This window comes from Sorex araneus, chromosome 1, assembly GCF_027595985.1.
Source record: "Sorex araneus isolate mSorAra2 chromosome 1, mSorAra2.pri, whole genome shotgun sequence".
Classification (NCBI taxonomy): Eukaryota; Metazoa; Chordata; class Mammalia; order Eulipotyphla; family Soricidae; genus Sorex; species Sorex araneus.
The window spans coordinates 361,014,378-361,073,001 of NC_073302.1; the positions used below are offsets into that span (position 1 = coordinate 361,014,378).

Here is a 58,624-nt window from a genome sequence, read left to right on the forward strand (position 1 = left end):
AGCCTGCTGGCCCCCCTCAGGCCTGCACCCAGCTCCTAGCCCCCAAGTCCAGGTGAGCCCTCCAAGGCCCTCCGGGGCTCAAATGCCAAACACGCCCAGGTGTGCTGGTGGAGCAGCATGCGGGGACGCAGTGCGGGTGAGGCTGTCATTCCCTCCAGGGGCCCCACTAGGCGGGGTGCTTCCCATGGGCAGAGGCCCCAGGACCCTGCTGTCCTGCGGAGAAAAGAACTTCCTAGCTGCAGGAAAGAGCGTCCACTTTACTGGAGTTATCGTCCTGGCAGCAACAGTCACCAGCCTGCAGCCTGGCGTGGAAATGGAGACACACAGAGGCTCGTGGGTGCAGAGGGCAGCTGGGCGGACGCAGGTGTCTGCACAGGAGAAGGGTCCCTCCCGGGCACCCAGCCCCGTTGACCGAGGAGTGCTTGCTCTGTGCCAGCACAACAACCAAGAGTGAGTCAGACAGGGCCCCTGCTGCTATGAGACTCAGGGCCACAGGGGCAGGGCGCTTGCCTGGCACGCGGCCGACCTGGGTTCGATCCTGGGCATCCCATGAGCCTGAGCACACCGGGAGTGCTTTCTGAGTTCAGAGCCTGGAGTAAGCCCTGCGCACTGCTGGGTGTTCCCCCGCCCCCCCCCAAAAAAAAACCCTGAAAGCATGAAGTTACCCAACCCATTTTCTCTTGAGAGGGCCCTAGCAAAGGGGTCTTGTTTGTGTAGAAAGCCCCAAGCTGGGGCAGTCTGGGGAAAGCCCCAGAAAACCCAACCTGTCCCCCCTACTCTGGGTCACCTGCACCTCAACTTTGGATGTGCGGTTGTGGGGACCCTCGGCTCCCTCCTCTCTGCAGAAGTCCGAAGTCTCTCGGGTGCGTTACTCTCGCCCTGCTCGTGCCACTGTTCGCTTCGCTGTTCATCTCTCCTGAATGTCTTTTCTGGCAGGATGGGTGCAAGCCTAGCAATCCCGAGGGAGTGCAGGGTTCCGAGCGCAGAATCTCAGCGTGCCAGAACTGACTCCTTTTCCTGGGAAGAGGCACCCCACACTCCAGCCTGGGGCCCGACTTCCCGACAATGGTGGCAGGGATCAGCCAGGCGCTGTGCTGGCAAGGGGCCCTCACGTGCAGCCTGGCAGCTACCTTGTGGCGCTGGTGGGACATGACAGACCTTATGTCCTCGGTCCCCAGGACACTGAGGCATGTGTGTGCCTGTCTGTCTTTCTGCTTCCTATCTCTCCCTGTCTGTCTCTGTCTTTCCGTGTCTCTCTCTTTCTGGTCCTTGTCTGCTGTCTCTGTTTGTCCGTCTGTCTCTTGGCTATGCCCTCCCTCACTCGCTACTGCTCCCATGACATCAGGGGGGCAGATTTGTGGGTGCTCAGTGGATGGGAGGCCAGAATGGCAGAGCACGAGAGAGGGGTCTGAAGACTGACGCGAGAGCTTGGCCCGCAGCGCAGAGCAGAGAGCCTGGGAGCAGCGCAGAGAGCAGGCCCGGGCACCTGGTGGCACACAGCACACAGGCCTCGGGGACCCCCTCTTGGACCCCTGGGCTGTGCGCAACCACCCCCCCACCTGCCTCAGGTCGCCCTATTGCTGGCTGGTACCAAACAGGGAAGAGCTGCGTTCTCTGCAGCGCACGTGTGCCTGGGCATGCGACAGCGGGTCTGGCCCCTGGAAAGCTGCTGGGGTAGGGGAGGAGGCGGCTTCATATAGAAGCGCAAATGTTCCCAGCCTTCCTCCTCAGCGGGGCTGCTCCGCTGAGCTATGTTAACCAGGTGTGCGGGCAGGCGGAGCGTGTGCTGGCATCAGTGCTGGGCTGTTTCCTCCGTCTTGCTCTTGCTCCGGCACAGCCAGAGTGGTTGGACGCCGCTTCCACCGCAGAGCACCCCTCCCCCAGGCCTCCAGCAAGCAAACCTGCCTCTCCCAGACCCAGGCGCACAGAGCCTCATGCCAGGGTCCTTCCTGCCCGCTACCAGGCTGGGACCTGCTGGGAGCCTGTGCTTTGAGTAAGGCCACAGCAAGAGCCCCGAACCCAGCAGACGGGGTTCTAGAAACACTCAGTGCAGGGGTCAAAGGGATAGTACAACGGGGAGGGCGCGTGCCTTACACTCAGATGACCTGGGTTCGGTCCTTGGCATCCCATAGGGCCTCCTGATCCCTGCCAGGAGTGATCCCTGAGCATGAAGCCAGGAGTCAGGTGTGCCACCAACCCCCTCTCCCCAAGAAGAAACACTGCATAAACTGGTCTTTTCCTATTTGTCCCACCAGAGCAGCTCAGCCCACAAGTGAGAGTCCAGCGCTAGCCAGATGGACCAAAGGCAGCTGGAGCTGAGAGCTTTATAGCTCGATGTGGGGGGGAGGGGGGAGGGTTTCTCCAGCAGCCCCACACGTACCCTACAGAGCCCAGACCCTGTCCTGCTGAGGGCAGTCGGGACCATCTCCCCTTCCCAGTACCCCTGCAGTCTCCCCGGATTCATTAACCCTGAGGGGCCCGGGGCTCGTGTGTCCTGAATTCCAACTGGGCAGAGGGGACGTCTGTTCCTCCCCAGGGCTTTTGGTCCAGTGGCCACACCCTGTCCCTCCAGCTCGTCGAGGGCTGTGCTTGCCCGGCTGTGATGAGAAGCACCCCTCCCCAGAGGGCCTGGGCAGATGTGCACCCGACGTGTCTCTGAGAAGCCTCGGGCCACACTGTCACGTGGATGCGTGGATGACGGAAGGCAGATGCATGGAAACTCCCCAGCCTTGGATGCAGCACTTCGGCGAGTCGGAAGAGAAGGGACCTTTGGGGCTGGCTCCCAAGTCCTAGAGCTGCCTCGAGGACAAATGGGTGAGGCCGGAAGGCCGAGGAGGGGTTGATTCTAGCTCTGGAAGAAGACTGTCCCACTGCCCCTGCGGTGAAGGCAACAAAGCAATGCAATGCGCTTCCTCGTCAGGGGTGCAGGGCCCCGAGTAAGGCCCCTCTGGCTCTCTGGAGCCCAGGCACCACGAATACTCCATCGCTGCGGGTCCCCACAGAGCCGTCACTGCTGAGAAAGCGGAGAAACGCACAGACTTGCCGTTTCCTGCTGCCACTCCCATTCTGGTCTCAGAGCAGACTGCTGGCGAGCCCCCCAGGGCCCCCTCAGCGGCTTTCTTTCCTGCTTTTCCTCCCTGCTTGATTCGAAGGCATATTCCCACGTGCTCGCTGGGAGACGTCTAAGAATGCCGTTGGCTTCTGAGCTAGCGAACCTCTCCGGCCCAGATTGTGTCTCCACCTCCGTCTCCTTCCTCAACCTGAAGTGGATTCTGGGTCAGGCCCTGTCCACCACCACAGCACGCCCTCTCAACATCACTTGAAGGTTTGGTCCATACTCTAAAGCCTGAGGATGAAGTCGGTCTTCTAGGGCTGGAGCAATAGTACAGTGGGCAGAGTGTTGGTCTTGCACTTGGCTGACACGGCTTTGATCCTTGGCACCCCAGATGTTCTCCTGAGCTCAGCCAGGAGTGATCCCTGAGTGCAGTCAGGAGTCATCCCTGAACACTGCCAGGCATGGCCCCCAACTCCCCTCGCCAAAGATGAACTTCTGGCCTAGAGTGATAGCACAGTGGTCTTGCATGTGGCTGACCCAGGTTCGATTCCCAGCATCCAATATGGTTCCCCGAGCACTGACCACCAGGAATAATTCCTGAGTGCAGAGCCTGGAGTAATCCCTGTGCATTGCCAGGTGTGACTCAAAAAGCAAATTAAAAAAAAAAAAGATGAACTTCCAGCTGACACCCAAGGACAGTAGATACAAGGGCCAGGGGGATTGCCCCATAGCTAGAAGTCTGCTTCATGAGCAGAGGGGAGAAAGCAGATGGAATAGAGAAGGGATCACTAAGAAAATGATGGCTGGAGGAATTAGTTAGGATGGGAGATGCGTGCCGAAAGTAGATAATGGACCAAACATGATGATCTCTCAGTGTCTGTGATGCAAGCCATAATGCCCAAAAATAGAGAGAGAGAGTATGGGGGATATTGTCTGCCATGGAGGCAGGGGGAAGGTGGGAAAGGGAGGGGTATACCGGGGATATTGGTGGTGGGGAATGTGCACTGGTGGAGGAATGAGTGTTTGATCATTGTGTGATTGTAACCCAAACATGAAAACGTGTAACTATCTCATGGTGATTCAATAAAATTAAAAAATATATATATGAACTCCCCTGGAAATACGATGGATTTTTTTTGTAGAAGGAAATATGCTGCAGGAATAGATGATGTTAAAAATACAGCATGCAGGGGCCGGAGCAATAGTACAGCGGGTAGGGCATTTGCCTTGCTTGTGGCTGACCCAGGTTTGATTCCCAGCATCCCATATGGTCCCTGAGCACCACCAGGGGTGATTCCTAAGTGCAGAGCCAGCAATAGTACCGCTGTACTATTGCTCCGGCCCCTGCATGCTGTATTTTTAACATCATCTATTCCTGCAGCATATTTCCTTCTACAAAAAAAATCCATCGTATTTCCAGGGGAGTTCATATATATATTTTTTAATTTTATTGAATCACCATGAGATAGTTACACGTTTTCATGTTTGGGTTACAATCACACAATGATCAAACACTCATTCCTCCACCAGTGCACATTCCCCTTGAGCATCACCGGATGTGACCCAAAAAACAAAAAAATATATACAGCATGCAGGGGGCCCAGGTTAGCACAGTGAAGAACACCTGCCGTGCATGTGAGAGGTATCGACTTTGATCTGAGGATCATAGAGCATTGTCCACTGCCTAGCATGAGCCCAATCCCAGATCTTCAAACACCACAACAGGCCGTGTAGCTCTCGGCCACAACAACAACAACAACAACAAAAAGTTGGGGAGATCGTCTTGGCAGAAAAACATGCCTTACAAAGTAAAATTCAGTATATAAAATGTTAAAAAGTATAAACGAATGCATGGCATTGCAATAGAATTTCTCAAAGGAATCACTGACTCAGATTTGAAAGTCCCTTAACAAAAAAACCCTGCTAATTTAACTAATTAAAATTCCCCTAAATTGGCAGCATTCAAATCTATATGAGAAGCACCAAGGCATTTATGGTGCAGGGTCTCGAACCCGGGTCAGCCATGTGCAAAGCAAGTGCCTTACACTGTCCCGCCTCACTGGCCCATGGGGAAAAAGTTTGAAAAGAACAGTCAGGGGAACCTCAGGGCACAGCTCAGTGGCCCCTTGCCTGTGAGAAGCTGCAAGTTCGATGCTTGCCATGGACCCGCACTGGGGAGTGTGACCCCAACACTGGCACGAGGAACCCCGCTCCACACATGTGCAAAGATTATGGCATCACCGTGAGCCCCTTCCATGGAGCTCAGCTGCGCCTCACCTAGACGCTTGTTTCTAAAAGGCCTTGACATCTATTTCTTAGGGGGCGGTGTCACATCCGGTACTGCTCAGGGGATGCTCTCAGTCAGGGGTGGGGGTGTTACTGGTTGGTGCTGGGGGACCCTGGAATGTTGAGATCCAATCCAGGGCCCCAAGGCTTTGCTTGAGCTCTGCTCCTTGAACAATCCTCTCGGACCCCATGGCCTTGGAAGAGCTTCTCTGCCTCACACCCTTCTCAGAACCTTCCAGTTTGAAAAGAATTTCTCCATTTACTACTATGGTTAATATTCTTAAAACTTAGTGATAATCCCCAAACTCAGTTACGACCGCAAGTTTACTGAAGCAGGCAGGTAGATGGGGGCCGGCGATGAGGTCTTGGGACATAATAAAGCCAGGATGAGATTTGAAGGAGTTACTGTCGCTAGCCCCATGCAGCCAAAAGCATTACTGCCAGACCCACATTATGGCCAAGACTTCGGGGGGGGGGGGGCCCTGCACGGCCTCTGGAGAGAAGCCAGCAGGAAAGAAGGGTTGCGATAAGGATGGGAAGGTAGACGACAAAAGTTTCAAGCACTTCTCTTTGACCACTTCATGGCAACTGCCTCTAATCTAGGAAGAAAGGCCCATGTGGGGCAAGACCTAGAAAACCAGCTTTGCAAAGGAATGCGGTTTCTCTGGGGGCGGCCCGATGCCCACCCAAGATGTGTGCTCTTGGGTCTGTCTTTCCTTAGCTGTGGGACTACAGCTCTAGCCCGAGACGGGATTTTGGTAAGAAACCAGGTGGAGCAGGGCTGGCCTGGGCACGCAGTGGGCAGGGAGGAGGTGAGTGATGGATTTGAGAATCCTCTGGTGCAGACAGAGGGACAGAGACGAATAAAGTGAAGGAAATAGGAGAAGTTTATTGAGGTGCACTCCGGGACGAAGCCCCAGGAATATCGGGGAGGCTGGGGTAAACTGAGGGGGAGACTGAGGGGCTTTTAAGTTGTCTTGGGTGGGAAAAGGGGAGAAGGGAATACAGACCAGGAGAACCGGTGCGCCTGCTCTGGCCTGTCGTCTGCAGGGACTGGACGTGAGGGAGGAGGGAACGCCAGGTGGGCCGCAAGTCCTGTCTTTCGTGCCGGGGCACCGTGACCTCTGACTCTGGGAGAGTCACTGTCCACCCGCCATCTGGTCTGAGTGAACCTCACAGTGAGCAGTTGCCCTGTGCTGGGTATTCAGCGAAGGTGGAGCTGAAGGTTGGCGCGAAAGGCTGGGGGCTCAGAAATCAGGCTCACGAGTGTGTTGGTTGGCAGGTTTGCCTCAGGACTCTTTTTCTGAATAAAGGAAGGTCTGCTCTCAATGTTGGAAAGAATGTTAAACGTTTTCATAACATCTGTCAGTGCTTTTTGGCTTCCTTCCCACAGTCTCATTGTGCTTCGTCAGGCTATCAATGAGCTCACACTCACAAACAGAACAGTGGGTTTTGATGAACCAAAAAAGGTTTTAATTAGCCTAAATGTTTTTGGTTAGCATAACTGCTGCCATGCTAATTGCTAGTGATGAAGTTTGAAGGCTTGACAAAGCAGGCCCTGACTGGAGCCATTCTACGGAAGGGAGTGAAAGTTGCTTCTCCACCAAGGCTTGAGTGTGAAGAGGAGGGTAAGGGCTGGAGAGGGAGACAGTCTGTCCTGACAGCGGGTGAGGCGCTTGCCTTCAAACTATCTAAACTGGGTTTGGTCCCCAGCAGCCGAGGTGGCCTCCCTAAGTCCAATATGCATGATCCCTGAGCACAGAGCCGGGAGCAAGCCTGGAACACTGCTGCACGGGGCCCCCAACAAAAACAAGGCAAAAGAGGGGAAGGTAGAATTCAGGCTCTGCTCAGCCTCAGCTCAGAGCCCTGCCTGTTAGGGAGATCTGGGACCACATCTGCCGCTCAGAGAAGAAGGGAAGGTATAGGAGCCCCCAGGCCAGTCTGGGTGAACCTGAATGAAACTGTCGTGCAGACCTCCTCCTCTTCCTTCCTGTCTTAAAAAAAATTAAGGACATTTCTCTTCCTTCCTTCCTTCCTTCCTTCCTTCCTTCCTTCCTTCCTTCCTTCCTTCCTTCCTTCCTTCCTTCCTTCCTTCCTTCCTTCCTTCCTTCCCTCCCTCCCTCCCTCCCTCCCTCCCTCCCTCCCTCCCTCCCTTCCTTCCTTCCTTCCTTCCTTCCTTCCTTCCTTCCTTCCCTCCCTCCCTCCCTCCCTCCCTCCTTCTCCTTCCTCACTCCCTTCCTTCCTTCCTTCCTTCCTTCCTTCCTTCCTTCCTTCCTTCCTTCCTTCCTTCCTTCCTTCCTTCCTTCCTTCCTTCCTTCCTTCTGTCTTCCTTCCTTTTTTTTTTTGCAGGGGGGAGTCACACGCAGTGATGTTCAGGGGTCACTCCTGGCTCTGCACACAGAAATCACTCCTGGAGGGGCTTGGAGGACTATATGGGATGCTGGGGGTTGAACCTGGGTTAGCCTCATGCTAGGCAACCGCTCTCCCCACTGCACTATCGCTCCAACCCCAAAGGATATTTCTTTAATGGCACAGAAACCTTCAGTGTTAGGTTATACAAATTAGAGGCAACAACACTGGCTGTCGGGGCAAAGTCACATGTGACCTCCAAATCGAGCTTTTCAGGGTTATCGTACTTGTCATCAGCAGGAGATGATATGGGGAAATCATATCAGGAAAATTAGAATCCAAGATCAACCCGGAGAGAGAAGTCTGGCCAAGGCCTGTGGCCTCCCCCTCAGACAGCAGAGAGACGAGAGACGTGAGAGAAAGAATGACTCAGCTGATTCACCGACACTCTCCAAACCATTCCGTTCAACCTGCCTTCAGCCAAGGACAAGCCCTCAAGGCGAGCAGCAGAGGGAACAAGTGACTAACTCGCAGTTCTCCCCTTTTGAAGCCAGGCCCTTACCTCATAGATCGTTTATAAGCCTCTGAGCCATCGCCACAGCCTAGCTGCGCTGACTTAGTTCTCTGAGACCTGCTTTCAATTCATTACCTGTGCCAGAAATATTTCTTCCTGGTGCCTAAGTGGTTTGGGAACATCTCAGTGTCAAGGCGAAAAGGAATGTGCTGAAAGAATCTTCTGGTGCCAGGTAAAGATTATGTGCCTTGTGGTGGTCAATACCCCAGATAGGTTAATGCTAAACCATGTTATAGCTTACAACGTTTATAAGCTGTAAGCACAGGGAGAGAAGCACAGTCTAGACCAGCAAGGGAGAGAAGAGACAAAGGAGGAGGAGCAATCAGCTGGACAAGGCTGTAAACTAAGTGGGGGCGGAGGGCAAACATGGGTGCAGTCTTTAGTTTGTTTTAGGCCACACCCAGCAATGCTCAGGGGTTATTCCTGGCTTTGCACTCACGAATCACTCCTGCCTGTGCTCAGGGAACCATACAGAATAGCAGGGATCGAACCTGGGTTGGCCATGTGCAAGGCAGACGCCCTACATGGCTGTACTATGGCTTCTGTCCCAGGGTGCAGCGTCCCATGGGGGTTTACCAGTTGTCTCTTGCGACCTCTTAGGGCAGCCACACCCTCAGACATGCGCCACTTCTCTGGGACTAATTTAGGGCAGATAAAACAAGGATTCCCAGCCAGGCTGACCAGCTGCTTGTACCAACTCCAAAGGGTAGGGGAGAAGGAAGGTGTTGAGATGATATATAAATGGCATTTTCTGATATCAACAAACCTTTAAGCTTTGTGACAGGTGACTGAGTATGGCTCCTGAGGACACTGACAGGAGCAGGAATGGTTTGGGAGGCTCCCCAGGCTGCACCCCAGGCGGCCTGAGCAGCCTGTCCTGTCAGTCACATCAACTCCAAGTCCTAACCCTCTGACTGCCAGAATATGGGATTCCTCAGGCGTGAGGCCAAGGACCCTGGAGGACTATTTTTTTTTTTTTGGCTTTTTCGGTCACACCCGGTGATGCTCAGGGCTGACTCCTGGCTCTGCACTCAGGAATCACTCCTGGTGGCGTTCAGGGGACCATATGGGATGCTGGGAATCGAACCCGGGTCGGCCACGTGCAAGGCAAACGCCCTACCCGCTGTGCTATCACTCCAGTCCCTGGAGGACTATTCTTTTTTAATTAAAACATTTTTAAAAATTTGTTTTAATTGGGTTGGAGCAATAGCGCAGCAGATAGGGCATTCGCCTTGCACGCGGCTGACCTGGGTTTGATTCCTCCGTCCCTCTCAGAGAACCCGGCAAGCTACTGAGAGTACCCTGCCCGCATGGCAGAGCCTGGCAAGCTACCCGTGGCGTATTCAATTTGCCAAAAACAGTAACAAGACTCACAATGGAGACGTTACTGGTATCCACTCGAGCAACGGGATGACAGTGATGACACTGATGATGATGTTTTAATTGAAGAGCCATGACTTACAAAGTTACTGATAGTTGCGTTTTAGGAATATAATTCAGCACCAATTCCTCCATCAGCATCAACTTCTCTCCACCAGTGTTTCCAGATCCCCTCCTATTCCAACCCCCACTCCACCGCTGCCTGTCACCTTGACAGGCACATTCCAAACATTCAGTAGTTGCTGCTTAGATCTCGTGTCTTCAGTTGAATCTGTGTTTTGGGTATAAGGCTGTACCCCTCACTCCTATCACCGGCATGACTGAAGCCCTGATGCCCATTCACCCATTACTTCTCATTCTCTTCTCTCCTCCCTTGATTTTTCCTTCTCTGTCCTCCTCTCCAAACACTGAGGTCAAGGGTGGTCTAAACATCCCCTTCTACTACAATACATTTCCTCATCCAGTGTTCTGTGTCCCACAGATAAGTGAGGCCATCCTGTGTTTCTTTCTTATTCTGGCTTCACTCAACCTACCCATTCTGACCATGTTATTCTTTCTAGACTTTTCCTTTCAGTACTGGCAATGCCCAGGCTCTCACACGTGTGAGGCACACCCTTTACCACTGAGTTACAGCCCTAAGCTTTATGCTCGCCTCTTTCTAAAGGACAGTGTTCCATCACCTCGGCAAAGCTGTCTTTCCCACGTCATCTCATCACCAGTCAGGGAGGGAGTGATGAGGAGTGAGCACGGTGAGGGATCACCACGGACTGCAGTGGTTCTGCCCCCACCCCACTAGTCAAAGGGCTCGGTGTCATTTCCCTTTTATGAGGGAGCAACAATGACATTTCCTTTTTGTGAGGGTTGAAAGAGGAATCTTAGAATATATGCTGGTGCAGGGAACATGCAATGAATATTCTCCCGGGAAAACATACGTGCTGCGAATGACATCACTGAAATTTGGTGAAAGGAAGCAGACTGGGTTAGGGGCCAGAGAGGACTCAATCCACCAACACCATCCAGGGAAGCTCAAATGTTGCTGGGATTTGTGAGGGCACATTACCATGGAAACGATGCCTGCTAAATGGATCTTTTCTGGAAACGTCAGTAGTCAGTGTGGACTTACTTGATGACCATCTTCAGAAGAGTCTGCTCAGCAGTAGTCACTGTGGTGAGGTGTGAGGGACTGTTCAGGCTTGCACTGAGGCACACTTTAGGAGCCATGGGTCTCCTAAAAAGCTTCCAGAAAGTGCTGATTCCTGGGCCCATCTTTATTTTTTATTATTTTTGCTTTTTTGAGTCATACCCGGCTGTGCTCAGGAGTTACTCCTGGCTCTGCACTCAGGAATTATCTCTGGCGGTGCTGAGGGACCTTATGGGACGCTGGGAATCGAACCTGGGTCGGCCACGTGCAAGGCAAACATCCTACCTGCTGTGCTATTGCTCCAGCCCAAAAACTGCTAGGTTTTTTTCTCTTTCCGCTTTTTGGGTTACACCCATATGGGATACCAGAGATTGAACTGGGTTGGCTGCATGCAAGGCAAATGCCCTACCCACTGTACTATCGCTCCGGCCCCTCTGGACCCATCTTTAGAGAAAATGATTAAAATGGTGTGAGGACAGGCCCAGACATCAGTTGGGGGGAGGGCTGTCGGGGGGGTTGGGTCACACTCAGTGGTGCTCAGGGCTTACTCATGGCTCTGTGCTCAGGGATCTCTCATGGTGGGGCTTAAGGGACCCTATGGGGTACCTGGGATCGACACTGCAAGCACTCTACCTGCTATCCTTTCTCTCTCGGTCCCAAGACACGAGTATTTTGAAAGCTCAAGTGACTTGAATGTGTACCCAGGGTTGAGAACCAGCCACCACTCTTAGATCATTGACTGCTTTAAATTCTTTTTAAAAGATACAGAAAAGACTTCCAGCCACCGAGCTGAGAGACGTGCATGTCCCCAGCAGGAGCTTGGGTCACGGGCTGCTTCTCTCAGACACCTCCTGGCAAAGCGCCCAAACTACACCCTGATTTCCTGAAGAGATGTTGGTTCCATCCCTAATGTTTTAACACAATTGCCCCCTAACCTAGAGTCATTGAAGAGGCAACTAGAGGTGAGCTCTGAGGCAGAGCAACATTACTCAGCCATTCACTTAATCAAGTAAATTTCATCTTGCTGTTGACCAAGGGCCAAAGACGTGCCTCAAACAAAAGCAGAGATGCAGGAGCAAGTATCCTTAGTATGAGAACTGCTGGCAAAGCTGTCCCCGTCGGTCCCATCAGAGATGACTGCTTCCCTGCTCCCAGGAGGTGAATTTCACTGCAGGTATATTGGGATTGTTCACACTTCCATGGCATTCTGTTCTTCTGTTCTCTCATGAATAGATTCCACTGGCTAAGGTGGTCACTCTCAATACACACACACACACACACACACACACACACGCACGCACGCACGCACACACGCACGCATGCACACATGCACGCACGCACACACGCACGCACACACGCAAAGAACCAGAGATAGAGACAGGGACAGAGAACAGCAAATTAAGAACTGAGTGAACGCATTTCAAGTGATTTGTTAAATGCTTTTATGTTGTCACAAGAAACCTGGTACCTGACATTTCTAGTATCGTCTTGCAAGCTCGTTTCTGTGTTTATAGGCGTTTGACAGTGAATATTTTTCTGGAAAAATTCTTGCATGCTCAGCATTTTACTATTATAAACTACTGAGCGGTGTGTTTTCTTTGGGCGAGTAAAACAGTCTTATTGAGGAAGCATGACCAAGGAGAGAAGAGGGAACCCCCCACAAGAGATGAACGATGCAGCCCAAGCTGAGGAGCAGGAGAGCTGAGGTGAGTGTGGGCGTCTGAGACGCAGGGAAGCTCCAGACTCCTGCTGCATCAGGCCCTGCCCGTCACTCTCAGCACAGTTTACTGTATTGGATAGAATATCTGAATTTCAAAAAGATGCCTCAAGAATCTCTTTGCTGTTCTTGTTGCTGGTGTTTTGGGCTATACCCTGCTGTGTTCAGGGTTTATTTCTGGCTCTGTGCTCGGGGGTCACTCCTGCTGATACTCAAGGGACTACTGGGGTGCTGGGGGTTGAGTCCAGGCCAGCCACACAGAAGGCAGCGCCCTGCCCCTGCACTCTGCCTCAAAGAACCCTGGCTGCAGTGTCATTTCAGACAGCCTGTGGAGCCCAGGGAGGCCCGGGCCCTTCTCCACCGTGTTTGTAACCCCCTGCTTGGGCTGTGGTGCCAGGAGAGGCACTCCGGGGGGCAGGGTTTGCTCACATCTACTGGTAGGGTGCCAGGGATCCCACTTCTTTGTTGTGGCACGGGGTTCCCCAAGGGTAGTGTCCCCTGGGTTCCAGTGAACACGCAGGGCAGCCCGGGCCCAGCTACCAGCAGGCAGGGGCTTTCCCTCACAGCTGACCCTATCGACGTGCTTGTAGAGGCCGAAGAACAGAGAACCTGAGGTACAGCACTACACATTCAGCGCCTTCCACGTGGTGTGCACATGCATACATGTCTGGGTGTATCTGTGTGGGCACATGAGTGTGTGCATGCATAAGCATGTGCAGGCGTGTGCATGCATGAGCATGTGTGCAGGCATGCAAATGCATGTAGGAGCCTATGTGTGTGCGCACATGCATACATGTATGCAGGCATATGAATGCGTGTATAGGGTGCATACATGTGTGGAGGCATTCATGTGCATGTATGCATGTGGGCACATGTGCATGTGGCATGTGAATATATGTGTGAGTTCATGTATGTGCATAGGTGCATGTTTGTGTGTGCAGGCACGTGCATGTGGGGTGCATGCATGCCTGGCAGTGCACATACAATACTCAAATGTGAAGAGGCTGTTTTAGCAGCTCTTCACTGCTTGTGCTCAGAGTCAAGCAAATATGAGCGCTGTGCCACTGGCCCGTCTCTCCACTCGGGTGGAAATCACTTCAGAGACAGGGTATTGTCTTGGGGAGTCAGGAACGGCAGAGTGGGAGAACTGAGCACGGCGGGGCCGGGTTTTCAGAATTAAAATCTAGCACCTAAGTCATGAGAAATGCATTCCCCAGTGGCAAGTGAGACAGTAGGTCTTTATGATCTGAGAGCGGGTGGAGCCCTGTCGTGTTTAGAGGGCAAGGGCTGCTTGACTGTGGAACTCTACCTGTAGAATGAAAGAAATGAACCGAAGAGTAAAGACAACACTCTCCCCCACCAGGTGAGAATTCTAGAATGCACAGAAATTGAGCTGGATTAGAATTTGGAAATGGAAAAAAAGAAATTCTTAGAAAATGGTAACTGCTTATTAATACTCCAACTCCTTTGGAATTTGGGGGTGGGGTCCATCCAGCGGTACTCAGGGTTTACTCCCTGGCCGTGTGCTCCGATTGACCGCTTCTGGGGTTCAGGGGACTCTAAAGGGTGCTGGGATTGGCCATGTGCAAGGCAAATGCCCTCCCTGCTATCTAATCTCCCCACCCCCCAGTTCCTTGTAATTAATAACACATGCTTTAACAGTAGCAGGCAGAAGAGAAACAGCTGTAGGAAAAGATTTCCTTCCCAAGAGGTTTATTTGAAAATTCAAGATCCATCCAACATGTACTAACACCTTGTCTGTGTGGCACTCCAAGAGCCATCTCTGGAGGTGAGACCCAGTGAAAGGTTCAACTGTGCTTCAGACACAAGACAAAGAAAGCATTCGGGGCTGGCCCGCCTGGGGACAGCGTAGATGAGCAGCAGGTGAAGAACTGACCGGCACAGCAGACCATGTCTCAACTCTGCGAAGAGCTGCTCCAATCCACCTCCTTAGATTTTTCCTTAATAAATGAATGTTTCCTGAGTGTTCGACATCAAAATACAATGGAATCAAAGACTAGGGGGTTAGAATCAAGGTACCGACGCTCGAAAACTGCCAAGTCAGATGAGACAGGTGGGAATCCAAGGGCAAAACCCTGGGATAGGGGCTGCTGTCCTTGTCACACCTGCCTCCCAAGACGGAGAAGAACCCAGCATGCCTCCTGCTCCTCACTCATCAGGCCAGTCCCCGCCTCCCCCAGAAGCCTGCTTCACTCCGCTTAGAGGACGTGATCTCTTCAGCATCTGCACAGAGTCGGAGGAAAATAGGATAAACAAGTCTATAGACAGAAAATAAGTGGCTGCTGGGGGCTGGAGCTGGAACCGGAATGATGAGATTCCTTTGCAGGCAAAGGACATTCTCAAGCTGGATCACGGTGGTGGTTGGAAATACTCTGCAAAAACACAGAGCATCGCTGAACGAGCAGTATGCCCCAATAAGCAAGGGCGCCCCGATCAAGCTGCGGACTATAACTAAGTCATGCACGTGTAGCATTCAGGCCAGGAGTGTGTCTGCTTCGGGGGGAGGGAGACAAGCACGCGCGTCACAAGGCTGTTTCGAATTCCTTCAACTTTAATTGTGGGGTGCGAACGGGCAGCCACTGAGGTGAGGCAGCGCCTGGGAGCGGCCGCCGTGCATCTGGTGTGAGGTGGCGAGTGACGCGTCTCCTTAGCGCAGGAGGTCACGACGCTGTCTTCACTCTTCCAGGGTGTCCTTCTTACCAGTCTCTTGCCCTTCAAAGAGAGGGTACCTGGCCTCCACGTCAGCCCACGTGAGGGTGCCGCTGGCCAGGTCTCGGACCACGCCCGGCAGCTCTGAGACCTGGGGAAGGAACAAGCCCCAGGTGAACCGAGGAAGGGCCGAGAGGCTGCATCCTCCCACACAGCCGGCCAGCGCCGGCCCCTGACAGAGCTGCCCTTGCCCTCACGGGCCCGGCCCAGGCTCTGCTCCCAGCCGAACCCCACTCTGGAGAAAATGATCCGCCCACCGCTCTCCTGGTCACACTCAGGCTTCCTATTGCCATAGTGAGCGTCAGGCCTCAGCACTGAAAGGGACATGGCCTACTGTGGAGATCCCGCCAGTGGTGACTAAATGCTGGCTGCCATGCCATGTGGAAATCGTCTTACGCTGTGGCATGCCCCAGAATCATCTGGAGGTGCTATGAGAACTGTTGGGGCCCCTAATCTCCCTCCCCACCCCAACAGGAACTTCGTGCCACTGAGCCTGAGGGGGCCCACTGAGCCTGAGGGGGCCCACTGAGCCTGAGGGGCCCACTGAGCCTGAGGGGCCCACTGAGCCTGAGGGGGCCCACTGAGCCTGAGGGGGCCCACTGAGCCTGAGGGGCCCACTGAGTCTGAGGGGGACACTGTGTCTGAGAGGGCCCACTGAGTCTGTGGGGGTCCAGGGCAGAAAGCACTGAGCTTACAAGCAACCAGCTGGCACTGCTGAGGGGCCCAGCACACTGGAGCCCGGGCCAGCTCCGGCCCAGCTGTGTATATAGAAGTCAAAGCCTGTGACTTCCGAACCAGAACAGAAGTGATGTACAAGGACAGAAGTGGACGCATCAGGATAGACACTGCTGGGGAGGAGCAACCTGGACTCTGTTTCCCCATTACTCTGCAGGAAACTGAGCACACGGTGGACCTGAATAACAGATGGCTCTGGTGTGACAGTATAGCGAGTACAGTGGGTAGGGCACTTGCTTTGCACATGGCTGTCCTGTGTTTAATCCCTGGTGCCCCAGATGGCCCAAGTCTTCCAGGAGTGATTCCTGCTCGCAGAGCTATGGGTAAGCCCTGAGCACCACGGGGTGTGGCCCCCAAACAAAGAAAGCAAACAACGTAACACTGGCCAAATCTCTTAAACAAGTCATACACCTGCCAATTCAAGAGACTTCTCTTCTTACGTAGGGGACAACCCCAGCAGTGCTCAGGAGACCATGTGTGGTACTGGGGAATCTCACTGGGGTCGGCGTGTGCAAGGTGACCTAAGGCTCCTGTCTCTCCGGCCCCATGAGCCCCCTCTGTCCCCTCACCTTCAATACTTCCCCGTCTCCATGACTCCCTTCCTGGGAAGGAACACTACTGGAGCATTATTCACTGCTCTGAACCCACTAATGCAGAAGAGCTTTGACTTCATGCAGAAACACAAAAATGTCAGAAGTCTTTGACTCCTGCCAATAAAAACTATGGCAACTACCACCTGGGATCAGAGTGTTCTTGCCCAAGTAAACAAACAACTATAAAAGAAAACTGCTGGAGAAGGAGCCAGCCCAGGCTATCAAATATGAGAGCTGCGTTCATAGACATTTTCAAAATTAAACCAAGGGGATTTGGGAATCGATGCTCTGTGTGATACGAGCTGGATTAAACTTTTTAAAAAAGAAAGGAAGAGAGGGTGTGGAAAAACCAAGGAAGGAAGGAGAACCTAAATCCCTCCAAACCAGCACCCAGGGTGCTGGCCAGACACCAAGAGGGGCCGCACCTCAGCTCTGATCTGCCGCATGGAATCCCGGTCGCGCAGGGTGGCGGTGTGAGGGGTCTTGTTCACGGTGTCGAAGTCGATGGTGATGCCGAAGGCCACCCCGATCTCATCTGTCCTGGCGTAGCGCCTCCCGATGGAGCCCGAGGAGTCATCGACCTTGTGGGAGACGCCGTTCCTGGTGAGGGCGTCGGCTGGGCAGGACAAAGGGAGGGAGTGAGGACCAAGATCCCGCAGACACACAGTGTGCCCGGGGCACCCAGGTGGTCCTGCCAGCTTAGGAGACTTAAGGGACAAGGGCAGTAAACTAATGGTGGCAAGAAACAGAAAATCCCCCTCCCCCACCCCTTTTCACAAGGCCCTGGCTGGAGTCCACCCCTCGACCCCCCATCTGACCCCGCTGCAGGCCCAGAGCCCATCCTGGCCTCATCCCTCCCCCACCCCCAACGGCTTGTCCCACTTCTCAAACTTGAAGGTGTCCCCAAGGACCCCCTGAATCCCGTCCTGGCCCTGGGCCCACTGAGTGGCTTAAAGTCCACCAGGCTGGTCCCAGGCAAGGAAAGCAGAGGTCAGTCAAGGGGAGAAGCAGCCGAGCGAGCAGTCTCACCCCAGAAGGGCAGAAGCTAACAGCCCGGCCACTCCCTCCCTCGACAGGGATATTTACTGGGGGAAAAGAATGGCCCATTTCCTAAGACCCAGTCGCTCGCAGCGTTCCCATAGAGACCCCCCAATCGGATTTACTTACACAGTTCCCGGACGAAGGGCATGAACTCCTGGTTCTGACTCAGTGGAAGGACGGAGCATTTGAACGGAGCCACGACGGCCGGGAAACTGAAGAACTAAATGGTTTAAAGGAGAGAGCAGGCTCAGCACGTCAGTTTATGAAGATCTAACACTTAGATCTTCACTTAAAAATACCAGAAAACATGATTTGGAAAGCAGTATGACAAAAGAGAAAAGGCAGGATAACCGGAGCAGAATGAGGACGCTGTATTTCAGCTCAACACAGAACACACACACACACACACACACACACACACACACACACACACTCTCTCTCTCTCTCTCTCTCTCTCTCTCTCTCTCTCTCTCTCTCTCTCTCTCTCCTCTCTCCTCTCTCTCTCTCTCTCTCTCTCTCTCTCTCTCTCACTCTCTCCCTCTGCTTCTCAACTGAAACCATCTGCTCTGCTTACTTCAGAGGTATGTTATGACCAATGAAATGGCACAGAAGCATTCTGAAAGCTACACAGAGAACAAAAATTATTTTAGTATTACATAAAAGCCTCCCTTCTTTCTGAAGACCCTTTAAGGAACCTCTCCCCAAATCGGTGAATAACACATGCTAGTACCAAGCAAAGAATTCCGATGCCTTTGGGAATATCAGCATAGCAAAAGAATCTCTGAGGTGATCAAGTGAGAAAGAAGTCACGTCTACAGACCCCAAAGACAGAGTTCAAAGCAAAACTGTTCTGGATTTGTTTTTGTTTCGGGGGTCACGCTTCGTGATGCTCAGGGCTTACTCCTGGCTCTGCACTCAGAAATTACTTCTGGAGGTGCTTGAGGGACCACATGGGAAGTCGGTGACTGAACCTGGATCAGCCATGTGCAAGGCCTACCCACTGTCCTTTCTCTGGCTCAGATCTTCTGTATTTTTACATGGAAAATTACAGCCCTCTGAAACTGCTCCTGAAATGAGGTGCAGAGTTATTCAGAAATAAAACAGAGACATGCTGTGGAAAGCAAAGCTAGCCTGCCTGGGTGGAGAGACAGCTGCATGTCTGAGCACTTTCTTTGTATGCAGGAAGTCCAGGTTCGCTTCCCAACACCACCGCATGGTCCCTTGCTCTGAGCCTGGGTGTGGCACCCCCAAAAGACAGGAAAAAAAAGGTTTTTGCTACAGATTCCATATTGACCCCTCAAAAGCCAAACAGAGTTTAAACATCGGGTCTCAGTAAACCCTGGGCCCGAGGGAACAGTCTGGGAGGGAACAGTCTGCACCTCCTCTTGCAGCTGGTTCTATTCAGCACTGCAGGAACACAGCATTCACCGTTTCTCCAGCATGTCCTCAGGCCAATTTCTCATGAAAGCAAATTAAGGAACAACACGCTGATGACCCAGAGACAGTTTCTGGTCTCCCCAAACAAGCATCTCCTCTCGATGGGAATCTCTACAAAATCCTTACAAAGAGTCTACTAAAAATTTTACCAGGCCGCACCCACAGCTGGACTCCACCGCACCACGACTAAGATCCACAGAGACGCCAAACTGCCAAGTATTTCAGGTACACTGGGGTTTTTTTGGTTCGAAAACCCCGGGCCTTCTCAGAGTGGGGGTGGGTGACTCCCCCCAGCCTCTGCCCCTGTACTTCTGGAGGCCTCAGCAGCCACGCCCACACTCCACCCCCCCCCCCCCACCCCACCACCAGGTAAGCTCAATGCCCAGTTACACAATCTGGACCCTCTGGAGAGGCGTCTTCAAACTCGGTGACACCGACACCCCAGCCGGAGCCAGATCAGCGCACTGTGGCGCAGAGGCCAACCACGCGCAACTAACGGAAACAGGGCAGAAGGCCCCTAGCAGCACAGCCCAGTGAACCCGCACACAAGGACTTAATGGCCCCTTGGTAAGATACAACCATTTTCACAAATTTTCTTTTACTGAAGTTTTTTGTTTCTTTTTTAAAAATCATTCCACTAGCCATTCAGTGGTAACAAGCAATATAATAAATTATTTTGGACCTGCTACAGGGGCAGGCTTGAGAGGTGGTTGGGAAAATGAGGCCAATGGGGGAGGGAAGGTGACAGTCGTGGTGGGACTGGGGCTGGAATACTGAGGCCTGTAACAGATCACCATGAACAACTGTGCAAACTACGGTGTTTCAGTAAAGTGGAAAAAACAGTAGGAAAGAAACAAAAACCAGAACAAAACCATTTTTATAATAAACAGAAAAGGGTCTAGAGATAATACAACAGGTAGTACCCTGAGCCCTTCTAGGAGTGATTCTTGAGTGCAGAGCCAGGAGAAAGCCCTGAGCACTCTGGGTGTGACCCCAAAACAACCCCCCCCAAAAAAATTTACTAAAAAATGACTCCGAGGAAAAGCTTAAAACCAACTTGACAACTACAAACAGTCCTGGCGTCACGAGCTGCGGGCATGTGCAAAGAGCACGCAGTTCTATGTGCTGAGCTGCCCGAGAAGTACTGGACTCCGAGGAAGGTCTGGAGTCTGGTCAGGTCCCTACTGTCTGCAGAAGGCACAGCTAGTCCTTACACTTCAAGAAATAATGATACGACTTTAGGGCAGAGATGGAAATAATCGGCTTCTGCTACACGTTACCAAATTATGTCAGATTTTTAAAAGCAACAGCACCAAGCAGTCCACGTGTTCTGTGAGCTTGGACGCCGAGAAAGAACTGCAAAGCAGAGGCCAGTGAGATACGTACAGTGGGTAGGGCGTTTGCCTTGCATGCAGCCGACCTGGGTTCGATTCTCCGTCCCTCTTGGAGAGCCTGGCAAGCTACTGAGAATATCTCGCCCATATGGCAGAGCTTGGCAAGCTACCTGTGGCATATTCGATATGCCAAAAACAGTAACAATAATGGGCCTCATTCTCCTGACCCTGAAAGAGCCCCCCAACATGGCAGCGTTGGAAAGGACGAGTATGGAGAAGCTGTGATGCTCTTTGTGTTTCTGGAGCAAGCAGACGCCCTTGGGCTACACTAGCACATGACAGAGACGAAAGGAGACATTACTGGCACCCGCCTGAGCAAATGATGACCAACGGGAGGACAAATGATACAAGTGATACAACCTCCCCGAGGGGATCATGGAGATAATACAGACGGGGGTCTCACACCTAGTGAATCCCTCAGTATATACCTAGGAGTCTGTCTACTTTAGAACCGTCTCAATCATTTAATGCAGTTTGACACGGTCCTCTCTACTGCTTTACTGGTGCACAGACACAATTTCCGGTTTGGCCGCATTCTAGAAGCCACTCTTCCCTCCCAACTTTCTGCAAACCTGAGAGCACCTTTCTTTCCTCCTACTGATGTTCCATCGATAGTCCCCGCACGGGCGGCAAGGATGACAAAGGCACCAAGAATGACCAGCACGTCCTGGCGCTGAAGCAGGAGCCTCAAACAGTGCTTCGCCTTGTCCGCAGGCCAGCAGGCGCGAGCTGACACTGCCGGCACATGGCAACCCTGACCTCGGTCACTCGGGCTCTGGCTACCGCCCGTCAGCAGAGGCTGAGACGCTCTTCTCTGGCACAGGACGGGCTACTCACCGTTCTCTGTTCATCCCCCTCTCGGACATGGAAAGTGTGCTCAAACACCGTGTACATGATCCTGCCCAGGCCGAAGGAGGGCTCGATGACATTCGGGACAACTTCTTCCACTGTGAGAGACAGGAACTCAGTAACGTTTTCAGCACCAACACAAGGTAATTCCTACCAACACTCTATCTGTATTCTATCTCTATTACTTTTTGGGGTTGGTTTTTTGGTTGGTTTTTTTGGGGGGGCACACATGGCAGAGCTCAGGGGACCATATGGGGTGCTGGGGATCGAACCGGGGTCAGCTGCATGCAAAACAACTGCCCTATCCACTGTGCTATTACTCTAACCCCTCACGATTTCTTTCTTCGTTTTCAATGGCTTCTGAGCCATCCTGCACATCAGAACAAGAAATCATAACATTCCAGAAAAACAATTTTCTAGCAGTGGAGAACCTTAAAAAAAAAAAGTAACTAAAGGTCATTGACAAAATTTAATTAACTTATTTCTACAGCACAAAAATGAAAGCAGAGCTGCTCTCAACGGTCTCTACATATTTTCTCTACCTGCTCTGCCTACCCCTACCCAGAAAGCAGAAACCTTGATCTTTTGTTTGCGTGGGACCCCAAACCCCCGAACAAACAAAAGCACCCCCCGAAAACAACCTGCCAGACACCGTCCAGGTCTAAGGCAACTGATGCTAACCCTGGAGAGTTCCTGCTTTGAGGGAAATGAGAAAAACCAGACCCTGGCACTCACTACGTGCAAGAAAGGCGCTGCTCCTTTGTCCGTCCCGAGGGTTTGCTAATAATGCTCCTGACAGCTCAGAAACATGACCAAGGCACGATCTGCCCCTCCTCGCAGGGCATCGGAACAGCCAAGCGCGGCTCTGGACCAGATGCCAGTACAGCGGCCACAAAGCCCCAGCGTGTGGCGGAGGCTCCCCCGCCCGCTCCTGCCTCTGCTCAGCCCCTCCTGCTAGTCCTGAAGCCTGGCAGCGGGCCAGGGCCAGCGGGAACGGCGGCCGGCTCCAGCCACGCTTCACGGATGCTCTGAAACACCCCACAGCGCAAGGAATTTGTTTCACAAATAGCACTCATTCACTTGGCTTTCAAAAAGGCACGCCGGAATCTTGCATTGTGCCACAATACAGACTAGGAGGGGTTTGTGCGCAGAGAATTCAGAAGGAGAAAGATGAGGGTCAGGGGACCACACTCGTCTGCGGTGCATAAAGGGACATCACAAGGGAATGGCTGATGTCCGGAGAAAAACCCTCAGACTCTGACCAAAGAACTGAGGGGCCAGGCTGGGGGTGGGGAAGAAAGAGAACAGAAGGGCCCAGTGGACCATGGTGGAGGGATACTGGCATCTCGGTGGTGGGTCTGGTAGGGTCATACTATCCCCCTAAAACACGTGCACGTTTATACTCATATGCACCGATGTGACCTCCATTTAAAAAAGGGATGCAAGGTCACCAAGTCGCTTTTCAGTGTGTTCCTCTGTCCAATGAATGGTGAAAAGGAGAAAGTTCTATTTACCACTAACAAAGCAAAACAATTACTTCCTAAAAGTGGGGGAGAAAAAACCCAGAATTTTTAAAAGTCAGACACAGAACTCATGTGTACTTCCGACCACAGGCAATAAAAATGTGGCATTATACACCACCCATCAGGATGAGTGCAATTACGTTCCAAAAAGAAGAGGGCCGGGATAACGCCCCCCACAGCCTCAACTTCAGGTCTTCGGCATTAAGATGACTTTCACCTTCGGATTCTCTGTGAAAGCCAAGTCACGGGGGCCCCTGGGAAGGGCTCCATGGCCGAGGCTGGGAGCTGGTCCTCATGCCCCACCAGGCTGGCCACGGCCCTGCCGGCGCACCTGGCAGTCCTTGGAAACTGCCGAGAACAGACGAGAGGCGGCGGCAGGGCCAGGCCTATGCGAGCACTGTGGCTGGAGGGTGACCCCAGCAAGCCTGGGGTGGGCACAGGAAACGACACCATGGGACCCGCCGCTCCCAGCAAGCACGCTGACAAGCCAGCCATGCCCAGGTGTGACCCCCCCCTCCCCCCCAAGCACAGCAGGGCAGCGGAGGGAGGGACGGGAAGGGGTGAAGCAGATACTTCAGGGGTGACGAGCTCTGGGCGCCTTCGTTATTTGCACACATTTACCATGTAATGTTTTCGAGAATCTCTTCACACTGACCATGTCTCGGGTTAACTGAAATGTTTTTCCTTCAGTTTCAATGGTGAATTCACTACAAAGAAAGGAAACGGTACTTGTTAGTTCAAACTTCTGTTCCTTCAGTGCCTTAAGGGACAAGAGCTGTAAGGCTGCAGGACACTTTCACCTCATGCATGAAAGCTGCAGTCTGATTTAAATGACTTTATAAAGAAGGCCAAACTAAGCGCTAGTCTAACAATGACATCAAACAATATTTAGGGCGATACCCCAAGATATAACTACTTTTCTAAAATTGGGGCCAGAGAGACAGTACAAAGGGCAAGGCGCTTGCACTGCATGTGATTTACCTGGGCTCAATCCCTGAGCTGCCACCAGGATGAGCTGCCACCAGGAGTGATCCCTGAGCACCACCAGATGTGGCCCCCCCAAATAAATTTGAAAAATTTTTTTCATGTAGTTTAATGACTAATTATTTTGGTTTTAAGATCAAGATAAGCCTCAAACTTGCATTTAAAAAAGTCCAGCTTTAGAAGAATTACAATACATATATCAGAAATAGGCCTGCTGGCAAAAGACCACTTCTATTGTTGCAAGACATAAAAAAAAAAATCCCATTATTGTCCTAACAAGTAGAAATAATAATCAGTTTGTCATCTTACAGAATGCAATGTGATTTTTCTATTTTTTGTTCTGACAGGGATTGAACCCGGGATCAAGCAGGCAGAATATATTATCACCGAATCACATCTGTGACAAGAATTTTAAAAATTCCCACATAAAAGCAGCTTCTTTACTCTATTTGATACATGAATATAAAGTACTATTTCCCCTGAAGTCACTAGATGCAATATTTTGAGAGATGTCTGCCCCATTTAAGGTTGTAAGAATTTACCTTTTTATTTCAGCTAGTTAATGTTTTTTCGGCCTGTCCAACAGTGCTCAGAGGTCACTCCTGGCAGTGCTTGGGGGACCATACGTCGTGTTGGGGATCAAATTCAGGTTGGCCGTAGGCAAAGCAAATACCGCATCCTTGTCCTGTCTCTCTGAGCCCAGTGAGTCCCCTTCTGGGAGAGTGATGTACTAGCACAGACACTCCAGTTGCCTTAAGCAGCTCAGTGCTGGGGAACAAGAGCCCTCATGTGGCTGTTTTGAAAGTGGAAAAATGGTCTGTGTTTCACTACTTCCTTTTTTTTCTAAAACAAATCTTATTTTGAATGAACTAATTTACTCTGATTTGGAGACCACACCTGGCGGTGCTCAGGGTTTACTCCTGGCTCTGCGCTCAAGGATCATTCCTGACAGTGCTCAGGGAATGCTGGGGATTGAACCTGGGTCGGCAGCAAGCAAGACATGAGCCCTGACCGCTGACCGCTGCACTATGGCTCTGGCCCCGTCCCACTGTTTCAAGAGGAATACTAGACTCTGAGAGTCAGTGGTCTCCATTCACTTCCCAACCGATTACTCTGCTGGAAGCTTATGTGGGCATGCAACTGAGTCCCATGGATAAACTGTATCCTGTATGTCCTCTGTGAGGGAAGAAGAGCTGAAATTAGCATGAAAAAACACCACTACTGGGGAATAATTAATAAGAGAAACCACTTTACTGTTGATAATGATACCTAACTAGAGAGGCATGTCCATTTTAATGGGATTCAGTGGGTTAGCATAAATAGGCCCTAAATTCTGGAGGACCACCTCTGTTTTACAACTTGCCTATCGAAGTTTTCCTACAGCTTTTAGGCAAAGCCGTACATGCCCGGCCACCACTGCAAAGGCTCCACGTGCCCCTTCACTTTCAACACTCTCCCCTGCCCTCTGCTCATCTGCTCTCCGTCTTCACTATCGCTAGGTTTGTCTTTTGGTTTTCCAGACATTAATAGTGAAAAGTCTCTCTTTTTCAGACAATGTCCATGGCAGGTGAGCAAACGTTCTATAAGGGGCCAGATCATGGATATCTCGGGTCTGCAGGCCACATGAGGGCCTTCAGACTCTGCTTTGGGCAACTCCCCTGACAGTGTAAAGCCCGGGTGGATGGTCTGGTGCGAGCAGCAGGGCACAGGCTCAGCATCTGCTCACACACGGGCCCAGAGCACCTCTGGGAGTGGCGCCAGATAAAGAACTAATAATAATTAATAAAATCAGTTACTTAAAGAAAAGTACAAGACACAATCTGAGCTGCAAGGCGAAGCAAGAAACCGTACAAACGATGTTTCGAGTGCACTTTGAAAATGTGGACTCTAGTTACTGGGCATTCCATAAATGACAAGATGATTAGCAGCGCAGAGCGCTTCAAATTCCTACTGACTTCTTGCCCACTCGCTCGCCAATTACCGAGAGGAGTGTACAAGGGAACCGTAATTAGAGATGTGTTCGGTTTCCTTGCAGTTCTCCCTCGCCTGTACCACGAGGTCCTGCTCCCGGCTGCCCACACAGTGTGAGGCCGCGATGATGAACTGACCCCTTTTGTCGTGGGAAATGCAGTCTTTCACCCTGGCAATTTCCTGTGCTCTGAAGTGTACTTTGTCTGCTCTGAAGAGTCGCTCTAATTTTTCCATGGCCGTGAGAAAAACACCTTGACTCTTTCACTTCTGAACCTCTGTGTAGTAAATGCTCTGCGTGCAGGCATCTCCAGGCAGTCTCGGGGCAACCGCTCCCCAGGCAGCACCGAGAACACAGCCCGAGAACACGCACGTGTGGCGCTTTCCTCTTTCTCTTCAGAGAAAAAGCTAAACAGCTAGTTTCAAAAGTTAACTCACACTGTTGCCTATAAAGAGCACTAATTGGAGCTTGACTTTTTACACCCATTATTGAACCAATAATGACGATAGTATAGTTACTGTGAATTTAAATTTATCACCTCGCAAATCGTTTTCTACCGATCTGTTCATGTTATTAGTTTTCCTGTTGTTCTCTAGAGATTTTTGTTCTTCTGGGTTTTTTAGGGCTTTCTGGGCTGCCAGGGTTCAAATGCAGATCCTTATACCCAAAAAACGTATTCTCAGGGGTCACTCCTGGCTCTGTACTCAAGAATTACTCCTGGTGGTGCTCAGGGGACCCCATGGGATGCTGGGGATAAAACATGTCTGGCACCTGCAAGGAAAGTACTTTATCCACTGTAGAGTGATAGCACAGCAGGTAGGGCATTTGCCTTGCACACGGCTGACCCGGGTTCGATTCCTCTGCCCCTCTCGGGCAAGCTATGGAGAGTATCTCGCCCACACAACAGAGCCTGGCAAGGTACCCATGGTGTGTTTGATATGCCAAAAACAGTAACTCTTCTCTATCATTTTAAAAAATGTGGCTTAAAACAACCGCGCAGACCATGCCAGAGCTACCCAAGCAGAACAGAGCCACAGCGACTTCACAGGAGGAGAAATAAGCCTTTATAATCCACTCCAAATCAACTTCCAGGTTGAAATGTCAAAATCTCCGCCGAGCTCTTTAAATGCAGTCAAAAGAAGTACTTATGTGAAAAAAATATTCTTTTCTCCTGCAGAAACTAATGGCACTCTAATTTCTGAACCTGGCAGGAGCCTGCACAAAAGCACAGCGCTTCTCTCTTACCCTTTCTCGTCGAGAAGCTTCTCCATCTCTGTAATGTAACACTCCTCACACGTGGCAAGGTACTCCATCACCAGCTTTGCGTCCTTCTTATACGCTCTGCCAACGGCGCCCTTGTTGGGTTCAAACTGAACAACGTTGACCGTTTTGTATGAGGCAGTTAAGGAACCCAAAGATAACTGCTTCCATACAATGGAAAATTCGCTTGCAACTGATCACCACTGAAAACAGCGACCAATTCCCTACCCCCTGCACAGGGGTTACTCCTCGCTCAGGAATTACCCCTGTTGGTGCTCAGGGGACCATACAGGATGCTGGGAATCGAATCCAGGTCACACGAGTGCAAGGCAAACGCCCTACCTGCTGTGCTATTGTTCCAAGCCCTCCTGGTAACAATTTAATCTTTGCTACAGAATCTGGTTCCTGTAACTGGTCTGGCTTGAACACCAGGACACAACCTACATAAAGGAAGCAAATTTCTACTTTGCTAATATATGAATCAAGCCAGCTGATTATTATTATTTTAAAAAAAAATCTTCCATGAGGGGCTGGAGCAATAGCACAGCAGGTAGGGCATTTAACCTTGCACGTGGTCGACCTGGATTCGATTCCCAGCATTCCATATGGTCCCCTGAGCACTGCCAGGAGTAATTCCTAAGTACAGAGCCAGGAGTAATCCCTGAGCATCGATGGGTATGACCCAAAAAGAAAAATATCTTCCATGAAACAGAACCAATCTTTTTTCATAGAGAAAGTATTGAATAGTGACCTTTTAGTTAAAGGGCCAACATTCTGGCTCAGTGAGAGCCTGTGGGCTGCATGTGTAAGGCCCAGGGTTCGATTCCTAGCATTACCAGCTGTGGAGAAATGCAGTTTAGAAATGGCAGAGAAAAACAGGCCAATATGCTCAAATGCATTCAGGAGTATTTTTCTGTACATCCCGGTTCGTGGGGCAGGTGAGCAATAAGGACAGAAAAGAACCAAGACGGTGGAGTGGGGGGAGATTTAAACAGTCAGTGTTCCAAACATCTCAGCGTACCTACAGAACCCGCTGAGATGCTCACATCAGCCAGCCCTGAGCTCTGGGGCGGCCAGGAAGGATATGGGCTCTTTCAGAGGCTTCTCAGCGACAAGGGGGACTTTGGTGGCTCGTGCGTGACAAGAGAGGTCGTAGCAGGAACGATCGGCACAGCCGACAATCTCGATCCAGCCCTGAGAAGACAAGGTACAGGGAAGCACCAATTACTGACCCCGCATCTTTCACAAGCACGTGCGCACCTTGCCCACGCTCACGCGGAACTCAACTACAGGGTTTTCACTCAAACTACGGATGTTTGACATGCGAACCGTTTTATATGTCAGGCTACTAATGACCCAAGAAAATATAATTCATAGTCTTGTTTTTGGGAGAGACTGATTCTGCCATTGTGCAAGCAAATCTTAAATTAATATAGTCTAGGACTGAATGATGGAAATAAAATGTGCACGTATATGAAATCTAATTGATTTATTTTTTGGAATCTGTAACCAGGACTCAAGTGAATCTGGCGGGAGCGGCTATTCCCAGTCGAGCTGGGAAGTGTGTGAACGTTGCTCTGGGCCAGCCCAGACGCCGGCTAGACCAACATCCAAGCTGGCCCTGCACTGGGTGTTGTATTCAGGCCCTTTCCCACCCGCCTGAAGAGACCAAAAGCGAGGCCCTCACTTTAGACTGGTTCTTCACTCAGATTTCTCTTCATTCCAAAGGTACTTATCAAAAGCAAAATCTAAAGGCGCTCGACTTTGAAGTTTCTGTTTGTATTTCTGCATCTGCTTTGACCAGGAATGCAGTTTGCTGAAAGGGTCACAGAATTTCTACTGTGGAAATAAGGTTTCTGAAAAGTCTTCAAGAAGGCAGAAGCCATTCTCTGAACTGTTTTCAAAGATGGGGTGTGGCTCAGTGGCCGAGGGCAAGCCGTGCACGTCTGTGGTCCTGGGTTTGATCTCTGACACCCAAATAGTAAGATAAAATAAAATTGAGTTACCTGGATGAGGACAAAGCTGCAAAAGGCTTATTTTATTAAATACCTCTTAAGTCCTTCTCAATGATATTTAGTTTGTTACTTCTGACACAAAGAGTTGGGGAAAATTCAAGTACCCCAAACTACTAAACTTTGCAAATGCTTGTTATCACAAGAGGCACTTAAATTAAACAGTCTCAGGTAAGCTCAAAAACCCTGATATATAGCAACAAAGAAATCTGGAGCTAGAGAGAGGATAGGGGCAAGGTGCTTGCTAGCACACGGCCAACCTGGGTTCTATTCCCAGCACCCCACATGGTTCCCAAGGATCGACAGGAGTGATCCCTAAGTGCAGAGCCAGGAGTCAGCCCTGAGCATTGCCGGGTGTGACCCAGAAATCAAAAGCCAAAACAAAACCCATGTAGAGACTGGTGAGCAGCTTAAGGAGAGTAGAGGGGAAAGACAGAGCATTAGCTCTCAGTAGCTATGTGAGGGTGTGTATGGGGGGTGGGGGGATGGGGGAGCAGTGCTGCTGTGGATTGGACCCGGGGCCTCCCAGACAAGGCAAGTGCTGTACTGCTAAACCAAACCTCTTGTCTTCAGTAACTTTTCTTCTTGTTTCTTTTTGGCTTTCAAGACAAATTTTGAAATTAATTCTGCGCTCAGGAATTATTCCTGGAGGAGCCCAAGGGACCATCTGGGATGCTGGGGGTTGACCCCAGGCAAGCCAAGAGCAAGGCAAGAGCACTGCCTCTTGTACTCTCTTTCCTGCCCCCGGAGTAACGTGAGCACGAACACCAGCTCTGCTCTCTGGGCTCCGAGTTTACTGCGGAGTCCCCGAGCGAAGGCCCTTCTGAATGACTCACGTAGGACGTCTTGGACTCGGCGTCCCAGCAGTCGCATGCGTAGTGGGCCATCTCGTTCTCCATGTGCTGTCGGAAGCGGAGCTTTTCTGGAGATACTCCAACCTTCGTGAGGTAGAGGTAGATGCGGCCAATGAAATAGCCTAATACTGAGTTATTAATCACACCCTGAAAATGAATGGATCCACAAGTAAGTACAGAAGCAAGCATGCAAGTCTGCAGACACAGGAAGAAGAATATGGATGCAAGATATATACGTATATACAACACACACACACACACACACACACACACACACACACACACACACACACACACACACACACGTGTGCCCACGTACTCCTGGAGGCCAGTGCAAAATCTCAAAGATTAAGGTAAGTGCATCCCATACAACTTTCAGAACAGTCTCCTTACCAGACTGTGACCTTGGCTTTTTCCTGAAGGGATGATGTCAAGCCAACTAGCTTATCATCATGGAGTTCTTAGTATTATTTTTCCACCACACTCGCTGGGCCAGCAGACTAACCCCAATGGCTCAGTTCTTCTAAGCTGACAGTGCTAAAAAAATGATATTCATGGCTGGGGTGACAGCACAGCGGGTAGGGCATATGCCTTGCTCTCAGCCAACCTTGGTTCAATTCTCAGCATCCCATATGGTCTCCTGAGCACCGCCAGGAGTAACTCTAGAGTGCAGAGTCAAGAGTAACCCCTGTGCATCGCCAGCAGTAGCCCCAAAACAAAACAAAATTCTCTTCAGAATGAACCTCAGGCGTGACAAAGAATCCCCTTCTAATTATCAAAAGAAGACACAGAGAGGACTTGAATGTATTCTCAAGTCACTAAAATGTGGGACCCCATTTCATAAATGCACAGGGTTGGCACTGGCAGTGTCCTCGCAAGCATCTCCCCATTCCCACCCACTGCAAGGGTCTCCTCTGCAAAATGGCTGGCAAGTCATTCCCCCAACCTCTACTAGAATATTTCCCGGGGAGTTCACTACTCTACTGGGCTTTGCATCCCATTACTGTAGCTACACTGCAAAGTTTCATGCACTTGTTCCCCTGGAAAATAACTCAAGAACCTCTCTTATAAGCAAGACCTTATCCCAATGCCTACGGAGAAGTAGGAGAGCTTCAGCTCCAGATGACGTATTTTCTAGATCAAAATCTCTCTCTCTCTCTTTTTGGGATATACATGCCATTCTTTTATTTTAAAATATATATTCCTAATGTTTGCTCTCTCTCTTAAGGGCTGGAGAGAATCTGCCTTGCATGTGGTTGATCCCAATTTTGCATGGTCCCCTCCCTGAGAACCAACAAAAATGACCCTTGAAACCACTGGGTGCTTGTGTATTCACCAGGTGGCTGGGAAGAGCTCGGCTCTCTCTTGCCACCTGCATTTGTTCGGTGGTCTCAGGCCACTTCCCCACCCGGATGGCCGATGCCATGGGCTGACAAAGGAGGAAGCGAGGGCCAGGCTGGTTGTTTACTCCATTCTCCCCACACGCCTGTTCCAGTCTCACTAAGCTCCCCCTTCCAGTGTCCTGCACCTCCTGCTAGTCTCTGCACTCTGACTGGACACCCTGGTCTCTCTCTAGTCTCTCCCCAACTTGCCTGCACTAGGAGTAGCACAATCAGCTTATCAAAGCCCTTCATGATCGCTAATCAGGTTCAGAGTCGGAAATGCCACCTAAGGGTTTTTCTCCTTCCCTTAGTACAATGACTTAATTAACATAGTAATTAACATCTTAATTCTACTTCTGAATATTAGTTATTTTGTATGGACACAGTAAGAGATACATTAAGCTTTGAGGGTGGCTCTCCTGGGGACATCTCGCTATACATCTCAGACTACAGTGCTTAGGCCAGATTAATCTTTCCTAACCCTAGCAGGGTCCTAAACTAATTGTTAGTTTTGGGATCATGATAGAATTTGTACATGACCATACTCTTAGCTTAGAGTTAAGTATTATGATGCTTTGGCCTGGCCCATTTCGATGCCAGGGTAGCTCACAGCTTTGCCTCTCATTGGGATCCTGCTCTTGGGGTGCTAGGAAGTATGGGCAACTGAGACTAAATCGAGAGAACAGATGCTCAGGAGTGAATATTATTCAGAGTCAATTAACTCCCAAGTTACAAAAGCACAGCATTAACTGTCTTCCTGTGTCCATACAAAAAGGACACTGCTCTGAATTAACTATGCAAAGGACATAAGGAAAAAAGAAAAGCAAAATTTACAAGTTAACAAGGTCTGATTAGGAGATAAAGGTGATTTGTCTGGTTGGGGAATGCAGAGCACAAAGAAAGAGATTACAGTGAAACACAGAGGAATACGAGCACTGTGATGGGAGTAACCCACTAAACCTAAGTTCCCTGTGGCAAGGCAGAAAGGACAAACCAATGTTATCCTATAGGTGCTCAACCCCCTCCCAAACAAAACAAAACAAAACAAGTATGTCCCTGGAAGTAGCACATACTGTGAAAAGTTGAGTTGGACTCAATTCAAGTTGGTATGACACAGTACAAACTGAAGTCTTTTATCCAAGTGCACTGCTAGAACATTTTCTGCATGTTAGACCCAATGGCCCACAAATTGAAGTAGCTATGTAATGTTCTCACACAGAATTAATTATAATGAATATTGCATTAAAAATACTGCACAGAAAATGTGAGTGCTAAAATAAAACGGTATCCAGCACAAAGAGTTCGCAAAATCCCGCAAACCTAGTGCAGGTAAAAACCCAAATGAAATGACCTGTAACATCTCACCTGCTCAACAGCATCCCCGAGGCGCATTTTCTGAGCAGACTGTCCGCTGACCTGGGCCTTTGCAGAATACAAATTCAGCTGGAGGTCTGCCACACTCTGGAACTTGGGATGGTCTTTCTCATTGGGATCTACAAAGTGCTCAATTTCTGCCATTGTGAATTCTCTGGAAGCAAAAATCAAGGAATGAAGGTTGCGAGCTAAACCCTAAAATGCAATAAACAAGGTGCTTATTTCCAACTTTACAGTGACAGGCCTTCACACCACGGCAATCTTTTATTGCTAATTAGAAAATTGTTTTCTAAAGGAATGGTTAAAAAAAAAAGAAAGTTGAAGTTAGACTTTCTAGATTTATTTTTAAGTACATATAGAAAGCTTTACTATTCATTATTTAAAATACAGACTTTATTAGCTCTGGGATCACTCCCAGCAGGGCTCGGGACCATACGGGATGCCGTGGATCAACTTGGGTGGACCATGTGCAAGGCGCGCGCCCTCTCTGTGCACTCTGGCTCCAGCCCCATCCGGGAACTTTCTAAAATCCAGTTTTAGCGGCACCTGGCTGGTCCAGGAGTCCCGCCCCACAGGCTGGTTGCCCTGATCTGGCCTGTCAACCTGAGAATGTCCCACCCACCGATGCCCGCCCACTCCCTGGCTGGGGCTCCCCAACAGCCCGTGCAGCTATACTAGACTCAAGTTCTCTCTTTCGTCCCTACTGCAAGAGCTCTGAATAAAATCGGCACTAGCCACTTTAATCACTATTCTCCCTTTGACAGTACCTACAATCACAGAAGCCTATTATTTTGTTTTCTTTTGACTTGGGCCCCCACCCACAGGTGCTCAAGGGTTAATCCTGGCTCTGTGCTCAGGAGGTAGTGACCCTGGTGGTGCTAAGGGGCGATTTGTGGTGCTGGATATCAAATCAAGGTCAGTAGCATCTAAGGTCTTACATCCAGTATTATCTCTCCAGTCTATTATTATTCATTTTTGGGGTTTGTTTTAGGTCACACCTGGCTGTGCTCAGGGGTGATTCCTGGCTCTGCACTCAGGAATCACCCCTGGTGGTGCTTGGGGAACCATAAGGGATGCCAGGGCTTGAACCCAGTCAGCCGAGTGCAAGGCAAGCACTTTACCAGCTATACTATCTCCTCAACCCCCTCGCCCATTATTATTTTTTTTGTTTTCTGGGTCACACCGAGTGATGCAAAGGGATTACTCCTGGCTCATGCACTTAGGAATCACTCCTGGTGGTGCTCGGGGGACCATACGGGATGCTGGGAATTGAACCTGGGTCGGCCGCGTGCAAGGCAAACGCCCTACCCGCTGTGCTATCGCTCCAGTGCCCCCCCTCGCCCATTATTTTTAATGGAAATAATTTTTAGGGAACAAATTGGTAGTTTTTAAAATTAAGAAAACGTAATCAAATGTCAAATACAAAAAAAAGATACTGAAATGTGACTTCCACAAAAAAAAAAATTTCATTTTCCTAAAAGCATTACCAATTCTTGATAAATACACACTATATGAAGTCCCCAAGATTTACTTTTTAGAGAATACAAAATTAAAAGTGAAACGAACAGTTCGTCCGCCTTCATACCAGTTGGATTTCTCCTTTATGTCACTCTGAATGAGTGAGTGGCTGTTAATTGCACCATCCAGCTGTGAGGTTCTTACAAGAAGTGTTATTTAAGGCAGAGGACGTAAGGCATGAAGTGAACAAGCAAACATCCAGTCAACTGCATAATGACAAAATAAATATGCACATCGTAATGGCCTCCCAAAGAAACCTCTTTGAATAGCTCTTTTAGTCGCTACTGGAGAAAAATCATTTTAAGTAATTTTATGAGTCAGATTCAAATGTCACCCCGCCATGAGGGTGCACGTGTGCCTAAGCATTACGAGAGCACTTTTATGAATATCTCGGATGTTTTAGAGATAATGTAAAAATATAAAGCAATAATGTAAAGTTACTTAAATGAATAACACAAAATGCATTAATTGCTCAGAGTTTTGGTTGAAAATTTTACTTGTAATGGTGCCTTTAACTGATGGTGCAGTGACTAGTTTTAGCTGGCTATAAACAGCTACCAAACCCCGTGTGTGCAGACAGCATGACCCAAGCAGTGTCTGTCCTCAGAGTTTATGACTAGGCTGATGACTAGGCTGATGGAACATCTAAAAGTCATCAAAGATTCAAAAAGGGTTCCTATCTAGAATCGCCAAATAATTCGCACCCTGTTCTGTTGGATAATCCCAGCCTACATGCGAGATGGAGAGCCACACTCACGCTGGCTTTACCAACAGTTTGTTCCTTGCCCTTTCCCCAGGGCTGTGAATTGTGTGAAGAACACAACTTATCTACAAGACAGAATCACCCAAAGTCACACCGCAAATTTTAAGTTCATGGGAGCTGGAGCGACAGTACAGTGGGGAGGTGCCTCCCTTCCATGAGGCTGACCTGGTTCCATTCCAGAGCCACATCTGGTCTCCCGGAGCACTGCCAACAGTGATCCAGATACACAACAAACAAACAAAATGTAAATTTCTTTTTTTTTTTTATAATTTTTTTTTTCCTTTTTCTTTTTGGGTCACACCCGGCGATGCACAGGGGTTACTCCTGGTGGTGCTTGGGGGACCATATGGGATGCTGGGAATCGAACCCGGGTCGGCCGCGTGCAAGGCAAACGTCCTACCCGCTGTATCGTTTCAGCCCCAAAATTTAAATTTCTGATGAACATTCTCCTGATTGTTACACTGACCTAGCTACTACTATCTAACCCCTGTCCTAAACAAAAGGCATAATACCCAAACAATGGAGTAATATCCAGGAAAATTATGCCATGGAGAAGAATCCTAACAAAAACACCCCAGGCCGCGGACTCGTGGAAGAAACTGAACCAGGAGTGAATTCTAGCCAGGGTCTCGCAAGAGAGCCCTGCAAGGACCAGGACCCAGACAGGACTCCTGAAGTGGAAATGACCAAGGAAAGAGCAGCCAGGAATCCCAGAGGTCTTTCCATCAGTCAACCCCCCAATCAGCCCTTAGTTCTGAGGAAACTTCTCTGTCCTCTGTACTGCCTAGAGCCCTTCTCGGTCCCCAGGAACCTTCCACTTGACCCACATCCTCTCTGAGACCAGGGCTCTGGCTGACGTCATCTTACACAGCTTCCTGCAGACCCTGAAGGACTGGAAGAGAAAGGGAGCAGAACTAGGGAGAAAAGGGGGAAAAAGATACAATAAGCCCAGACTTAGAACAGACTCAAACCCGACAAGTTTTTCTGTAACACCTGTCACAGGCAGGGCCAGGACAGTACAAGCAGGAAAGCACTTGCATTGTACACGGCTGACCCAGGCTCGACTCCAGGCACTCGTGGTGGAGTGGTCCTCTGAGCACTGTCAGCAGTGATTCCTGAGTGCAGAGCCAGGAGTAACCCCTGAGCACTGTCAGGTATGACCATTTCCCAAAAAACCAAACAAACAATCAACGTGGTTAAAGGGACTTCTTAAGGGCCACTGGGGCGCGCCTTTCCCTGAAGCCCTTCCTGTCCAGATGGCCGGGCCTGTCCAGCTTGTGCTGGCTGGTCACGACACAGGCACCTCCTCAGGTGGACCCTGACACCAACAGGCTCAGGTGACGGGCCTGCTAGGACCGAAGCCTCAGTACAGCAGACTGGAGATGGGAACAGGTGCGGAGGGCTGAGAGAGCTGCAGAGACACGCCTGTAGCCTAAGACTGTTACGTGGACCTACGCACCCGGCTGTTTATAAAACATTATTCCTCCAAGAGAGCAGAAAGAAACACACAGAAAAGCTTGACCTGTACATAACCGAGTCCTAATACGTTTCTAAAGGAAGACAGGAGATGGACCTAGGGCCAGAGAGACTATGTGGGGTACAGGTGCCTGCTGGCACGGGGCTCACTTTGGTGCCATGTACATTTTGGCACCAGGCCCCGAGCACAGCTGGGTACACCCCAAAATATAAGAGAAAAAGGAAAGAAGGACATAACAGTGCCAGGCAGCCTCTCCACATGGCCCAGACCTGTGACGAGGCCTGCGGGGGCCGGAGCAGACCACGCGAGCTTGCTTCTGCTCTCATTTCCAACCCTGCTGGATAGTCCCAAGTGTCTGATTACTGAAACGCCCTCACCCCAACGCCAACTGTCACACTGTCCCCACATCACTCTGTACTTACATACATCTTCAATGCCAGAAAACACCAGTTCATTTATTTAAGTATTTTTTTAAATTAAAAAAATTTTTTTTCATTTTTGGGTCACACCTGGCAGTGCTCAGGGGCTACTCTGGGCTCTGGGCTCAGGAATTACTCCTGGTGGTGCTCAGGGGACCATATGGGGTGCCAGGGATAGAACCTGTGCACAAGGCAAAAAGCCCTCCCCACTGTACTATCGCTCTGTCCCAGAAAGCACCAGCTGAAAGCAGCATTCTCCAACCTTCCACACCTGTGGGCCGACACCTGTCCTTCATGCAGGTGAAGGAGTAAACTACTCTTCAGCCGACTTCTCTCAGGTTCATGTTTTCCACTCAAATACACCTGTCCTCCCAGAAACTGATGTCCTTTGCATACTACAAAGGTAAAACATGGAAAAACAACAACAACAAATACCGAATCTGAGAAGGGTGAAGCGGCTTATATCAAAGCAGCAGACTCTCCTTGCTGCGTCAATGCCAAGGTCATTTCCCTGGCCTCCCCCGCAGATTAACTCGGGCAGTACCTGACTCTGATCAGTCCAGATCGAGGGGAAATCTCATTTCTAAAAGAATTTCCAATCTGGGCAGCAGCAAAAGGTAACTTTCCTTGGTTGAATTCCAAAAGTCGCTTAAAATTGAGGAAAATCCCCTGTGCAGTTTCCGGCCTCAGGTACCTGCAAGATTTAAATAAATCAGTTTGTTAAAAAAGAAATGGTTTTCCAACAAACCTAAGATTCTACATCCAAACCACAGAAGTCCTATATGTACCATTTTTAGCAAAGCTTTGTGTGGGCCTTAAACACTGAAACAGGGGGCCAGAGTGACAGGACAGTCAGTAAGGCACTTGCCTTGCACATGGCCGATCCAGGATCGATCCCAAGCACCCCTAGGGTCCCCCAAGCCCTGCCAGGAGGGATCCTTGAGTGCAGAGCCAGGAGTAAGTCCTGAGCACTGCTGAGTGTGAGCCCAAACCACAACAAAACTGAAAATTGAAACGAACGTTCCCCTTGGTAGCAGACACTTCGTGCTAACACTGAAGAAGGCCTCAGACAATGGGGGCGGCAACACTGCTCCCCGGAAACCCGATTTTATTTAATGACTTAGCGAGCTAAATGCCATCCTTCCTCCTAAGTGCCTAAAGCTGCTGCTCTCCGGACTGATCATTTCCACGGAGGCAGACTGACAATCTGAGATCCTTCTGAAAATAAGACCCAGGCCTGAGCACAGCTAGTAAAGAGGCTCTTTAAACTCCAAGGCACAATTAAATAGACATTAAAGCCCAACTGTGATTAAAACGATGTCGGTGTGGGTGAAACCATCACCTCAGCGCTCACTCATCTCTGTCGTCACACCACGCAGGGCAAGTTTTAGTATCGGTTTCGGTTCAGATCTTTCATACTGTCTTCTCTCCCAGATAATACAGCTCCTACACCAGAGGCTTTTTCTGTATTTCCCCACATTTTAAAGACACACCAAAGCAAAGACATCACAGTCTTGTGTCTTCGTGAGTTCAGACAGCATTATGTGCAAATCATCAACTAAGAAAGTCTCCACATGGCCAAAGCTGCCTTAAAAAATATTTTATAGGGGCTGGAGATATAGTAATATTAAGATTCGCCTGAATAAATGTTGATTTTATACATCCATTATATAGGTGATGTTCACATTTCCTGCTTTAATTTATGGCAAAAGGAATGATCATATACAGAAAGAATTAAATTCAGAAAAAACTAGGAGAAATGAAATTTAAGAGTATGTCATTATTTCTCCTTTATCTGTGCTTCTTATGTAAATGACTTTTTAAGAGGTTTTCCTTGGTGGCCAGCAGCACTGGTCTCTGGCTGCTCTGCTGACTTCATAGCACCGGCTGTGACTGGTACATACCCCGGCATGTTTCCTCCGGGCCCGATGAAGGTCTTGAACATCAAGTTAAAAGAGACCGGAGGGGAGAGGTCATTCCCAGTAATAGGGGATTTCACATTATAGTTCACGAAAAGATCCCCAAGTTCTTGCTGTCCATAGTTATCAAGCTATAAAGTAAAAGAAAAAAATTTGTGTAAAAGGCTTAAGAAAAAACAAGGCACCAGGTAAAGCAGTATAGATGAAACCCTATTCATGCATTGGAAAAACTAAATATAAAATTTTATATATTTAAAAGAATGCAGAATTACCCAGATCTTCAAGACATTCATGTCAAAACCACTGCCAGTTTACACACCATCCACTTACCAAGAGAAAAAGTCCATTCCTTCTTTAATGAATCGACTCAGGAACCTCACATAAATCACCATTTAACAATGAAAGACAAGGCAAATTTATAGCACTCACTTCAGTTACAGTACTTAATAATTCTCTGTACTAATAGTCATTATCAAATTCTCTAAAACAATAGATGAATAAGCTCCAATTCAAAAATTTCCACTGAATGAAGGCAAATCATCTAATAGTAATATTTAATTTTAAAAAATAATGTAAATAAGTGTATTCAATAAATCAACTCATGGGCCAGAGGAACTGAAGCTTGGGTAAATTGTCAAAATTTACCACTGATGATTTGTAACGAAGATTGAAGTTAAAATTCTAGTTCTTCCCTAACTTCACTTAGCCTCAGTTTGCTTAACTTCAAAATGGAAACAACAGGCCTTTCCTCACTAGGAGGGGCTAGTATAAAGACTAAATAAAACAGTAAGTATGGGGCTGGAACGATAGCACATCGGGTAGGGTGTTTGCCTTGCACGCAGCCGACCCGGGTTTGATTCCCAGCATCCCATATGGTCCCCTGAGCACGGCCAGGGGTAATTCCTGAGTGCAGAGCCAGGAGTGACCCCTGAGCATCGCGCTGGGTGTGACCCAAAAAGCAAAAAAAAAAAAAAACAAAAAAAAAAAACCAGTAAGTATGAAATACTTAGCCCACGGCTGGTTACTATAAGAAGTGATGAGTACTATTTATATTTGCTCTCTTTGTATAAATTTAACAATTATTTTCATTCCACAAAAAACCTACTCACATTAGTGGAACCCTAGTTACATTAATCACATGACAAAGGTGAATCAATAATATTTTTAAATTAAGCTGTGTGACATCTACAGAAGGCCGGGGGAGAATTCACAAAGTGCCACAGTCATCCTACTTCCCAGAAGTGACAGCTTAAAGAGGAAGCAGTTTGGTGACTCCCAAGACTTAAGTACCATAAACTGAAGATGCGCTCAACAAGAAGTGCAGAGAAAATGAGGTCCTGTGGGCGTCTGCTCTCCACACGAGCGCAGGGTACGCAACACGGTTCAGCAAGAGACGGAACAAAGAGGAGTCAAAGGGAAAGATTCTGAAGGCACAGAACAAGAATCAAAACCCCTGAGGAACATAATTTGGCAATCTCTGGCGAAATCCTGTTTTCCTGGACCTCTGGCCAGGTAATCCCAGGCTCAGGACTAGCCCAGCAGGAGGACGCACCATGCAGACTGCAGGGACCAGCCCAGAAGCAATGACTGGTACTCGACAGAGTTAATTTCCCCAAGCACAACTGAGAAAAATATGCATACTATTATACTGAGAAGGGGCACTCAAATGCCTGTTTTGCTTTGTTTTTAGTGGCTTATTTTTCCAAGTTAAAAACTGACTCTGGAAATACAGCTTGGTAAGAATGTGCCCAGGTGCGAGCGTGCGTGCACATGTGGGCACGCACGCACGCACGCACGCACGCACGCACGCACACACACACACACACACACACACACACATACACATACCCTCCCCCCCTCCCACCCCCCCCTAGAACAAACAAAACTGCCTTCGGGCTAGAAAAATGAAAGCTTTCAATGAATCTATTTTGTTTTGAAAATTTAACTTTGGACCAATGAAAATTTTTTTGCATAATTATTAAAAAATTCCTTTAATATATAAGAACTTTAAACCCTGAGACTGGAACCATGTACTGAGGGTAAAGCACGTGCCTTGCACAGGGGTGAACTGGGTTTGATTCCTGGGCCCCACATGGTCCCCCCAAGTCCTGAAAGAAGTGGCCCTGAGCACAGAGCAAGGAATAAGCCCTGAGACCACTGAATGTTACCCACAAACCAAATAAATAATAAAATTAAACCAAACCCTGGCTGGAGAAACAGTCTAGGAGTTAAGGCGCTTGCCTTGCATGTGGCCAATCCAGATTTGATATCCTGAACCACATACGGTCCCGAGCACTGCCATATGTAGCCTCCAGGCAAAAAAAAAAATATATATATATATATATATATAAACTAACCAACTTGACACATCCGGAATATGTAAAATTTCATCATAATAATGCAATTAGCCAAATCCTAAACAGTAGAAACACTAGTGAATTAGTGTGCCAACTTAAAAAAAACTTTTAATGAAAAATAAGAAAAGTGAGAGATGAAAAAGCCTCCGGATTGAGAGAGACTTAAGGAACCACAAACCCATAGCAAAGTGTAGACTTTATCCAGATCCCGAGTCAAACACAAAACTGGTAACATTTAAGACAACCAGGAAATGTGAACGCTGACCTAACAGGTAATATAAGAATATATATATTAATATTTACTGAGCTGATAGCAGTGAGGTTCATTTCAAAAGATTTTTTTTTAATCTTTCAAATGTAATAGATATTTCAGATGTGCTTTCAACTTTTCTTCAGGGCAAGGGCCAGGGAGAGAGCTCCAAGGACGAGGGTCTGTGCCCGGCAGGCCAGAGGCCCCCAGTCTGGCCGGGCACTACATGGTCCCCAGCACACCAGGCGGCCGAGTCACCAGGAGGGGCCCCAGATCCTCTGAACACAGCCAGGAAGGTTCCCACCACCATCTTTTCCTTCAGTGGAAGAAAGGAAATAAGTAGAAAACAGATTCGACAAAACATGAGAAAAATGAAGAAAGCTGATGGCTACATGTTTATTACACCTCTCTGCTTTAATAGGTCTTTCGTCTTTCATAATAAAAAATTTAAAGGTGGTAAAGAAAGAGACACACTGGGAAGGTAATGGTGGTAGGATTGGTGTTGGAATACCGAATGCAACACATCAGCATGAACAACTTTATAAAAATTAATCTTAAAGAAACTTAAAAAAGGGGCTGGAGTGATAGCACAGCGGGTAGGGCGTTTGCCTTGCACGCGGCCGACCCGGGTTCGAATCCCAGCATCCCATATGGTCCCCTGAGCACCGCCAGGGGTAATTCCTGAGTGCAGAGCCAGGAGTAACCCCTGTGCATCGCCAGGTGTGACCCAAAAAGAAAAAAAAAAAAAAGAAACTTGAAAAAAACTGGCAATATCAGTGTTGGGTCAGTAAAGAGATGAAAATTAAGGAGAATCCCTGTAAGCTGTGTCTAGTGGACTATTAGACAGGAGTAAAATTTCCTATCCAGGGGGTGAATGAATGTCTTGAAAAGAAATGATCACATTGCATGAAGTCAAGAGGGACCCACATGGAACACACTCTCTATGCTCGAACAACAGTCCTTCAGCCAGTGAATCTACCAGAGCCTTCTGGGACCCAGCAATTCCCCACTGAGCTCTAACTCTCCACTGAAGATTAATATTGAGAGCTGGCCAATTATTTCATAAGACAAACAAAACTAATCTTCTAGGATACAGACCTGAAATGAAACAGAAAATCAATACTAAAGCTATAAATTATGACTTAAAAAACAAAACAAAACTATTTCCTACTTCTCACAATTTATGTGGAAGAAAACTTTCCAGCGCAAAGACATTCAGAGACAAAAAGCCCACAAAATCAAATAGGTCTACAAATCTGAATGGGACACAATATTATGGAGATATTGAAAGGTACTTTTCAATTCTTCTTTATTAAAAGAGCATGTTCTTTTTTTTTTTTTTTGAAGTAAAATGGATTTTATTTGGAGGGTTTTTGAGGGTGTGGAGGGAAAGAGAATGAGAGACTCTCTTTCAGAGTAACATGCTCAAGAGAGAACCAGGGCTTCTCCAAGGGTGGAGAGAGCCCCTACACACATCCCAGCATAAGAGAGGAAAGCATGAAAGTACACATCTCAAAAGGGGAGATGCGGGCGACGCATGTGCTTGGCCACGTGGGCGCAAGCAGCACACGGGCTCGGGCAACTTATGCACCAGGGCATGTTCTTTTAAGAAAGGAAGGCAATAAATAAAAATGTTGCACTGTTGGTGTCAAAAGAAGTGATTTTCTAAACAACGAGGAACAACAGCAAAACAACCAGCTGCAAGCAAAGAATAAAATAAACTTCACAAGGATCAAAATAAACTGACAGATGAGTTAATAGTCAGCTAAAGAACTTTCAATTTAAATGAGAAAGGAGAAAACTTCTCAGCAAGGTTGAAAAGCGAGGTATTTCAGAGGAAGATGAGGGTGCCAAACGAATCTGAGCAGCAGTGGCAACCACTCAGCAATTCTCACGGGAAAAAGCAAAGCACCAGAGTCAGGTTCTCCAGTGAGCCCCACACAGACAGAGATAACGCAAGTAAGACATGCATAAAATAGCACCGGTTGCTTCTTTTAAAAGCAAGGAAGAGAGTAAAACTGAAGAGGTATGTTTTGACGGACCTCACAACCTACCGTGGTATGGGGAAATGTTTTCTGCTTAAAGGGTGAAATGAGAAATCAGTGACACACTATGACACAGGAACACATGCATCTCCCTGGGGCAAAGATGTGCAACTTCTATGATTTTCTAGAAGTGGCATGTGATTAAAGAGGAGCCAGTAACTGCATCTCATAAAAATGGTTTCTCGGTACCTGGTGAGAGTCAGGTCAGAGCAGATTATCTCTGTGATCTCTCCTGCTGCCCTAAATCCTGTCAACTTCGCGACAAATTACAAACTGTTGGCCCACAGTGGGGCCTGCTCCTCGGGTTCCAAGAATAACTCGGGTTCCAAGTGTAGACAGGGACCAGGGACGGGATAACCGGAAATAGCGCGGTGGAACAGTGCTTCTGCCGCTGATCTCCACACCAGCATGAACAGTGCTCATCGTTACTCACTCCTCTGGATGTCACGATTAAACTGAGAACTTTGATTCCGAAGGTGCAAGAACTAATTTCATACTTAGCCCAGATTCTCCTATTATGGGTTGGTTTGTTTGGGGGCCACACCTGGCGATGCTCAGGGCTTACTCCTGGCTCTGTGCTCAGGGGACGCTATGGGGATCGAACCCAAGTTGGCTGTATGTAAGGCAAGGACCCTGCCCATTGTACTATTGCTCCAGCCCCGTGACTTTCTAGGATAAAAGGCTGAAATAACGGGTTAGTCATAAAAGGCGGAGAAGAGAAAAACAGAGAGAGATGATCTGAAGATCGGAAAGTGAACCAGTGATTTTCCAGCAGAGACCTGAAGAGGACAATGTGGTGCCTGACACCGAAAGACAGACTCTGCCTCTGCCTCTGCCTGGGACACGGGGACAGCATCTCGCAAGAGCTCACCTGGGTCAAGACACTTTCCATCTCTGATTTCTTCTCAGCCGAACACTTCTTATCAGACATCAGCTTCTGTAAATGAGCTACAAGAACAGTACTGGTACGTGTCACTCAAGAGGAAATGGGACCATGCACTTTTAAGTTTGAATGCATACAGCAAAGAATAATGTTCTTAATGTCTATGAATCTGAAGGTTGATTTTACAGGGAGAGTCATGTTATTAGCATCCTTCTTTTGTTGATGCAGAACTTCTAATGAACGGTATGTAACTTTTTTTTCACTATGCACCAGTATCTGCATACTCATGGCCAATGTATTTTGCTCCTTATATAAAAGTTTGTTTGCGCCCCAAACAAACTTTAATGAAAAAAATCATAAGGAGAAGCTGGATCAAAACACTCCATTTCTGATAAATCTTACATGAAAGGAACTTGACCCGAGCTGAAAAACGTACCTTTCAACAGATGGTCAGCACGAAAACACTCTCCATTCTTCACGTCTTTTACCATGAAATCAGCAAATTTGTCTACGTGGCCAGAGGTCCTATGTTCACAAATGATAAGTCAACTTGTCACTTCTGTACAAATGAACAGAGTTCAGCCTGTGAGACAAGCCCCTTCTCTGCGCTTATCCATGGCTTACAGTACGTGGCTGGAAGGTGGAGGCACCAATAATTATCCACAGTAGCTAATATTTGCCAGAAAACATTCTACTGCAAATCTACTCCCACCTCTCCCTACATTCTTTCTTCCCATAGGAAAATAATACACAGAGAGTATTTTTTTTCACGAGTTGCCATGAAGTCTGTGCTACTCTGCAAGATCAATTAATCCACACCTATCCCACTCTCAGTGACCTAAGCCAACGCCAAAACCATGAGGAATGTGACTAGCCAAGAATTCATCAGAACTCAGTACAGACAATGAATCGTAAGGAATTGTTTGACACTGGAATACTCTAGGGTATTATCTTGATACAGTTCTTATTAGTGATTCAGATCATGAACGTGCAGGCCGTACTGAAATTTCAGAACCATCTTCAACAATTTACCTTGTCCTAACTGGATGAAATTATCAGAGAGAGCATGTGAAGAATAAAATTAGCCTTTTACCAGGTACCACGAAATGAATAAAGTGATGAGACATGGCATAAGACTTGCTCTTTCACAGCTGATCCCTGCAGGAATGATCTAAACTTCTAACTCAAACCTCAACACAAACAGAAGTATCTGATTCACAATGTATAAACACTTTGCTCAGAATTTCTATAAGTTATACTAATGAAGTAATTGGAACACAAAAAAAAATTGTGGCATATGTAATGTAGCTGCAATTCAGAAATGCAATCATGGAACCTTTGCTAAATAAATTCTGGAACAACCATAAAACAGAACACTGAACTGTTACTCAGAAGACTCTGAGACCGGAGAGCCAGGAATGCAGGCTTTGCACGCAGGAGGCCTGGGTCCAGTCCCTGAGCACAGAGCACGGCCAGCTGTACTCCAAGCCCTGCCACCCTCCCACACCCCCAAAAAACCCTCTAAAAATAATACTCAGTGGGGCTGGAGTGATAGCACAGCGGGTAGGGCGTTTGCCTTGCACGTGGCCGACCCGGGTTCAATTCCCAGCATCCCATAGGGTCCCCTGAGCACCACCAGGAGTAATTCCTGAGTGCAGAGCTGGGAATAGCCCCTGTGCATCATGAGGTCTGACCCAAAAAGGAAAAAAAAATATTCAGTGACATAAGTAAATGTTTGCCTACAGTACATAAAAAAGCGAGAGTGCGACTAAGACACTGATACATGGAGGAACTTTGGAGAAAGAACAGGAAGAATAAATCCAGCCATGGCTTCCTGTGGGCAGTAGGGGATACTCTTTTTTATTTCCCAGATTTTTATAATGAGCACGAGTAACTTCTCATTATCAGAAAAGGCTGCTTCGGTGGGCAGACTCCTTACTTTAACACTGGCTCAGGAGTCAGCATGGTGCAATCAATCTCGAGAATCTGTTCCTCTTGGATAAAGTGCTGCCTCCAATTCTGAATAATATTGTTCTTCAAAGCACAGCCAACGGGCCCAAAGTCATAAAGGCCACTGACACCTGAGGGCAGAAAACAAGCTCTTTACCTTGTCACAGAGCAAACAGGAGACAGAAGACTGAAATCTAAACTGCATGTTTGCAAGTCCCCCAAAATACCGTATTCAAATAAATACTTCAAACCCTTTGATTTCGAAGAGTCTGACCTCTACGTAAATGAGAGATATAAAACTAAAACCTCTCACTGCATCTATAATGTACGAGTTTGGAATCTGGATTCGGGAAGGAAGAAAAAGGACACAAAAGAAGTTCCACACTAAGAAACAAAATAGAAAGCAGTTTTCTATCCTAGAAATGAAAATATTATATCAGCTGACGACAATTATCTAAAATTTTAGCATCTGATTCTGCAATTTATTTGGGACTATTTGAGCCACTATTTGAATTTCAAAAAGGTGAAATACTGTACCCATAAAATGTATGAATATTTATTTACAATCTTGTAAAGGAAATAAAATCAGAAAACCTTAAAGAGAAATAAATTAAAATGCTACCTTGATAACTTAGATGTTGCATTATCTGCAGCAACAAAAGTTGTCAAGAGTGAAAAAAATCCTGAAAGTCTTAGAAAAACTGAAGTTTCTGGGCTAGAGATATAGTTCAGCGGGAAGGGCACTTGCCTTGCCCGCAGCCGAACCGGGTTTGATCTGTCATCCTAATGGTCCCTGAGCCCTGCCAGGAGTAATCCCTGAGTGCAGGGCCTGGAGTAACCCCTGAGTATCAAGTGTGGGGAAGGGAAGGAGATGAGGAGGAAGGGAAGGAGAGAGGGTCAAAAGAGTGAGTGATTGTGTGAGACAGAGAGAGAGAGACAGAGAAAGAGAGAGACCCAAATTTCAACAACAAAATCCTGAAAGTCAAATATCATTGCATTTGAATAATGAATAATTGTCAACTATGAACAATATCTATCACTCATATCAAGACGTGAAAATGTACAAATCTTGGTCAGTGTTATCTGACTCTACTTGGAGCGGTCAGAAAGCTGTAGGGATTTTCCTGCACCCCCACGAGGGCTTATCACTGCTCAGAGTGAAAGGCAGGACATACAGTGAGTCCCTCCTTGGCCCTCCACTGCGTCAAGTCCCTGTGCATTTTATGTCCATCTGATGCATGGACACACCAGACACTAATTCCAGGGCCCAAACAATTCCTTACATCTTCAGGAAAGAAAGCAGTCTTTGAAAGGAAACGGGAGGGAGAGACAGGATGGGGTAAAGCACTTGCCGTACATGTGCTCGACCTGGGTTCCATCCCGGGTACCACACTTGGTCCCCGAGGCCCCGCCCAGAGTGATCTCTGAGCAGAACCGGGAGTAAGCCCAGAGCACAGCCCGTTGTGGCCCAAAAAACAAAGTAAAAGAATGAAGTAGTTGGAGGGAAGAGCAGGTCAACAGCCCTACTCTAAACAAAACTAGCATTCTCTGCCTGACGTGTCTGATGCAACTATGTTAAGAGCACTGGTAAAGCCACTAACAACACAATCTTTCTCTGCCATTCATCTCCTACCTCCATAAATAGCGAAAGCTTGATCGTAGAAAAATCTCCTCTTGAGGGTATCTTCCATTTTGGCTCTGTCCACAATGTCATCTTTGGGCTGTAATGCTAATTCCTGAAAATCATTAAAAAAAGTAATTGGAAGGGTAGGAGACATTTTGGGTTTATGCATATGAATTTCATCTATCCATCAGCAGGATTCATTAGAAACTTGATCAAACAGGCAAATCGACAAATAACAGAAACTTAGGGGATCTCCCCCATTACAGAAAAGATACCATTACAGACATGGGGAGTACCACACGGAGTAAATGAGTCAGAAGGAGAGGGATAGATGTAGAATGACTGCGCTCACTTGTGCAACATTAAAAAAAAAAGTATGAGACTAATATCCAAGGACAGGAAAAACAGGGGCCCGAAGGACTGGTCAATGGTTGGAAGTAAAAGAATGAAGTAGTTGGAAGGAATAGCAGGTATTTGATCGTGTGTGTGTTTGTGTGTATGTGTGTGTGTGGGGGGGGGGGATGAAGGGTAGTCAGGATGGAGAAGGGACCTGTATGACGATAATAGTTGGAAATGATCACTCTGGACAAGAACTGAGTGTTCAAAGTAAGTAAAGGGATGTACATGTTGGCCTTTCAGTATCAGTATTGCAAACTATGATGCCCAAAAAGCAGGAGTGGAGAAGGAGAGGGGGAAGGGGCAGGTGAGGGGGAGGGGAGAGAGAAGAAAAGTGCCAGCCATGGGCGGGGGCGGGAGGGCACGGGAGCCAGGCTGGGGGCACTGGCGGTGGGAATGTACCCTGCTGGAGGGATGGGTGTTGGGACACTGCATGACTGAGGACCAGTCATGAATACTTTGCAACCGTTTATCTCACTGTGATTCAATTAACAAATACCTTTTTAAAAAGATACCACTATGGAAAAGATACCTCCTTATGGGAAGTATGAGTATTTCTGAAATTCCACTGGCTCACTACAGCGAAACGGTGACCTCACACTCCAAACTACCTCAGCGGGGTTGACTGTCTGCGGACTGTACAGTCCCACTGCAGAGTGACGGGCTGGGAGCAGGTGCTGACTCTGACCCCGACTCCCAAACATGCGGACGGGACTTTACCTTACAGAAGAAACGCTTGCAGAGTCCAAGCCCTGACTCAAACACACCCCAAGTGCTTGCGTCACCAGGCGCGTGTATGGCCACCCCATCAGCAACAGTGGGAAGGGGCAGACAAATGAATTAATTCAATAAAAAAGCATTTCTGGCCTACTTTTTTTTTTTTTTTAGGCTTTAAAAACAATAACAAAGCCGCTCTTGCAGGCTACATGAGCTTTCAGGGAAGTCCCTAGAGAGTCCTGAGTGAGTCTGTGGGGAGGGAAGGGGCCACCTGCAGGGCACAGTGACAGGAGAGGCGCAGGAGGAAGCAACTGCTACTTCTCCAGAGCACCGGAGTTCTCTCCCGCGCAGGAAGGGCGGGATCGGCCCCTTCTCGGGTTCCCATTCAAGGGTCCCAACACTCACCTTCGCCTCCAGAGTCCTCTTCCGGGCTTTGAGCTCAGCCACGGCTCGGTCGATATCCACCTGGGGGGCTTTATCTTCCTTCAGCTTCCGCACGAGGTCTCCCTAGCCAGCAGAGAGAAGGACTAGTCAGGGCCCGCCAGAAGCCCGTCCACAGGGGGGCGGGTGGGCTTGTAGGGAGCGCCTGTGCAAGAAGGGGGATGATCAAATGCTCCGTGACATGACCATGACAAAAACGCACGCGGTGCCCCAGTGAGTGGGCAGGGACGCAGGAGAGGGCGTGGGTGAGGGAGGAGAGGAGCAGTGGGGAGGAGCCTCCAATGCAGCCTCAGGAGCACTGGAAACCCATGGGCAGGGCCCTTGTTTGATTTCCTGCCTCTTGTACATACAAAAAAAAAAAACAAAAAAAAAACAAAAACCTGTCTTGGGGGCCTGAGAGATGACAGTCCAGCGGGGAGGGTGCTGCCTTGCACGCGGCCAACCCAGATCTGATCCCCGGCATCCCACACGGTCCCCCACGCAATGCCAGGAGTAATTCCTGAGTGCAGAGCCAGGAGTCAGCCTTGAGCATCACTGGGTGTGACCCTAAAACACACTCACACACATTCACACTCACACACACGCGCGCGCGCAAAACTGTCTTGGGGTCCAGGATGTGATCCCTGAGAGAACTTCTTCCCCCATCCCCCAAACTTTTGGGCCCCACCCAGTGGTGCTCAGGGATCACCCCTAGCAGTGGCAATGGGGCCCACATGTGGTGCCAAGGTCAAACCAAGACAAATGTCTTGGGCCCAAGAACACACGCCTTGAGTGAGAGGCACAGTACCTAAAACACAACAACCAAAACAACAACAAAAAAAACCAGAAAAACTTGGGGTTTTGGGGGGGGGGGTTTCTCTGCTCAGGGATCACTCCCGTAACCTCAGGGATCATATGGGGTGCTGAGGATGAACCCGGGCCTGCCCCTTGGGCAAGCGCCTGAACTGCTGGACGACTGCTCCAATCCCAGGTTTTTCTCTTTTAAACAGCATGTAGTGTATTCAAAATTAAAACAGAAATTTAGGACTGGAGAGATAACACAGCAGGTGAGTCATTTGCCCTGCGTGCAGCCAAACCAGCTTCGATCCCAGCACTACACTGGGGTCCCTGAACAGTGCCACACACGACTGGGTGTGTGCCCCTTCCCCCAAATACACACACACATACACAGACACACATACACACGCACATATACATACACACATGCATACACACTTACACACTCACATATACACACATGCACACATATACACATACATATACATGCACACACTTACACACACATATACAGACACACATGCGACATATACATATACATACACACATACACACACGCACACATATACACATACACACATATATACACATGCATACACACATACACACATATAAACAGACACATACATATACATACACACGCACACACACTCACATGCACACATATACACAGACACACATACACGCGCACATACACACAAATACACACATACATACACACAGTGATAGAGAGAGAGGGAAGTTTAGAAGGATTGACTCCTACAGAACAGCAGGAAGTGAATAGGGCGGGAGAACGATGAGGGCGCTGGCCCGCGTGCAGCAGCGTCTGGTGCCACCCCAGCTCTCCACGGTCCTCCAAGCACACAGATGCACCGTGGAGGCCCCTGAGCACCCCTGGTGTGGCCTGGTCACCCCAACATCAAGGACGCAGCTTTGAATCACAGGCCAGGTTGGTCAGGAACCGCCGAGAAAGGCTGCCAGACCCCCTGAGAATGATCTGACCCCTGCCTCCAGTATGAGTACGTGCTCCATGCGCAGGAGTAATATTTTTGTAAAACAATGCTTCCCCCCAATTTTTTTTTTGAAAAAGTAAAAATAACAGTTTCATGATTTTCTTGATCTACGAGTGTATTTTGGGTTCCGAATAAATCTTTTTTTAAACCAACAAGACAAGTCACTTCATCACATATGGGTCATTAAGAAAATCTCAACCGAGTTAAGTAGTGCTTCCAAATCCTGGCCCACCTATTACACCAAAACAGAAGAACCACATTCTAATTGCATCTTTCTAATTTCATTTAAAAAAAAACAAAAACAAAACAAAAAAAACACTTTAGTGCTACAGAACCATCAAGCACCTATCACCAGGAAAAGCTTTCCAAAATTCTAGGATTTCCCCAAAGCTCAATTTTTTCACTGGCCACGTATACTATCAGTTGTCTTACTCTTGAGAAAATGAAGGCCTCGTGGCCACAACTGAGTAACACTGTCCTGCAGACATTTCAGAGTCACGGCTGGCAGCGGCAGTCCAGCTTGCAGCTCAGCCACAGCAAGGGTCACTCCTGAAGCAACCACCTACTTCCCATGCTCTTGCACACTTCCTTTCGTGCACACGAACACTAAGGAGACGTAGGTAACTGCTCCATCGAGGATAGCAGGGAAGTGTTTCCCACGGGGGCTCCTAGGGTTTGGGGGGAGCGGGCGGTTGCAGCCTGGATGCACTGGGTTGCTTTCTGTTATGAAAGAAGGCAGACATCCTTAGAGCGAAGACCCCCAGCTAGTTTACTGTTCTGAAAAGGGGGTGAGAGGCCAAATAAGATCAAAGAACCTCTGCTATGAAAAAATACCTGACTTTTTCAACAGCTACACTGTGGGGAGCAGAGGATCTGGTCAGCTGCCCCTGTTACCATTGGGACGACATCCGTGCTGGGGACAGAACCAGCATGTGCTCGGGCCCCTCTGAGCTAGGACCCCCCAGTCCAGGACCGGCCCTTTTATCCATGGTTGCCTTTTCAATGCGGTGCAAACACCGGTGCAGGAAAACTGCAAATAGATTAGCTTCTATGAAAATGGCTTTGGGGGCTGGAGCGATAGCACAGCGGATAGGGCATTTGCCTTGCACGCGGCCAACCCGAGTTCAATTCCCAGCATCCCATATGGTCCCCCGAGCACTGCCAGGAGTAATTCCTGAGTGCAGAGCCAGGAGTAACCCCTGTGCATTGCTCGGTGACCACCCTTCCAAAAACAAGGCCCCCCCCAAAGGAAATGGCTTTGACCTTGGAGGCCACCCAAGGGTTCTACAGAACTACTGTTAATCTAGGTCTAGCAATTATTTCCCAAAACAGACACTAGATACTGTGCTCTCCCTCTCCCCCTCTCTCCCCTTCTCTCTCCATCTCTGTCTCTGTCTCATTGAGGTTTTGGGCCACACCCAGCTGCGTCCAGGGCTTATTCCTGGCTCTGTGCTCAGGGATCACTCTTGGCAATGCTCAGGTGGTGCCGGGGAATCAAATCCAGGTCAGCCACATGCAAGGCAAGTGCCTGTGCTAACTCTCTTTGGCCCCCAAAACTGTTTTCTAGTATAGGAGAACAGTAAGGGCAGGGGCGGAAGCAAGGACAGTTCACTAGGCCTTTTCTGAAAGCTGAACCCACCACACATAAAAGACAGCTCTTTATTGAGTTAGGGCTCTCTTTTTTAATTTGGGAGGAGGGACGGAGGGGGAGGTGTGTCGTGAGATATCCTTTCGTGAGCTGGGAGAAGCGCAAAGGTGTAGGGAGCATATCTGCACGAGAGCCTTAGGCTTGTTCCCTAGGACCACCACAGTGATGGGACAACCCCACCCTGCTCACTGCCAGGTGTGCCCCCTCAAAAAAATTCCTCTTGGAACTGTACAGGTGCTAATACAGCAGGGAGGGCACTTGCCTTGCACACAGCCCACCTGGGTTTGATCCCTAGCATCCCATACGGTCCCCTGAGCAACACCAGGGTGATTCCTGAGTGCAGAGCCAGGAGTAACCCCTGAGCACAGTGTGGCTCAAAACAGAAGAAAAAAAAATTCCTTTCTTTGGAAAAAAAAACCAAAACAGTAGTTTGTACTGTTTTTGTTTTGCGGTGCTGAGGGCTTACTTCTGGCTGTGCACTCAAGAGTCACTTCTGGTGGGCCCTGGGGACCACACAGGGTGCCGAGGGTCAAACCTGGGTTGGCCGGTGCAAGGCAAGCACCCAACCTGCTACACTATCACTCTGGCCCCAGGTACTGGGTTTGTTTGTTTAAAATGGGGCTGGTCATACTGTACTAACCACCTCCCCGTTCATTGTTTTTTGTTTGGGGGCCACACTTGGTGATGCTCAGGGGTTACTCCTAGCTCTGCACTCAGGAATCACTTCTGGTGGTGTTCAGGGGACCAAACGGGACTGCCCCAGCTGGGTGTGCAAGGCCAAGCGCCCTTTCCTGCTGTGCTAAGGCTCCAGCCCCCAAACTCCCCTTTAAGAACGGACAAACAAACAAAAGCCTTAATTATCCTAGATTGTACTTGTTTCATCAAACAACTCATTTTAGAAGCCATGATGTCTTCCTACGTGGCGGTCTATAACTAATTCCTTAGGAATAACTGGGAGCATGCTACGCAAAAATATATTTCAGTCAACAACCAAAACCTTTAAAAATAAAATCCACATAGCATAGCAGAAGAGCCAATCTCTATGAAAACACAACAGTAACTTACATCACCCATCCCTAGACCCATTCCCCAAACGCCTTAAAAACCCCACTGCACAAACTTCACCATGAAAATATCCACAGAGGCCAGAGGGGACCATATACCCCCATAAGCACCAGGTTCCTACCAGAGGTGACTGGAGTGGGGGGGGGAGGTGTGTGTGTGTGTGTGTGTGTGTGTGTGTGTGTGTGTGTGTGTTCCATTCCTACTCAGGTCCCTACCAGAGGTCACTGGAGTCAGGTGTGTGTGTGTGTGTGTGTGTGTGTGTTCCATTGTTCCATTCCTACTCAGGTCCCTACCAGAGGTCACTGGAGTCAGGGGTGTGTGTGTGTGTGTGTGTGTGTGTGTGTGTGTGTGTGTGTGTGTGTGTGTGTGTGTGTGTGTGTGTGTGTGTGTGTGTGTGTGTTCGTGTTCCATTCCTGCTCAGGTCCCTACCAGTGGACACTGGAGTCAAAGTGATTCAAAGTCCAGGGGCCTGGTGTGTGTGTGTGTTCCTACAAAGTCAAAAGACCTTGAACTTCAATAAAACAACTCACATGTTCTAAAAGCAGTCAAGTACCAAAAAAAAAAAAAAAAAAAGATAATAAATGAACAAGGAAGCCAACAGAAGCACACCGGAACCCTTTCTGCAGGTCGAGCTCCAAGCTGACCGGGAGGCCAGCTCCCGTCCACTGCGGTCGTCCGCGCGGCGGTCACAGGCTAACGTGGCAGGGGGAGGGCTCTGGGCGCGTGTTTTCCAAATTAGCCGGCCCTGGGGAGGCCAAGGACCAGAGCAAGAGCTGACAGCGCCGGCCGCAGACAAAGGAACCATGTGGGGCGGGCGGGGCGGGGCGGGACCAGACCCGGAGGACAACGACACCGCGTCCCGCGACCCACTTAAACACCCCCCACTCCCACCCCCGTCCCGCGACCCACTGAAAGCCCCCGTGAAACTCCCCCGCGGGAGGCCCGGCACTGCCCGGAGGCAGCAGCATCTGCGGGGTGTGCGGCAGCGCTGCCCAGTGAATCGCGTCCCGCCCCGTCCCACCCTCCCGAGCTATTGCATCAGGCGCCCGTGCCGGAGGAACCCGTTCGGGTGGACGACTCGGTCGTGGGTGCCGGGGCGCCCCCCTGCCAGCCGGGGCCGCAGCAGGGCTGGGTGTGCGCGCGCCATCTCAAAAGCATCCTTCCCCCCGGACCCCCCAGACCCCGAGACCCCTGCGTGGCCCTGGAGAGACAGCGGCCTGCAGGCACCCCCCCCCGCCCGGGGCAGAATCCCCGGGGCAGAATCGCGGGAGCATCGCGAGCCCCGGACCCGCGCGCCCCCCTGGCTGCCCCTCCGTCGGGGGCCGAAGCCCGGGCGCTCCGGGGACCGCTCCCCGGGAAAGCCCCGCGCGCCCCCGACGCCCACGGCGCCCCGCGCGCGGGCAGGGCCGCGGAGGGGGCAGCCAGCGCAGGCGGCGCGGGCGCGGCGGCGGGGCCGGGGTCCCCGCGCGAGACCCGGGGGTCGGCGCCCCCCGCGCGGCCGGAGACGGCCCGAGGTCCGAGGCGCGGGGGCGGGGGCGCGTACCTGCTGGCGCACGGCGAGCCGGAGCGGGGCGAGCGCGGCCTCGGGGCCGTCCATGCTGCGGAGCGCGGGGGCGGCCGTGCGGAGCGCGCGCGGGGACGGCGGGGGCAGCAGCGCGGCGCGGGCGGCGCGGAGCAGCGCGGGCCGCGGGCAGGGCATGGGCCGGCGCGGGCGGAAGCGGCGCGGCCGGGATGATGAAACCGCCGCGTCGGCCGCGCAGCCGCGCGTTCCCGCCCGCAGATTCGCCACGGCGCCGCCCCGGGCCAGCCCCCGGGCGCATCTCTGCGCGTGCCCGCGGGGGTGGGGGGGCACCGCCCGACGCGGGGCCGCGCGGCGACCGGCACGCGCGCCGGGACCGGGACAGCAGACGTGGGCTCGACCCGCTCCCGTTTCTGCGCTTTGGGACACCTCCCACCCCCCACCCCCACCCCACATAAAGGGTCAGGGAACTTCAGCCAGCAGAGGGGCTTCAACCTCGTGCCCTTCGACCCCGTTGCGCTTTGGGACACACACTCACACACACACACACACACACACACACTCCATAAAGGGTCACACAACTCTTCGACCCTGGCTGCACCTTGGGACACACACACACACACACACACCATAAAGGGTCACAAAACTCTTCGACCCCGACTGTGCTTTGGGACACAGACACACACAGACACACAGACACACAGATACAGACACACACACACACACACACACACCCATAAAGGGTCAGGGAACTTCAGCCTGCAGAGGGGCCTGAACCTTGTGCCTTTCCACCCTCCAGTTCCCCGCATGGGGAAGCCGCGGACCGAGCCGTCTTCCTGGCCAGTTTGCAGGCGAGAGCTGGGGAAAGGACAGGGTGCAGGGGGTGCTGGAGGGGTTGGCTTTCGAAGGCGCACGGTTATGATGGTATTTTAAAGGGTCCAGAGTGGCTGTACCTCCAGCGAAGGGCCAAAGACTGACCTGACCGGCCTCTGCAGGGCGAGCAGGATTTGAACCCGCAGAGGCGAGGCGAGTCACGCTAAGGTGGATGAGTGGAGCATCCGGGTGCCCGGTTGCCCCTGCCTGGACTTGTCTGGGCTGACCTGGCTTTTGTCCTTAGCAGGAGACAGAGGACCACAGTTGCTTTACTACACCCCTTCTGCACCAGTGACGGCCAGGTTGGCTGCGAAAGCTACATCTCCTTTGCGGAAAGGGGAGAGAAAAAAAAATAATGCACTGGTCTTGGGATCTGCTCTGCACCCCGACCCCCTCCTGCCGGTCCAAAGTGAATACAGAGGCACAGTCCACGTCATGCTCTGGGGTTCCGGCCACACGGCAGAGACCTCACCAGGCGCCCGGGATGGGCTTGGCTGCTTACACACGGCTCCGGCGCCTTAGGCAGTGACCAGCAGTGTGGAGAGAGGTCGCCTTTCCAGAAGTGCTAACTGTGGGTTACCTCTCTTCCTGTCCCAGATGGGATCCCGGAGAGGTGCTTAGTGGCGCTCCATCACAAACGTTATTAAACAATTTGTATTTTAAAACCATCACTTCTAGATTTGGTATTTACTAGTCATAATTTTATGCTGCTTTATTGTAATAGGTAATATCAGGGTTGGTGTTTGAAATAGAGAACAATTTTCACTGCCCTCCCAGCCCTGATTTTTAATTCTAAGGTCAAACATATCTTGTCCTTTTCACATTTTGTGCTACAAAAGGCAAAGACAACCACACTACCTCTCTGCTTGGCCTGCTGCTATAGGCCCTCATGGCTAAGAAGCAGAGCTTCGCAAATAGTTTTCCTTGGAAATTTCAGTCACAAGTTAATAAGGATAGGTTTTCTTCACGGTAGTATGGGTTTGCCCACTATCTTGCATGCAAATGACCAGGGCTGATCCCAGCACTGCATATGATCCCCTTCCCCCTTCTCCCCCATATAATCCCAGGAGAAAGCTCTGCCTTTCTCTTTTTTTCCTCTTTTGCATGGTTTTGCAATGGTAGTAATAGTTGGCCCACGATTGCACAGCTGTGAGTGGAGGAAGGGAGCTTGTAGCAGAGGTATATTTACCATGTGACTGGGGGAGCTTGTAGCAGAGATAGATTTATCATGTGACTGCTGTCTGTGCCCCTCCAGGCCCTGCATGGGCCTGAACATGGCAAGTGCATAGCCATGTTGTTCATTCTTTTTTCCTTTCTTTGTTACAGTTCTTTTCTTTATTGGAGGGAATAAAATTTGCATATGTTGAAATGCACAAGTCTGAAGTTTAGAGCTAACTCATCATCATCATCATCATCATCATCATCATCCAAAAATGGTTGATTTTCTCGAGTGGTCTCAGTAACGTCTCCATTCATCCTAGCCCTGAGATTTTAGAAGCCTCTTTACTTGTCTTTCCCAACGGGGCCGCATTGGAGGCTCTTTCAGGGTCAGGGGAATGAGACCCATCATTGTAACTAGTTTTGGTATATGAATATGCCATGGGGAGTTTGCCAGGCTCTCCCATGCAGGCAGGAAACTATTGGTAGCTTACCAGGTTCTCTGAGAGGGAGAACTAGGCTATAAGAGGTAGCTTAGGGGAGCTTGGTTTTTTTTTTTTTTTGCTTTTTTTTTTTGGGGGGGTCACACCCAGCGATGCTCAGGGGTTACTCCTGGCTTTGCACTCAGGAGTTACTCCTGGCAGTGCTTGGGGGACCATATGGGATGCCGGGGATCGAACCCGGGTCAGCCGAGTGCAAGGCAAACGCCCTACCCGCTGTGCTATCGGGGAGCTTGGTTTTATAGTCTCTGGACATTGGCTGTTGATTGGATTACATGGTACCGGGGACAGTTTCTGGGTGTGGCCGCATAGCTACTGGAAAGTGGGGGATCTGGGCAGAAGCGGCCCAGTCCCGATCCAAGCAGGCTTGGAGATCTCAGCCCTGGGTCCCACACACCTGGGTTCCTCTGCTGGTTCCTTCGTGTGTGAGACTCATCCGAACTTGTGGAGAGGGGCTTGAGCATGGCTGTGGCTGGGTTCCTGAGGTGTTCAGCTGCCGGGGCTCTGCTCAGGGCGGGGAGGGAAACTCAACCCACCCCCTCCGAGAGGCCCCATGAAAACAGCCAGGCACAAGGGCAAGAGACTCTGCTTTTGTTTGGGGGCCACACCAAGTGGTGCTCAGGGCTTTCTCCTAGCTCTGTGCTCAGGGATTACTCCTGGCAGGGCTTGGGGA

The 58,624-nt window shown here is 49.6% G+C and overlaps 1 protein-coding gene across 1 annotated transcript; it reads right to left on the reverse strand.

Moving 5' to 3' along the window:
• Window positions 1-14,170: 14,170 nt before the first annotated feature.
• Window positions 14,171-55,615, reverse strand: GARS1 (glycyl-tRNA synthetase 1). The gene is made up of 17 exons (XM_055136188.1): window positions 55,445-55,615; window positions 49,363-49,464; window positions 47,854-47,956; window positions 46,210-46,351; window positions 44,707-44,795; window positions 44,259-44,335; window positions 38,721-38,866; window positions 37,361-37,510; window positions 32,631-32,793; window positions 29,866-30,030; window positions 28,103-28,211; window positions 27,003-27,147; window positions 23,426-23,511; window positions 21,270-21,379; window positions 17,728-17,821; window positions 16,986-17,176; window positions 14,171-15,323 (listed from the first exon to the last, which is right to left on the reverse strand). Exons 1-17 carry the CDS (start codon window positions 55,598-55,600, stop codon window positions 15,198-15,200), a joined length of 2,154 nt encoding a protein of 717 aa, XP_054992163.1. The 5' UTR covers window positions 55,601-55,615; the 3' UTR covers window positions 14,171-15,197.
• Between the last annotated feature and the right edge of the window lie 3,009 nt (window positions 55,616-58,624).

Coding starts and splice junctions, on each gene's coding strand:
- GARS1 (XM_055136188.1), bottom strand. CDS start 55,600: ATGCCCTGCCCGCGGCCCGCGCTGCTCCGCGCCGCCCGCGCCGCGCTG. Junction 21,380..23,425: donor ATTCTCGAAAACATTACATG/GTAAATGTGTGC, acceptor TGTCTCTCACAG/TGGAAGAAGTTGTCCCGAAT. Junction 17,177..17,727: donor GCCCTTCGTCCGGGAACTGT/GTAAGTAAATCC, acceptor TGTCCTGCCCAG/CCGACGCCCTCACCAGGAAC.